The 58,879-nt window shown below is 38.2% G+C and overlaps 4 protein-coding genes across 4 annotated transcripts; 3 read left to right on the top strand and 1 right to left on the bottom strand.

The window, feature by feature from the left end:
- The first annotated feature begins 12,246 nt into the window (after positions 1–12,246).
- Positions 12,247–28,694, top strand: LOC134826784 (uncharacterized). Its single transcript, XM_063839281.1, has 12 exons — positions 12,247–12,335; positions 12,540–12,676; positions 12,824–12,930; positions 13,077–13,191; positions 15,658–15,740; positions 16,006–16,124; positions 16,293–16,509; positions 16,649–16,759; positions 17,683–17,905; positions 20,298–20,436; positions 23,799–23,961; positions 28,671–28,694. The coding sequence occupies exons 1-12, from the start codon at positions 12,247–12,249 to the stop codon at positions 28,692–28,694; spliced, it is 1,527 nt and encodes a 508-aa protein (XP_063695351.1).
- A 4,003-nt stretch (positions 28,695–32,697) lies between these two features.
- LOC134811313 (uncharacterized) lies at positions 32,698–34,468 on the top strand. The gene is made up of 3 exons (XM_063818090.1): positions 32,698–32,848; positions 32,983–33,141; positions 33,269–34,468. The coding sequence occupies exons 1-3, from the start codon at positions 32,701–32,703 to the stop codon at positions 34,096–34,098; spliced, it is 1,137 nt and encodes a 378-aa protein (XP_063674160.1). The 5' UTR covers positions 32,698–32,700; the 3' UTR covers positions 34,099–34,468.
- A 14-nt stretch (positions 34,469–34,482) lies between these two features.
- On the bottom strand, positions 34,483–53,456 carry LOC134826783 (uncharacterized). Its single transcript, XM_063839280.1, has 10 exons — positions 53,362–53,456; positions 53,020–53,156; positions 52,766–52,872; positions 52,505–52,619; positions 49,988–50,070; positions 47,594–47,712; positions 47,209–47,425; positions 46,959–47,069; positions 45,824–46,046; positions 34,483–34,625 (listed from the first exon to the last, which is right to left on the bottom strand). The coding sequence occupies exons 1-10, from the start codon at positions 53,448–53,450 to the stop codon at positions 34,483–34,485; spliced, it is 1,344 nt and encodes a 447-aa protein (XP_063695350.1). The 5' UTR covers positions 53,451–53,456.
- On the top strand, positions 50,685–52,163 carry LOC134811975 (putative transporter svop-1). The gene has a single exon (XM_063819144.1). It carries the CDS (start codon positions 50,685–50,687, stop codon positions 52,137–52,139), a length of 1,455 nt encoding a protein of 484 aa, XP_063675214.1. The 3' UTR covers positions 52,140–52,163.
- Positions 53,457–58,879: the final 5,423 nt, after the last annotated feature.

The raw sequence follows: 58,879 nt of genomic DNA, 5'->3' as shown, positions 1-58,879 counted from the left end.
TACAAAACATTAAAATGTTATAGCTTATCAGATTTAGACACTCTCTACTCTTTGAGTCAAAATAATTCAGGATTGATTTACAACGTATGTTCCTCTTTCTGTTCAACATTTTCCCCCAAATACCATCAGAACAAATCTGAATCCAGTAATAGAGAATTTATAATTGTTCCATTTAATTGCAAATTCATTGATAATCTTAACCTAAAATCTATTTTCTCTGACACTTCAGTCATTGATTTGCTTCCCATTTTGATTCAGTCTTTTACACCATTACAGATTTATTATGAGTATAATGATCCTATAAGTCTTTCTATTTGTAACTATGCTTCATTCTTAAAGAAACTTTCTATTTCTGATATTAAATCTATTTTAGGTAGTCCATGCGATTGTCACTCCTCCCCTTTCAATTATCCTCCTCATGGACATGTAGTTACTGGTAATTTAGATATTGTTGATAATGTTGAACTTAGGGAAGTACTTTCCTACGGTTGTAAATACAGAATTCCCACATTTAAATCTCCAGATGAGATATATATGTCAGTTACCGAAGCTGTCGATAAATTTATAAAATCAAAAAGTAGAAAGTACTGTCAAAAAGAAGTAAAGTTCAGCGATTGGAAGGAAAAAGTGTTATCAATAGTTTCCAATCGTATTGAATATTACAAGAAAAACTTTCCTGAAACATTTGAAATAAAAGAAAACACACTGGAAAAAGATGATGTTAAAAGAAGTCTTAAATTGCTGAAAAGTAAATACATTATTTGTAGTATCGACAAAGCTTCTGGTAATTTTTCATTTATTTGTAAAAGGTTTTATGTAAAAACTCTTGTCAATGAAATGGGTTTTGATCCTAATACTCTAGAATGTATAGGTAATGATACATATAAACCCTGTAGCGAAGACGAGACTCATTATGTCAATAATATATCTGAGAGTCTAAAGGAGAGATTTAATGTACAAGTTGAAGATAAAAACTTGCGACTAGCACGCATCTTCTGGAACCCTAAGCTTCATAAGAACCCTTACAAGGCGAGGTTCATTGCAGGTGCCCGTTTTTGCGTTACGAAACAACTTAACGTCCAAGTTAACTGTTGTCTGAAACTTTTGAGGAAATACTTCAAGAAATACTGCGAGGCAATCTACAACAACAGCGGTATAAACATGTTTTGGAGCATAGATTCCTCAAGTGAATTCCTTGAAGCTATCAAAAATAGCGATGTTTATAATATACAAGTATATGATTTTACTACTCTTTATACCAGATTAGACTTGATTGAAGTAGAGAATATGATTAATGAAGTTGTTGATTTAATATTTTCAGACCGTAATAGATATATTTGTATTTCTAAAAGAGACAGTAATACATGTTTCTTTTCCAATAAAACCTATGATTGTCATGCCTGCTTTAGTCAAGATGACCTAAAAGAGGCTGTTAAATTTATTATTTATAACACTTATGTCGTCTTCGGTGGGATTGTATTCATACAAACCAAGGGTATTCCTATGGGTGGAAATTCAAGTTCCCCTATAGCTGATCTCACTGTTGGCAAAAAGGAATTTAATTATATGAAACGTTTACTTCAGGAAAAGAAAATGGGATTAGCAAAGATATTATCCAATAATAAACGATATGTTGACGATTTATCTATTATTAACTACCTTTACTTTCATAAATTGATTAAAGATATTTATCCTAATTCATTGGAGATGGAGCGAGCTGGTTCCAATAATAAAATCATTAACTACCTTGATTTAAATATTAATATTTCCACAGAAGGACTAGAAATATCAGTGTATAACAAAACTGATGATTTTAATTTTCATGTTGTATCCCTTACATTTCCTCACAGTAACATCCCAACCGAGGTTGGCTACAACGTTTTTTCAAGTCAAGTTCTTAGATATGGTAATGTTTGCACTAGATTGGATATCTTTACCTCACATCTTCACAAAATATTCAAAATTCTAATTGATAGAGGATATAGCCGTGATAGACTGATTAAATGCATTAAACGTTGTCTGAGGAAATATGATAACGTTTTCAGGAAGTTCGGTATTCTAGATGACCGTAACATTATTAAAGAACTCCCCTGATACCTTTTGATTTATTGAAACACGGGTACTAACTCTGCTAAACTGAACAAATTCTGAAACTTAGGTGAATAAGTGTACAACGTGCTAAACCGAAGTTCAGACTGACCAGTGAAAATGGGCGAGCGTACCAAGTGTCATTTTAATTAGAAGTTTTAGTCAGTGATTTATTATTGTAGCTTGTAATTACAATATCTAATGCTCCTATAAATACTTTAATTAATTGTTTGTCCCGTTATTCTTTTTCCTTCCTCTTTTCCTTGTCATCCCCTTTAGTTTTAAGATTCTTGCTATAAATGGCTACAGCTAACACTATTAATGCTAAGTACCAAACAACAAGTGGGAGGTGGATCGTTGGTACCATTAAATCGATTTAACACCGCAATTCCAGTCGCAAGCCTGGGACCACTACTAGCATAGTCACAACATCTACAAAGCTGCCATATAGCCTGACTGACAATTTTCTCGACTGACTGACAATGTTTCTTCTTTTTCCCCATTTAGAATACAAAGATTAGTACATTTTAGCTTATGATTAATATTATATTTTTACCTATAGTTTACTTAGATTATACCCCTTATACCACCGCCATGTTTCATATTTGAGTCTTGTTTCCCATAGTACGGATCTAGTGTCCCAATTACCTGATCCCAAGTAATCAATAAAATCGTTATGCTTCACATCTCTGTCATCTGTGAAGCTAGAACTCTCATTTTTTCAGAGCAAACTAATTTGAATGGCCAAACACAATGCAATACATAAAACTATCAAATAAATGCGATAAATGAACCCACATTCGAAAAATTAACATGAATATTCTTTGAATCGATAGACAATGGGCTGAGTTGCTCCATGGATTATAAATGTCTGTTAACCAGGTATTACATATTGTTAATAAAAAACTACAATACAATGTAGGTGCTCATGCACATTTTCGTGTAAATTAAAGCTTTCAAGGTCTCTGAGTATCTACTTTAGTACAGAAAATTAAGAAATCAAATAATTAATATGCATAAAATTAGTAAGCATCGAATTAGGAAACCCAAACCATACCTGTAATCGTCATTAAGAGAGAGGCCAGGGGGTTTCTTAATTTTCTTTATTAAGGTATTATGCAGCCTACAGGATCCTAAAACCCATTAAAGTGTTGGAAATTGTTTTAACAGGATCAAATCTCATCCTTCTCCTTATAAAACTGATTGCATTAGGGGTTTGTTCAGTGGCGCAATGTTCCATGTTGGCAAGTTTTTAGTGAACAATTGTTTCTGGTTTAATCAAACAATATACACTAATAATTTCAACAATGGTAATTGTCTAGCTTTAAGGTTAGACACCCTCGAAAATGAATAAACCAATACAATAAATTGAATTTAATAAAAATGGTAGAAAATTTGTAAAAATAAAGCCCTTTGTAATATATAACACGGTCAACTAAAAATGACATTTCATAAATTGAATGATGATTAATCACTCTACACTCAACTGTCATGTGACTTCTTTAACAGTTAACACGTTCTCACGGTGGCCCTGATATGAATGACTATTCGAAACCCTAACCCTCTAATCTGATCCCAACCCTAACCCTAACCCAATCCCTAATTGAAGCATATGCTGAAACCCTAACCCTAAGGAGAAATTGGACCAACTTCCTTTTATGGTAATATCACGTTATCGAGACAGTTTTCACTGATATCTCGCCAGGGGAGCATTTTCACCCTATGTCATCGGGTTAATTCGGAATCAGCGTCCGAAAATACATCTATTCAGGTCGGTTTCAACTTTCGGGGGACCTTTTAGAAAAATCTCGAAGATTGAGTCTATATACTAAAGTTATTTAGCACGCTTGTCATAATAAATAATTAATTCACTTCACAACAATGAGCAGTTCAGGCCCTCGTCCATCAAACACTCCTCAACCTTTTATGATCTAAGGATGTTGTTTTTAGTAAACTGACACAACAAAACAACATATAATATAAGCATGCCATGATTAGATATGAAACACATCTAAACTCGAAAGTCGTTTTAATTAGTGGAATGTTGTTTTAACCCTCGCTTTTTAAATGTTATTATATAATCAATAATACGGTTTGTGTATATTTGAGAAAATATGAGCGGCATAGGTATTTATTTAGATGTGTGTAATTTGAAGGAAACATGTACAATGCAAATATAAAATACAATGCAAATAAAAAATAAAAATGATAAAACTTGAGCTAAAACGACACATTGCATACATGCACAGTAAATAAATCGAACAAGTAAAACAAAATTTTAAGTAAAACAAAATTTAAATTTTATTGCCATTACAATGAATAATTATATCATAATAAATATACGTAGACATCCGATAATAAACTTGTTACTATACATCCAGTACAACCCAAGATGTCAGCAGACTAACAAAATATTTTTTAAAGCTAGCATGTTCATAGTTTTTCTAACGAGCATACTTAGGCTGTACGGAAATAGCTTTAATTCTACGTCATATTAAAAACTTTACATCATTTTTGCATTGAAAATAATGTAAAAATAACTTTAAATGGATCACTATGCAATGAAACACACCAGTTGTTACAAGTAATTATCAAACCCCATACTGAAATATAACACAATTATTATATATTATATCGACTATCATAAATATATTAACCGAATATATAGCAATTCACAATCTCCCGTTCTTTCTTAAAAAGGCTTTGAAAGATTTATAATATTAACTATAAAATAAAGGTGTCACAAGAAAGACTATAATCTGTCAAAATATAACTTCCCTCTTCATGAATACATGCACAACATGTAATAGAAAATCGTTTTAAACGAACACATTAAATAAATCACAAATACCAATATATTCACTCTTTCAACTTCTTTAAGTTTCACATTATTATTAAGTTGTAGCGCGATGCACTACTGGGTCGCGCGCGCATCAAATAATGCTTCTCGCAACCACTTCGGTAGATCGGCGAAATGCACCACTGTGCCTCACCGAGCTGCGAAGGATTGACATCGTGAATCAATGCCGCACCGAGCTGCCATGAATTGACATCGTCAATTAAAAATCCAACGAACTGTCATTTCACTATTGTTCACTCACTGTTTCAGGCAAGCTATTGGTATCCTCAATCCCTTGTCATCATCATTTTTCGAGGTTTGGATAGCATCATGTAGAGACTTACAATCAGTCATAACAATGGGCTTTTACTAATTCGCTCGCCCAAAAATTTCACGTGACTTTGGTTTTTATGGTTTTGCACCCGTACAAAACGGTTTTACATAAACCCTAATCCCAACCCTAACCCTAACCATAACCCCGAAGCTATCCATAACCCTTAATACAACCCTAACCCTAACCCGAGCCCTAAACAATCGAATTCATGTTTTACTAGCCTGTCACGTGACCAAAACGGTTTTTTGCCCATAACTCACCAGGGAAGCATTTTTACCCTACGTCATGGGGGTGATTCGGAATCAGCGTCCAAAAATACACCGATTTTGATTAATTTTATACTCAAAGGGCCTTTTCACAAGAATTTTCTTCAAATTTGGGCGAGCGATTTAGTAGGAGCGATAACAATGACATCAAGTTTTCCAAATAACATGATCTCGATCTTACCCAGTTGAGCTTGCAAATGGACATACAGTAAATAAAATTACATTTTACATTATATTCTACGGTCCTCTAGCTCTGATTGGCTAATTAGACAATCAGAGCTAGATAAAAGGACCGTAGAATATAATGTAGAATAAAATAATTTAAATATTATTTTAACCATAAACCAGAGCGAGCGTATATCGTAATTATTAAATAAAATGACGATGAGGATCACAACGTGAGACAACATTGTATCACGTCGTAACCCCCACGGTCGTTTCACTATCGTTCGCGTTCTAACGATACAGGGGAGCCGCGCACTCGTGCGCGGCGGGTCGTACAGCGTATGACAAAGACAAAAAACGTGGTAAATCACTTATTACGCTTTATTTTTAATATTCTTCTTTATGTTCATGTTTTTCTTTATGTTTATAAACTATCAAAACGCACGCCAAAATAGGTTGGTCGACGGTCTATTGAAATATATTTGGAATAATATTTGGAACAAATACTTCAAGAGTTTCTCTAACCAGAGCCCTCTCGCTTGCAGTAGCGCGCGACCGCCGTATTCTACTTGTGAAACAAGCGCGTCACGCAGTACGCGAAGACACATGGCTATGTGAACTTTTGTCATACGTTGTATGACCCGCCGCGCACGAAGTGCGCGGCTCCCCCTGTAGCGTCGAAGACGCTTCACTATAGTGAAGCGACCGTGGGGGTCACCACGTGATACAAGTGAACTTCACGAATACCACCCGTTATATATTGTATATAAGGATTCTTTTTTAAAAGACGGCCCCGACAGTTAAAACTAATTTCAATCAATTTTGACCATTGTTAATAGTCTGGCCTGGATCGGGCCATAATATTTCGAGAAGAAAGCGGCGCGCGCTACTTCGAAGAAATTTTAATTTATTTATTATTTGCCACATATTATCAACAAGTTTTAAAATCGCATGAAGTTAAGTTTAAAACTGATTTGTAGCGCGATGCAATACTGGGTCGCGCGCGCATCAAATAATGCTTCTCTTCGGTAGATCGGCGAGATGCACCACTGTGCCTCACCGAGCTGCGAAGGATTGACATCGTGAATCAAAAAACTGATACCCTGATAAAGTCTAAAACTGATACCTTGGTAAAATCTAAAATATTACATTATTGAAAATGCACAGTATATCTTTAATATAACAATCAATTTTAAAAAGATGCTTCAGTAAGATTTAAGCTCAGAGCTATTTCATCAAGTGAGTTCTACACCAACAGTTGCTCTCTAGAGTCCCATTAAACAAAACACAAACAAGAGATTTGTGGCCTGTATGGCAACAAATACCAGTCTCACACCCTCATTAAACGAGAACTCTGAACACAGGATACCTGTTATCGCCCCAGTTCTGTTTGATAACAATAAAACACTTATCATAAACGATCTGATAACAGTCGGTGAATATTCAACGATCAAAATAGGAGGCATCAATCCTGCTGCAGAGACAGTGATGCGCTGTAACAGGAGGAACCAGAACAACCAGGACCTATTAACACAGAAATATAGTGTCGTTCAGTGGCGTAACGTTGCCTGTTGGCGCCCCCCTGCCGAAAAGGCGCCCCCCCTGTTGGCGCCCCTTCCCCTTTTGGTGCCCCTCCCTAAAATTGAACAAATTAGGTGATTTTAGAGGATACGCCGGTAAAATCTCTAAAAAAGTGTGTATCTAGAGCAAAACGCACAGTTTTGCTAGTACTTTAGTTAAGTTTTCAAAATTGTCCCACATTCAAACGACGATTTGGCGCCCCCCCCTAAGACGGCGCCCCCCTGCACAGCGGGGTCAGCAGGGCCCTTTGTTACGCCACTGGTGTCGTTGGGAGCAGAACTGCCAACAAGCCCACTCCAATTGCTGGTTTTATTCTCCCAAACTTTTCAATGGCAAGAAGCATGAGGATAACACCCAGGGGCTCTGATAAGCTGACTATACTAATATCAAACAGTGTAGCATTGTCAAATAAACATGTTCTTTCAGCTGGAACAAGTGCTCCAGTGCAATACCCCTCATTTAAAACTCTGGGCATTGTGTAGGTACTTATATAATATGAGAACATGTTTGTCATGCCTAAGAGTAAAAGTAACACAGAGTTGGCAATATTTTCAGTTTGCTGCAGCAATCTGTAGACCATGCTGCAGCTAATGTTTCTATCGTGCAGAGGCGGCTCGTGGGAGCTGGCTGGCAGTTTTGTTGGGGGTCCAATCGATGGACCTGGGGGGAGGGGGGGCTTGGGAGCCGGCTCAAGCTGATCCCTCCAAACTACCGATTACATTACACACAGCTACAGGGCCTTGTAAATGTAATGTGTAACACTTTACAGGCGACAGCAAACAAAAACAAAAACTTATAATATGGGTGAAACAAGACACCACACGTGTACGATCTCAGCCGCGCAGTATCATAACAGTCGAATTGCAAAGGGTCCTGGACCCCCAAATCGAGGCAAATCATAATAGATTACCTGTAGTGGGATGCGCACGATGTGCTTTGTAACGTTTACAATTAACTATGAGTTAAAACTGCGCGGCTGAGTAGTCCAGAGGTAGGATTGGACTCCCTACAACACAAAATTTCACGAAGATCATGCGTGCGCTTACATTAAAACGTATGATAGTAAATGAAGACCTTTATATTGCGATTTGTTATTTCCTAACACTATTACTAATTATTATTTCTATTTTAAGCACCAGCCACCAGATAATAATTTTAAGGCGTCCACGGACGCCTGGACGCCCTCAATAGCCGCCTCTGCTATTGTGCACTTCCACTGGTGGAGCTCTCTTCAGTCTGAATTTCACATCCCCTTTACCATTCATCTTGTAAATTTTCCTAATAGTGGTCTCAGCCTCAGTCATGTTACCCCTGTAATACTGGAACCTTGCTGACTCCCTGATCGCAGCAAAAAACACTATGCACGCGACGGAGAGAAGGCAAGAGAAGTGCAAATTACCAGACCTCTCCACCCAAAGTCATTCAGAATCAAGTAAGCCATACCTCCAGTAGCTGAAGCTCCTAAACCCCAAGGTAAGGAGAGGCCAGAGAAAGCAAGAGCACGGAATTTAGTGGGTGTAACCTCTCCACTCAACTTGACAGATGGCGCGGTGCCCAGACCAACAAACACTCCCGTTATCAAGCGAAGGACTATAAACTGCCAGTAGCTCTGCACGAAGGCACACAAAGTGGCCGCTGCTGTGACTCCGACAGCTGAGATCAGAGATATGCGTTTTCTCCCGAATCTGTCTCCAAATGTGGAGGTTACCAGTGGTGTTATCAGCATGGTGATCACAGTACTGATCTGGAGACCTGATAGAGCGGCAGAGGAGAGGTTCCATTCACACCTCAGTATTGGTCCTATTATTGTGAGTAGGACTATCTCTGCACCCTCCAGCGCACAGAAGAAGAATTTTCCAATTGTGTAGAGTAAAGTGCCCCACCCACATGTTGAGCCGTCCATTGCTTCATTTATATCTAGCTCAATTTCTTCAGCCTCTTTATCAAAATCACCCTGAAACTTTCAGGATATATTCTAAGGACCATTTAGAAGAGATTGTTGGGCCAGAATTTTGAGATAGGCCTTAGAAAATTTTGTATTCGATTTTGAAAATCTTGGACCTCGTATTTTGACGATTTTTTCAGGTCCAAGATTTTCAAAATTGAATAAAAAATTTTCTAAGGCCTATCTCAAAATTCTGGCCTGACAATCTCTTCTAAATGGTCCTAAGAACATATCCTGAAAGTTTCAGGGTGATTACTCAAAAAATGTAGGAGAAGATAGATTTTTAGACTCGATTTTCAGGGCGCGCGATTGAAAATCGCTCGCGCAATACAATTACACATAAGCGCTGACCTTTGACCGGCAATAATTTCGGCTAGGAACAATATTTTTCCATGGGACCAAAAACAGCTGATAGATATCACTCCCCTCCATCAGAAACAACTACAAAGTCAATTTCGAGAGAATTTTGATGAATCAATTTCTTCAGCCTCTTTATCAAAATCTTCTCTTAACTTTGTCTTCTCATCTTGGTTCTCTGAACTCATCCTGTCAATGATCAAAATACAAATCTACTGAACTATCAACAAATACTATGGGGTGGTAAATAGTAATCCACCAGGTTATCAATTATCTAATAAAACAAAAACTTTGTTTACATTCAATGAATAAACACCACATATCACACAATGTAATGCAATTACACAATTAAGAATAAGCAGGATGCTGCGTGGCCAGTAGTACTACCTTCAGCCCTCAGTTAATTTGACATTGATCAATTTGTTTCCAGCCATTGCTAGCCAGTGGTCATAAGTTGCTAGTTATAAAAACCTCTCACCATCCAATAGGTGATGGACGACTCCCAACCCACCGCAGCCCCGGCACAAATGAAGGAGACTGCCGAAGGATAAGAACATTGTTCATTAACTCTCGCCCACTCTCATCAACAAAACAACAATTTCAAGAAAACCCACCCTGAATTTTTGGTTGGATAGACAATCAATAAATGTTTTTGCCATGAAACGGACCAAACTGATCCTAACTCATATTCCACTCATCATAGCATATCGCTTCAGCATGTACAAAGGGCATAACCTCAATCAGTTTAATGTAGTGAAATGACTGGTGTGAATGAAGTAGTGTACTAATACAAGTTGGAGAGGATCAGGTAAGCTTAGTCAGCATCCATGATGTTACAAACCCTCTGGGACATTACTGCGCCCAGTCTCCAAAGTTACAGTAAATTCCTACTACGGACAAACAAACACAGACAAAACACATAGACATTTATACGAACTTTTAGTTCCAAATTTATAATATTTAAAGACACAAAATTTGTGTTTGAGCTAGAAAATTATTTAAGACTATTTTTCTTCTAAAATCATCTATTTGACCTACTAAAAGTTTCGTCTTATCACATTGATTAAAAAAAACTGACACTTTTTGAGATATAGACATTTTAAGCCTTAAATCTGCCATTTCTGGCCCTTTTTTACATGAATTTTACTAAGACCTTTGAGGCCAGAATTCATACCTTAAAACTCAAAATTATGAGAAATCCTGCAGCAAAAAGTTGGATATGATTATCAGCTACACTCACAAGAATTTTTGAAACTTTTCGTTTCATTTCAATAGTAGGCAAAAATTTCAATTTTGCTTCGTCGACCTTGTTCGGTTTGTAAGTTCGTCATCTATTGTTCAATTATATAATCTTTTAGAGGGCTTCTTGTACGGATTGTTAATAATGTTCAGTAAAAAAATCAGCCAATTCAGTGACAGACTTCTCAAAATTGAAAGTGCATACTCTCAAAAAAATTTTTCAATGTATCAAATCTTATTGTTTTTATCTATACTTTCATAATATGGAGTCAAATCGCGGTTCCGGCAAAATAGGTTTTGGTGTATGTCCCCTTAATACCGTACACTTTTCGTTCTCCGCGAGAGGCCCGATATAGAGAGATTTAACAGTATCGTGAAAACGTCTACTTGGCCTAATGACTCATTGAAAGCTCGAAGAAGGCAAGAAAAGACCAGCGAAAAAAAGAAACAGCTAGGAAGCAAGTGTAAACATACCTTCCAACATCTACTGTGACTTATTTTTTATTGCACTGCATGCCGCTTCATTTGCTATGTGAGATACCTCAAATCATCCCTAAAGTGGCAAAGGTAAGATACAGGCAAAAGTAAGATTTAGATACGGGCAAGGGGGAGTAAAGAAACGGTAATAATCAATTCAGTTAAATCAGTTCCAGGAGAGTTAGGATTTCTTTGAAATTGCTTAGCATCTAAGCAATTTCCAAGAAATCCTAACTAATTTTTATTAAGAAAGTTGATTTGGAATTGGGATGTTGTGAAGCAAAAAGACAGGTTCTTGCCGCAGGATCTTTTTGGGGGTCATGATGATCAGCTCGGAATTAATGTGATATTTGACAAACAGGAAAGGTGGTAAAAAGTGGTTCCACACACGGAAAAGTTTTGAAAAGTTGGTTAGCCATAAAGGGCAGATAATGGGACTCAAAAACGTCAAAAATCCGTAGGAAGCTTCTTGTGTCTGTATATCGATTTTTTCATACGGATCTGTCTGTACTAAATATGAATATCAAATAAACTAAACTACGTATCTAATAAATTATCAAATAGTAAAGTAACAATTAACGTAAATCGCAAATCGCTGGCTGTGGTGACGGATAACAGGTACAAATGTAATGCTAAGCAGCACGGCATCAACTTTCGGCAATGACAAGTAATTACCGTGAAAAAACGCAATTCAATCAACATTCAAACGAAATCACATTGTAATATCGTCAATGTGAAATGTAAAAGTGCACACCCCATTTGCCTTGTCAACCTATATCTACATAAGTTAGCTTTGAATATTATATTGGATTGTTTTTATTCCAGTTTTGTTATAAATATATATTATGGCATAAAATTAAATCGCAATTTTGTTTGATTGAGTTTCTCTTCATAACCCACGATAGTTATGCACCTCATGATTAAATTATTATCGGTTCTTGTCATTTTAGTTATTATGGGCAGAGGAGAGTATTACAAGAACAGATATGGTAGAGGAAGCCGAGGGGGACGTGGTCAACGATCTAACAACTCACATCATTGCAGGTTTTGTTTTTATCATGATTCTGACAGAAAATCTATCTGATTTTGTGTCATTTGATTGGAACCAGTGTAATGTGTATACAAAAAATCTTATGTTAGTATATCACGGTTTGAGTGTGCTTCGAAACTAAAATATAATAATTTCCGATAAGCAGTTTCTGACAGTTTCTGACATTTTCACTAACTTCACCCCAATCTTATCCCAAGGGATGAATGTGGAGATGACAAAGATAATCATGCTCATCCTAACAAAAGAGAAAACAAATTCTCCAACAGACAAGAGTTAAAATACATACTGTTGGATTTGGATAGAAAACCCTACAACTTTTACAAGGATCTCTACGGTAATTAAAGATAACTATTAAAGATTATTTTATGACTTGAGCTTCTTTCTCCAGGTTACTTGAGCTCTTGTTAGAATCAATATAGATATGTATCACCGAAACATTATCATCCAAGGAGGCATAATAACAATAACATATTATTTTCAGGGTTTACCTTTGATTTTGAAAGGATCTTCAGTCTTAAGTTCGATCATGTGCAAGGAGATCCATACGCCTCTCCCTCTAGAATATGTGTCACTCTTCCCCTCCAAAATGTAAGATGTAAGACATGGCCCATTCTCAATTTTTCAGTTTATCCACCCATTTATGATTTAGCTCTTAAATCAAGTGGCAGGTTTGTGTAATTATAATGCAGGTATATAATATATATATCTAGTGTAATATTTGCACAATATTTCAGAGTAGGTTCCCAGATTGGTCATGGTCAAACAGTACTCGCACAGTTGCCCTTGCTGACTACATTTGTCGCAGGACTGTGGGTGCTATATCTGATCAGAAGGCTGACTACAAAGCACGTAAGTGACACTATAAATTATAGTCACTATAATACTGGTTTGTTTTTGTCACCTGTAAACAGAATTCACAAGTTATGAATAACTGCAACTGGTATTTCTCATCTTTAAATTTTGTTTACTTTACAGTTTACTTACTTTGCAAGGCTATCATGAGCAGTAATTTAGGGTCATGACTCATGATTATATCATTCTAACAGCTATCTGAAATGATTGATTTTGCTGAATAAATCAAAATTTTACATTTTTAATTAAAATAATCCTGTCTAGGCATCGACTACTGATAAGTGAAAATATACATTATACATACTTCTAATAATCGAATCTAAAAAGTTGCTGCAGTAAGATTTAAGCTCAGTTCTATTTTATCAAGTGAGTTCTACACCAACAGTTTCTCTCTTGAGTCCCATTAAACAAAACACAAACAAGAGATTTGTGGCCTGTATGGCAACAAATACCAGTCTCACACCCTCATTAAACAAGAACTCTGAACACAAGATACCTATTATCCCCCCAGTTCTGTTCGCTGTAACTAAAACACTTATCATAAACGATCTGATAACAGTTGGTGAATATTCAGCGATCAAAATAGGAGACAACAATGCTGCTGCAGCTATAGCCATGCGCTGTAACAGGAGGAACCAGAACAACCAGGACCTATTAACACAGAAATATAGTGTCGTTGGGAGCAGAACTGCCAACAAGCCCACTCCAATTGCTGGTTTTATTCTCCCAAACTTTTCAATGGCAAGAAGCATGAGGATAACACCCAGGGGCTCTGATAAGCTGACTATACTAATATCAAACAGTGTAGCATTGTCAAATAAACATGTTCTTTCAGCTGGAACAAGTGCTCCAGTGCAATACCCCTCATTTAAAACTCTGGGCATCGTGTAGGTACTTATATAATATGAGAACACGCTTGTCAAGCCTGAGAGTAAAAGTAACGCGGAGTTGGAAATGTTTTCAGTTTGCTGGAGCAATCTGTAGACCATGCTGCAGCTAATGTTTCTATCTTGCTCTTCCACTGGTGGAGCTCTCTTCAGTCTGAATTTCACATCCCCTTTACCATTCATCTTGTAAATTTTCCTAATAGTGATCTCAGCCTCAGTCACGTTACCCCTGTAATACTGGAACCTTGCTGACTCCCTGATCACAGCAAAAAACACAATGCACGGAGAGAAGGCAAGAGAAGTGCAAATTACCAGACCTCTCCACCCAAAGTCATTCAGAATCAAGTAAGCCATACCTCCAGTAACTGAAGCTCCTGTACCCCAAGGTAAGGAGAGGCCAGAGAAAGCAAGAGCACGGAATTTATTGGGTGTAACCTCTCCACTCAGAGTTACAGTTGGCCCGGTGCCCAGACCAACAAACACTCCTGTTATCAAGCGAAGGACTATAAACTGCCAGTAGTTCTGCACGAAGGCGCACAATATCGCCGCTGCTGTGACTCCGACAGCTGAGATCAGAGATATGCGTTTTCTCCCGAATCTGTCTCCAAATGTGGAGGTTACCAGTGGTGTTATCAGCATGGTGATCATAGTGCTGATCTGGAGACCTGATAGAGCGGCAGAGGAGAGGTTCCATTCACACCTCAGTATTGGTCCTATTATTGTGAGGAGGACTATCTCTGCACCCTCCAGCGCACAGAAGAAGAATGTTCCAATTGTGTAGAGTAAAGTGCCCCACCCACATGTTGAGCCGTCCATTGCTTCATTTATATCTAGCTCAATTTCTTCAGCCTCTTTATCAAAATCTTCTCTTAACTTTCTCTTCTCATCTTGCAAGATCTTGGTTCTCTGATCTTGGTTCTCTGAACTCATCCTGGTTAAGATAGGGAGTGGTGTAATTCAACTAGACTCAACTTTTAACAAATACTATGGGCTGGTAAAGATTAATCTACCGGATTAACAATTATCTATCTTATTGGTAAAATTTGAACGGTAAAGATGTTAGAGGTCAAAAGCACTATTGAGCCACCAGGGCGAACAAATTTGTGAGTAATTATTAAAATAAGAAGCTGCAGCTATTTTTTACAACAAAGGCACAACAAACACTGGGAAAGACTAGCTCTAATGCGGTATGCATCATTTGAAGAATGAGTCTTGAGAACAATAGTATGTTGTATTATCAAACAAACAGTGTACATTCATACTTAGTTCTTCTCAAAATTCACATTAGTTCTTCTCAAAAATGTACACTGCTGATGGTACCACTTGGTCTGTTAGTCATTGTCAAGGTTGATCTATCATTTCACACTAGACTAAACTAAGATTAAACTAAGACTAAGTTAAGACTAAACTAAGACTGGACTAAACTAAGACTAAACTAAGACTAAGTTAAGAATTAAGACTAAACTAAGAGTTAAGGCTAAACTAAGACTAAACTAAGATTAAACTAAAAACTAAACTAAGACTAAACTAAGAGTTAAGACTAAACTAAGAATCAACTAAGACTCAACAATTTCAGGGGGTTCGTGGCATGATGGCAAGGGTGGAGAGCTGAGGATAGAACACCCCTCTCAAAACATGTTATTACGAACATCAGTCGAGGTTACTACTCACCAAACAATGCACAATTTATTATTTTGCGTTATTTAATTTATCTAACAGTTCTTTTGATCTAACGAAATTAATAATACAATTGTGAACTAAGCGCCACAGTTCTTATAAATCGATTATAATGTAGCTTTAAAAATGCTTAATTTATGAATAATACATTATATACCTCATGGAACTGCGGTACCGTAATGGTCACTATAGGTTTATAGCGGATGTCTGTCGTCTGACAAGATGAAAACAAGAATAACGACTACAGGTAAAGGAAGAGAACATTCTGCTCAGGTTCTGTGTTGGACTCCCGGCTAAAGGGAGGAATATCTGCGGACACTGGGCTGCTGATATCTGTACAAACACTGTGCACAATATTGTCATTAGGTTTACCGTTTATCATGTTTCTTATCTTATCAATCTTCTAACGTACCATGTTGCGATATTGTACCTAACCGCGGGAAATTTAAGTTTCTTTTAATCAAGTTGCTTATAACTTAGATTGTATAATAACCCTAATCAACTGCTATCGTGGTCTCACAAAATGGTAATCAGGGCTTGCTGTGGAGAGTCAACAGACAAAACAGAATTACAGAATTGGGTGGAGAGTTACGAGGACCAGGAAGCCCTCCGCAAGCAACTGAGCGCTGCTCAACTCATTGCCTTCGTACCGGACGGTGCAATTCTGCCGCGCTCTGCTGGTCACCTTGACACTCCTCATAGTGGCAGAGGTGTTGTCTCCTTTCAGTCTCCTCCTTCTCTTAAAGTTACTGTTAGTTACTTTAGTTAATACATTCTCCTCCTTATCTTAAAGTTAGTGACTTACTATGAAGTGTTTAATAAAGGATGATAACTTAATATTGATGAATTACTAATTAGTTTACCATTTAAAGGTAATGACTGCGTTTCAGCTCAAATGCCCTAACAAAGGGAGCATCACTGGAATGGGAATAAAACCTGGGGTTACTCTAATTGCTGGTGGTGGTTTCCATGGTAAAACAACTTTACTCTCAGCTTTAAAGGTGCTTATTGTAATAACTCCACTTTTTACCTATTTGACGGCCACTTATATTTTTCATAATCGCACCGTTTTTTTTTCCGTTTTTTTTTCAGGGAGTGTGATTACAAAACTAATCACACTGTTTTGAGAGAAACCGAAAACATATTGTTTGCGATTAAAAAGCTAATCGCACTGATTTTCTGAAAGATACTGTGATATATTAATACAACACAGTTTATCTTTAAATAACTGTTTTATTTGTTTGTGAGTATACTCTACGGCATCGTCTTAAAAATTACAGAAGTACTATTAGTATGTATTAGCTCTCTTCAATTGCTCTAAAACGCTCAGTTGTCCAATATCAGGTCGATTTGATTTTCGGGACGATATTTCCATCCACCTGTTAAAACTTAATACAAATGCACAACTTGACAACAAACAATCAACTCCTGTAACAAAATATAAAACAACGACTGGGCACACTAAGCCTCATAAAGTCTCAGAGCAGTCATCGTGAACCTAACATTTCGACGGATAACGGTCACCCCGCCACCGTAGCCCCAGCGTGTGGCTCTTTATTGACACTATATTATTGAGCTATATTGTAACTTTCTTGCAACTAATGTTAGTGTATGGGCAGCAATTTGCTAAATATGACATCATACAGTATAGTACTTTCAGAAAATCAGTGCGATCAGTTTTGTAATCGCACTCCCTGTCCTGACTCCTGTGTCCAATCTCAAGTTTCATTTAGTCTGAACTCTGGAGGAGTAAAAACCAACAAAAACTCTACCAGAATCGTGGAGTTATACGCGAATCTAACTGCATGTATAATACGATTACACCAGTTATTGCACTCGGCTGCGCCTCGTGAAATAACTGCAATAATCCATGGGCAGCAATTTGCTAAATATGCTGGTAACTCACTAATTTTACCAATTACAGCTGGGAATATACTCCAAGATACCTGGTGACGGCAGAGAGTACCTTGTGACAACACCCTCGGCTACCAAGATAAGAGCTGAGGATGGGCGGCAAATAACAGGGGTCGACATCTCCAACTTTATAAACAACTTGCCTCAGAAAAAGGACACTTCTAAGTTTTACAGTTGTGATGCAAGCGGCAGTACCTCTCAAGCAGCTGCTATCATGGAATATCTTGAACTAGGTTTGTTTTTCTGACTTTAAACTTGTCAATTCTTACCTTTCCCGGGGAAAAGTACGATCGCCAAAGAACTGGATGGAACGCGCATCACCGAATTCATTTTCTGTAAAGGCTGTAGCGCAGCGCGTTCAATTAAAAGCGCGCGCGCATGCATGCATGCACGTACGCGCGTGGCACAGTTCGCGCGTGCGGTCGTACGTTACGTGGAATTGAATGGGTTATACATATGAATGGGTTATAGATATGCTTATAACAAGTGCAATTCCGTTATTTTCATATCCGAACGTTTGTGAAACAATTTAAAATCGTACAAAATGGTTTCCTCTATATGTTCAACAAAAGATCTCGCTACGAGATGACAGAAGTGGAGAGCATCAATATCGAACCAGAATTCTTTGTTTCTGCCTTATCTCCTGGCTCAACCTGTCACGAGAAAAGAAATAATTCCTTTGGTCTCCCAGGGTATGTTGTAGATGAGACTGATGTCAACTGGACAGATTCCCAGAGAATCTGAAGCTAAGCCTGCTTTCAATATCCTACCCAATGGGAAACGAAAGAAAAGCTTCCGAACGAAAGCGAGGAACACCTTCATAGGAAAATTGAGCTATCGAAGAGCGGCGTACGCACTCGATAGTCGGACCTCGCTCGGAGACAGCTCCACTGCTTCCTCAAAGACACTGAAGACTTTTGTACTTGAGACCATGGAACGGCTGAGGCCATCCGAGGCTTCCTGGGCAGACTTCGACGATCTGTTCAGCGGAACTAACCAACACTTCATACCATTCATGAACATGAACCACATGACCAGAATATGAAGAGGTCTCCAGAGGAGGAAAATAAGTTCACCTAAAGAAGATCAAAACTGATTGACCAGCCTTGTAGGTTAATACAAACCTCAAAAAAAGATGCTCCCTGCAAAAATCTCAACACTGACGACGAAGAGAAAATTGTATTACGCATTAATTACTTATTATCATTGTTATCATAAAACGTTAAAAACTGAAAAAACCCGAAAAGTACAACAACAAAAAAGAGAAAAGACAATTTTTTTCCATTAACACAACAAAATTATTTTCTACTTATTTTTACCATTTTCCGAGACCCGGACCCGAATTTGTAGTTTTACTAATACCAAGAACTGACAACCTAATTATAAGCGAACTAATCGAGGATAAACAAATTTATAGCTTGGAAAGCTTTATCTACTGAGTCTGTATTACAAGGACAAAAGAAAATCGCGATTATTTAGGCCGCGACAAGTCAAACTAGGCAAAATCGCGGTGAATTTGCGGCGAAAGATAATGTATTTGCAGAGCTAAGTTAGATGTCATAAATTCGTTAACTAGCTTGTTAGTATAGATAGATTAGGGAGCGACAGGCCCGTCAGGCAAAACAGCAGCATCTATATTAATAATCTTAAGTGTTAAGATCTAAACAGACTCTTCTTCATGATGTTGTTACACGAATTATGAATTAGGGATGCACTGGTTCATAGGATTACAGTAATGACAATTACTAGGTGGTTTGTGTTCAGATAGTAGGTCTGTGCGGCTTCTAGTGATAATAGAAAATTCTTATAATTACTACGTAAGAATTATTATAAAAGTTATCTTTATATAGAAACAAGGAGAGTAACTTACATATTGAGGCACTTTCCTTTTACCTATCGAGAATGACTCGGACCAACAATTTTCTTAATCGAAATTATTTTCAAAGTTTTTCTGGAAACTACTTTTGTTCATGTTTCATGCTACCCTGAGCATTATGAGCCGAAAATACTTTTTCGGTCCGTACCTACATTCTGAAGGCTGTGGATGTGATTAGTTCCATATAGTTATAAATAACGTGATATTTGGCCCTAGGATTTAAAGGAGAATGCGCAAATTTGGTCCTCAGAGAACTGGAATAATCGCAATTTGTCGCGAGGATCTGTTTGTCTCGGCAAACGTCAAAAATCGCGATTTGTCGGGGAGAATGAGAAAAATCGCGATTCTGCACGTGATGCGATTTCCTTTTGACCTTGCTTGAGGAAGATAAATTTGGTCTGTGATAATTTAAACATAACCAGCTCCGCTGTCGTTTTATTAACATATTTGTCCGGTTCACTGCGGACGATAAAATACACAATTAAGTTATTGTAAGTTTGATTACCAAAGAAAGCTTTGATGAACGGAAAATCATCAGAATAGATGGAAACATCTTGGAGGATTTTTGAATAGAAGCTTTTCTGTTGCGCGATAACTAATCCCTGGGATATAAAATACCTTGCTGCGAAACACTGTGCCTAACTAATGTTCTACAATAAGCCTAACTAAATTGCCAACTAAGATGTTCTACACTGTGTCCAACTGGTTTGTCGCGTGTATTTGTCTGCTGCTAATGTGCGTTTTCCCAGGAGGAAACTGTCTGATGATTGACGAGGACACTGCAGCCACCAACTTCATGATAAGAGATGACAAGATGCAGATGTTACTGAGTGCAGATAAGGAGCCTATCAAACCTTATCTCTACAGAGCTAGGGAATTGCACGACAAGTAAGCAAATACTATATAAATACTATATATTCATATGAAATACCAATCAAATGTATAATTTACAACCAAATATCCCATAAATATGTATGCTAATTTAAACCATAAAATATACGGAAATTACGGACCACCACGTTTTACAGATAATCGTTCAGCATACATATATATGTTTCACGACACAATTGTTACTTAAGTGTTTAGTGTTTACTAAGAATAAATGCACTAATAACGAAATTTATGTACTACATAACTTTTATTACTGATCTGTGAGTTTTTTTTTTCAGATGTATGTTTATGGATAGCCTATGCACGACCACCATTTGGGCTTAATACGCTCACTTTAATACTGCCTGAAGTGGAGGTCTATACCTCACTTAATCTCCCTAAATTCACGTTAAACTTCAGTAGTAGCGAGAGATACATTAGTAACTACAGTACTATAAGATTTATTAGTCGGATTGCTCGGCTCAACTGTCCTCCTGAATTTGTTCCTCAGACTCTCTCTCAAAGTCTTACTCCTCCAGATCAAGACAATAGCGTTGAGAGAAGAGCTGATAAAAGGGAAGAGAGTGCTCGTTACGTAACACAGCTGTAAAACCACCTGATCAGTCCAATAGTCCCAATTAAAGGCCCAGGTAAGCACTATCCAGAGACTGTAAACTGTATTGCACACAGAGAATACAGTTGTGAGCAGTGCAATGGTGACTGTGATGTCCTGTTCCGCAGTCCCTGCCCCCGTCTTACTCAGCCCTCTCTTGCTAGCTCTCAGCTCTCTGTAGTTCACTACTAAGCACACTAGCGATATCAGCACTGCAATTATAAACGGAGCACAGGACGTTGCAAAAGTCACGTACTCAGGAACACTCACTACCGTCTTCTTGCCCTTTCCAGCGGTAATGGGGTTCAATGCCATGACTATATCCTTGACTGCGTAGTCTCCTACATACGGGAGGAACACATAGCGTACTTTAGTTGCGTAGAAATCCTCCTGATCCTGCCTGATCCGCACAGTGTCGTATAAGATTAGAGGGAGGAGGACAAGGAGGCATATGAGGACAGATACCCACAACGCTCTTCTGTTGATCAGGTAGAAGGGTCTGGTAATGTTGATGGTACGGACTACTATCAGTATCACGTTTACAAACACTGATACTCGCAATATCAGGGTCGTTATGGCAAATACTGCTGCCAGAAATACGACTATCTCCGGAGATTCTTCTTGATCTGTAGAGGGATAAAAGAGAGGTATGTTATTCATTGCGTAATCAAGATAACAGTATAGATAACAGTTTAAACGTGGCTAATTGTTGGTTATTAATGTTCTCCAGCAGCTCTAAACATTTCAACTAACCTGTAACTAGCAGTATCAACGCTATAAAATGAAGGATTGCAGTCAGAGACACCAGAAAGTCAGTACAGGATAGAGTAAGATAGAGTGAGGGAACTAGATCCTTTCTCTTTCTCCAGTAGAACAAAAAGATCTGACTGTTTGCTGCCAGTCCAAATAGTCCTGTGGAATCAATCATTTTGTCATTCATCTAGTACCAATGCGAACTTTTAGCATGCCTTGCTGCCTCTACTGGATAAACAGACAAATATCACATTTTGTGGTTATCTTAGAAGGATTTTTCCAATATTTCTTACCTACGACTAACGCAATCACAGCGATAGCAATTCCTGCTCCATCCTGCTCCTTGAACTTGTTGTAATTGTCAGTCCAATCTTCAGTGGGCTCTAACCAGCCGTCCTCCCACGCTTCAGTTGGGTCTGTTGGCCCCGAATCATCTGACATTTCTTACCTGCACGTGCTGGGGTAAAACAAGTGTTGAAATTGGGCTTTAGGTTTAAATGATAGCTGCCCTAGCTTAAGATAAACGTTTTTTGTAGGACTTTTTAGAGTTGGAGAGGAGGCGGTGTTTAAATACAGAATGTCAGATGTAATTTCGCCTAATAAATGGATTAGTGCTATACCAAGAGAACTGTTCAGCAAACTAATTAATGTTAATGGTTGTATATGTAATGATATATTATAATAGTACGTGATAGCTTATCATTAAAATTTATATAATACAATTAAATTCTTGAAAGAAAACAACAGCGGATAAATGCACGAACAGTGGGCATCACGAAAGGCTAAATCACACAAAAGCTGCTCTAGTGGGTCAGACACGCTGTTCATTAGTTGGAGGTACACTGTACACCATCACATTCCAGCTTATTCATTCCATGCGGTAGACGCACCTTATTTAATATCGAATTTAAAACAGATCAGTGTGACTTCCCGTGTACTATAAGCACTTCTATGATCAATGGACTAAGGAAGGAGTAGTGTTATCTGAGATGCAGTTTTTAACTCAGAAAATAGTAAACTCTCAAATAGATCTGACCTTTGGTTTAAGATAGCTAAAAAGAAACAATACAAGACTTCATTATTTTTGATCATAGTAAAATGATTGGTTTCGTTAAAAGCATCGTAAAAATTATTTGGACGCAACAATAAGTCACAACTCATATTATGATAACTACCTACTGATGTAGTGTTAAATGAGACTGGGAACTGGGGATTAGGGAAGGCGACTGTCTGAAAGTTGTCACATTCGCACACTGCCCTTGTTATAAAAGAGGGCTCAAGACCTAAGTGGGTGTGGCACTGTGAGCCTCATGGTAGTGGTACTGGTACATTGTATGAAATTAAAGTGTATTTCCTTACCTGGGGACCTCGAGTCTTGTTCTTTAATGGAATATCCGGCGGTGATCTCCAGTAATATATCTCATGAGGCGTGGAGTAAAAGCTAGAATACACAGGTAGAAGGTACCGCTACAAATTGCTTGAATTAGAAGTGTCAACTACGTGTGTGTTTATGTGAACAAAATATAGAGTATGTTAACAATTTTCTAATTATCCGATCAAATAATTATGGTACTTATTTATCATGTAATTAGTAACGTGTCACGTACAAGTTAGATAAACTTTCAATGAATAAACAAGCTGACAGAGTTCCATGTTTCTCTATTTTTAATACTACAACGTAACACGAGAGGGGACCAGTATTGCGAAAAGTTGGCCTAATTGTTAGAAACCAACAGATGCTGAACTTGGGATCCAATTGGGGCTGGATTCCTTTGTTTTCCTTTTTAAACTCAGCCCTAATTGTGAATGTTAGTAACCAACAGATCCTTAATCATCAAAATATAAAAAGAGACTTCGGAAGATTTTTGAAGAGGAGTTTTTCTGCTGTCCCCGCAGTCACACGTGTAATCTTACCCGCGCAGTCACACGTGTAATCTTACCTGCGCAGTCACACGTGTAATATTACCTGCGCAGCTGCACGTGTGTCGTGTAAGATAACAAGTGTTTACCCCAGGATGGGAGTAAGCAGTATATTGGTGGTGGGAGGGGCTGGAGACTATCTGGATGTAGCGGATACTGTCCTCCTACTGGATAACTACACTGTGGTTGATGTGACTAGTAGAGCTAAGGAGATAGCTGCTAGCCACCCCGCTCACATTCCCTCTCTTCCGCCTATGGTATGTTAGACTACATGGTATGTTACTTTATTGTAACATGGTATGTTGGACTATATGGTATGTTACTTTATTGTTACATGGTATGTTGGACTATATGGTATGTTACTTTATTGTTACATGGTATGTTAGACTATATGGTATGTTACTTTATTGTTACATGGTATGTTAGACTATATATGGTATGTTACTTTATTGTTACATGGTATGTTAGACTATATATGGTATGTTACTTTATTGTTACATGGTATGTTGGACTACGACACATATGCAGCTGCGCAGGAAGCTTACACGTGTGACTGCGCAGGTAAGATTACACGTGTGACTGCGCGGGTAAGATTACACGTGTGACTGCGGGGACGGCAGAAAAACTCCTCTTCAAAAATTTTCCGAAGTCTCTTTTTATATTTTGATGATTAAGCATCTGTTGGTTACTAACATTCACAATTAGGGCTGAGTTTAAAAAGGAAAACAAAGGAATCCAGCCCCAATTGGATCCCAAGTTCAGCATCTGTTGGTTTCTAACAATTAGGCCAACTTTTCGCAATACTGGTCCCCTCTCGTGTTACGTTGTAGTATTAAAAATAGAGAAACATGGAACTGTGTCAGCTTGTTTATTCATTGAAAGTTTATCTAACTTGTACGTGACACGTTACTAATTACATGATAAATAAGTACCATACTTATTTGATCGGATAATTAGAAAATTGTTAACACACTCTATATTTTGTTCACATAAACACACACGTAGTTCACACTTCTAATTTAAGCAATTTGTAGCGGTACTTTCTACCTGTGTATTCTAGCCTTTACTCCACGCCTCATGAGATATATTACTGGAGATCACCGCCGGATATTCCATTAAAGAACAAGACTCGAGGTCCCCAGGTAAGGAAATACACTTTAATTTCATACAATGTACCAGTACCACTACCATGAGGCTCACAGTGCCGCACCCACTTAGGTCTTGAGCCCTCTTTTATAACAAGGGCAGTGTGCGAATGTGACAACTTTCAGACAGTCGCCTTCCCTAATCCCCAGTTCCCAGTCTCATTTAACACTACATCAGTAGGTAGTTATCATAATATGAGTTGTGACTTATTGTTGCGTCCAAATAATTTTTACGATGCTTTTAACGAAACCAATCATTTTACTATGATCAAAAATAATGAAGTCTTGTATTGTTACTTTTTAGCTATCTTAAACCAAAGGTCAGATCTATTTGAGAGTTTACTATTTTCTGAGGTAAAAACTGCATCTCAGATAACACTATACTCCTTCCTTAGTCCATTGATCATAGAAGTGCTTATTGAACACGGGAAGTCACACTGATCTGTTTTAAATTCGATATTAAATAAGGTGCGTCTACCGCATGGAATGAATAAGCTGGAATGTGATGGTGTACAGTGTACCTCCAACTAATGAACAGTGTGTCTGACCCACTACACTCTACAGCAGCTTTTGTGTGATTTAGCCTTTCGTGATGCCCACTGTTAGGGCATTTATCCGCTGTTTAGTTGTTTTCTGTTTAGTTTTTTTCTTTCAAGAATTATATAATTGTATTATATACATTTTAATGATAAGCTATCACGTACTATTATAATATATCATTACATATACAACCATTAACATTAATTAGTTTGCTGAATAGTTCTCTTGGGGGGGGGGGGGGGGGGGGGGGGGGGGGGGGGGGGGGGGGGGGGGTCAACCTCATTTTACCTCATTTTACCTCATCCCAATTTTGCCTATTTTGGCTGGCCTCATGAGGTAAAATGAGGTAAATTTCGGCAGAAATTTTTAACAGGTAAAATTCTCTAAATCGTCAATTTAGTCACGAAGGAGTATGGAAGGAGTTCTAAATGTGTGCTCCTCTAATATAAACAGTAGGAAATGGTTAACTTTAATCGAGGTCTCAGGTCTCTACAATGTCGGAAAGTTCCTGCAGGAATTTGCGCGTTGCGCTTGAAGCGCAAGATTCACAGCGCCAAAAGCGAAGGTCGTAGAGACATGAGACCTTTACTAAAGTTAACCATTTCATACCATTGCTATAAGAGTATGCCACTTTCAGAGTCCTGAACACACTCCCATATCTCTTAATCGTCAATTGTATGAATTTTACCTGTTAAAATATATCATCTTTTACTGATATCAATTTAGTTTAACACTGTTAGTTTAAAAATAATAATAATACTTCACACCAAACTAACACACAATATGAGAATATAAAGAGGAAGGTTTTCTTGGAGACCTGGACCATCAAAATAGTGTACATTGCTGCTGTCATTGTCAAGACTCAAGAATAAGAGGGTCTGCCTGCCTGCCTAGGTCGGTCCAGATGAAATCTGGAACGAGTTTCGTCTCAACGCATGTCTCCATTTATCTCTATCACTCATGAGCAGACGTATCATGTGGGGCTCTAAACCAGTATCTTCTTGAAGGACGTCCGGAAAGGTCTTGTGTGGTCGTCCTCGATACCTTTGGCCGTAAGATGGTTGCCAGAAAAGGAGTTGCTGAGCAGGTTGGTCCTGTAGACGGTAGACATGCCCTGCAAAACGAAGTCTTCGTGTTTTCATGGTATCAGTCACCGATGGGATATTTCCGTAGAGGACGGGATTAGGTGTGTGGGATTTCCATGAGATACCAAAGACCCTTCGTAGCATTCGTGTGTAAACACCGTCTAGTGCTTTAGTGTCAGCTTTCTTCAAAGTCCATGTTTCTGCGCCATATAAAAGAACAGGCTCGACTGCAGTTCTGAAAATTTTAGTTTTGATCTTTCTAGACATGTCAGATTTCCAAAAAACATCTAGACTTTCAAGTGCTTTCCATGCAAGGCCTTTCCTGACATTGATGTCTTTGCTGGTTGAAGCGATGTAGGATCCTAGATATTTAAAGAGGGTCTAGTTGTGGGATTATGCTGGATAACAGATATGATAAGTGGTAACATCCTACAAAAGAATGTTAGCTTACTAAGGAATTTTCCTCTTACCGAATTATACAAGAAGTTAACTAAGTTCCTCCTAGTCCTAAGCATTTAAATCTTGTTTCAGAGGGAATGAGTGATTTAAAAAGATGAGGCCAAAGAGTTAATTGTGAAGAAGGCATTTGTACTATGTAATTTCTAAGCTAATTTTTTTCGATATTTATAGCTATTTACTGATCTTGTTTTGACGTATCAGCAAGAGATCACTAGACCTCGTTAGTTGATAGTCATGTTTAAATGCTGATCCAGTTAGTGACGAGCTATGAAGTAATCATTCGACCTCATTTAATACTGATCCTATCAATGACGAGCTATGAAGTAATCAGTGAATCTCGTCAATGCTCATCCTGTCCGGACTGTCAGTGACGAGTTATGAAGAAATAAATGAAGACCTCATTAATTCCTTGTTCCAAGAAGATTATATTCCTCTGGTAACAACCCCTTCTGGCCTGCTTCTGAACATAATATGAAGATTCGAAAACCTAGTCTACCTAAATTGGAACTTGCTGACAGCATTGGAAAATGGAGAACAATCGAGAAATGATAATCAGTGCCAGGATATAATCAAAGTTGAATTCGGAATCCAAGGAAAACCTTCCTTTTTTATATTATCATATCTTGCGTTAGTTTGGTGTGAAGTAATAAGTTCTTTTTTAAAACTAACAGTGTTTTAAACTAAATTGATATCAGTTAAAGATGATATATTTAAACAGGTAAAATTCATATAATTGACGATTAAGAGCTGTAGGAGTGTGTTCAGGACTCTGAAAGTGGCATACTCTGATAGCAATGGTATGAAATGGTTAACTTTAGTCAAGGTCTCATGTCTCTACGACCTTCGCTTTTGGCGCAGTGAATCTTGCGCTTCAGCACAATGCGCAAATTCCTGCAGGAACTTCCCGACATTGTAGAGACCTGAGACCTCGACGAAAGTTAACCATTTCTTACTGTTTATATTAGAGGAGCACACATTTAGAACTCCTTTCAAACTCCTTCGTGACTAAATTGACGATTTAGATAATTTTACCTGTTAAAAATATGGGCGTGGCCCAAGTCAGTATTATACGAAACCGTAGACACAAAAAATTGTTTGGTTGTTCCTGATCCTATAGAGCAACTAATTAGAGGTGATATCTTATTATTTGAACGAAAAGTGGTTTTGTGAACCGCCCTTTATTCTACAGCGAATCATGAACATTGAACATGTACATAAGAACTTAGAATTGTATGAAGTATGAGTTTATATAAGTAATTTATTATGAAATGACCTTTCACTATGCAATTTCGACTAAATTCATGTAGATATCCAATCTAGTTCCATGCACAACTGTTGTTTACATTTGGTATAGTTAGACACAATTTGTTTCAGAGTGACTCGATAATCGCAATATCAAACTAAGATATTATTTAAATGGTCCATGTCATGCAATGCGTAAATATCCCCATAAATTGGCAACTGCCAAAGCATAGGTGGGCATATTTCAAAACTATAGAATGTTACGGTGTGACAATTTTACCCATTTTTTCCGAAAAATGTCCAAGAAAACAGGTTCATTATTGGTTAAATTATGTTTCTAAGGCTTTTCAAACCTACGATTTACATATCTGCCAAAGAAAATAGTGAGAAATCAATCCGTTTTTGAGTAATAAAAAGTCGAAATTTCGTTACAGAGTGACTAGATAAATTTTCAGATTTTGGTACACCCATATTCTGACCTAATTTTTATCTCAGATATTCTTGAAAGTTGCATTTTGACGGCTTCCAGGCACTTTTCAGACATTTTCCTTCAATAATTAATCAAGAAAAAGTGTGTATTGCCTAAGGAATAAAAAATTTGAGGCTTCAAAAATTTTGGGGATTGTTACGGAGTGACTGTTACGGAGTGACGCATCAAACAGTCTCTCATTCCACTCGAATTTTTCATCATTTTTCATCCTGTTCCTGGCTCTAAATAGTAGAATTCTTTTCAAAATTAGATAGATAACACTTAAACAAGGTAGACACACAAATTTATTGATGTGAAATAAATCAAATCTGGTACAATTCATTAGTCTTGATCACAATTATGAATAAAAATACGATCATGTGATAAAAATCAACCCTGGAGCTTACAACTCTGTAAATTTCCCTTAAAATACAGCACATTTAAATCACTGTTTGAAAAATATAAACAACTGCATAAAAATCAGTCTCATTGGTTTAACTTTCTACAAATATTACTCGGTTAAGAATCTGTTACAGAGTGACATATCATAATGAAATGTTTAAAAATCTGGGCTTATTTGTTTAAAGTTATAAACTGTACAATGTACACAGATTAACGAAAATTCAAACCTTTACACCCCACTTATAAGCAAGTTCAGGTACTTCAAACTCTATTCTTCTCCCTGTTCCCGGCAAAAGCTTCGGCATACCAATAGCTCCTTTCACGTCACTAAGTTCGTAATCATGGACGCCCTCTTTGTCAGGCCATTTTCAGATTGATCCAGGTTTTCCAGCTGGTACAAGGCACTTAACGGTAAGGTTACTGCTGTCTGGCTTGCCAATAACTTTTCCTGGGTAAAGTTCACCCTCCCAGTTAACAATCACGAATTGATCAATGTTGTAAGTTTCACAGCTGTTAGAAGATGATGGTGTTTCCTCCTCTCCAATAACTGTTGTTGAAGTCGTCTGAGCAGATGATTCATCGGCATACTCTATCTTCTTTATCAAAGATCCATCAACTGACGTGTCCCTAAAGGTAAGGATGCAGCTGTTATCTTTGAAAGAACGGACAATGTGGTGCACTTTCAAGGTTCCTGGAACTGGTCTTGCTTTCCTTCTGCACCCCTCTTCCATACCTGAGGCTAGATCTCCAACATACACGACATTGATTGACTTGAGAAGACTGTCAGCATAGGTTGCAAACTCCTTTGGTGTATTTATGACAACCTGATTGGACAGTATCTTTCTGAAGACAGCATGTTTAATAGTTCCACCCACCACGTCGCAGGCACCCTTACCATGGTTAGCCATGAAGAAATTCCACTCCAGGTCGTAGTGGGGAGGAAACTTGGATAACATGAAGAAGGTGTACTGTGACCGAAACTGAGAGGAACATCCATCTGACCAGAACTTAACCAAGTTAATCTGTCCAGGAATTATTTCTTCGACTTTCTCCAGCTAACGAGCTTGTTCAGGCAGAACGTGACATCCCCAGTGGTCGTTTTCTTCAGTTATCAAACCAAAGTTAGCACATTTGGCTTTCTCCCCTCTTAGTCCTCGTCTTTTGTAATATACACAAGCAGTGTAGCTGACAAGCTAGGTATTATGCAATCTGGCATCAATATTACAAACCAGATCAATAACAACTGTAAATCTTGAAATGTCAATAAAAAAATTCGTTACGGAGTGACAATGTCCCTTGAATTTGTCACTCCGTAACAAAGCGTTACGGAGTGACCAAAGTTTGGCTCATCATATCTCCTCTTAAATTATAATGTTATCAATCGAAAATGTTGGAAAATCTTAGTGTAAGGTCACTGAGATACTTAAGAAAATATGGAATGCAATAGGCGTGTAGTTAAGAGAATAGATAACTTTTTGACACTTTTTTGTTACGGAGTGACAAAATTTTTTAAACCACATTTTCCCCATGTTAGCTCTTTTTCCTTGATTGGGCTTTATATCAGTCTGTAAAAATGAAATCTCATATACTAACACACAAAATTTGGGTTTAGTTCAAGCAAAGGCCTAATCTAGAGACGTTATGAAGTAGAGCACACTTTTGAGGATTGTTTTAGTGTCGATGATAGAATGAGCTATTTTTGCATGATAGAGTAGATTGATGTCTCCAATATTGCAGATTTTCAAAGTATAAAGTTCAAACATTCTAAAATTTCCAAAATTGGATTGATAAAAGCATTTCTGAAATTTCCTCCAAGTGGAACCAGTTTTGAAATATGCCTAGGTGCAGATTTCGTTTTGAGGTGAACTTTTAAGTTCCCGAGAAATTTTCTTAAGTTTGCTTTTTTTTTCTCCTCGGGCACATTCGTAACCTACGGGCCAGGTAAACCTAAACTACATATTGACCGTTATGTACGTCGGTATCTGTTGAGGAGCCAAATCATCTGAAAAGCCCTTAACCTATATTTTGCTCAGGCACGTAGCCAGGATTTTTCTTTGGGGGGGGGGGGGGCTGTCGGCGAGCGAAGCTGCAAGCTTTGGCAGGGGTCTGGGGGCGCGGCCCCCAGCGGGGTCCAGGTAAGGGGCGGACCACATTGGCGGGGGCTAGGGGGGCGCAGCCCCCTGGAAAAATTTTTCGAAATAGGGTGTTTTAGGCTAAATTGAAAGTTTAATGAATTTACAAAAATGTATGGTTTGGAATAATCATTGCCTACAATCCTGACTTGAGTAATTTACCCCTTTGAGACTTTATTTTGGGTTGAAAATTAAGTTTATCGAGAGGAAGTGAAAAATCTCTGGTTCAAATTTGGATTTGAAGCCATGTTTAATTTTTTCTGTTGAGGTCAATTTTTTGCGCAGAAAGCGTTCGATTTTAGGGGGAACAAGAAATGCGGCCGCTTTTCTTTTGTGGATGGCCGCTCAATTTCCCGATCCGTGTTTGAGTATTTGATCATATTCCATACCACCTGGTATTTACTGTTTATAAGCATGCAGATATGGCGGAGTGACAGGCCGAGCGCCGCCCAGTTGATATAATTCCATATTTAATTTGAAAATCGTGTATATTTCTATGTAACCATATTATATGTTTATTGTTTATGCAACCTGACACGGATCTGTGCAAAATAGTAATACTAACTCAAAATAATAATACTATGCTATCAATTAGTCCCTAGCGGGATGCGTACATGGTGAAATTAACAATGTACGTTACTTGAACATTTCAGCACCGCGCGCAAACAATTGTTTAATTCAGATTTTCGCGCAAAATAACTTTGCGCAGGTAGTCACGTGGGCGATAACAGTGCTCGCAGGCACGTACGGTCGCACACTCGCACGCTCGCAGGTACGGACGAAAGCTACCATATACAAAAAAAAACCTCGTTCGCTAACCCTTGTCCTTGACTCTTTTGTGCCTTCGGCACTTTGAGTCATGGATCGGGAAAAAATTTATGTTTGCTTTTAATTTTTATGGTGCCGACGGCACCTGAAATCGACAAAATCTGCAGGGGTGTGCCAAAGTGACACTAAAGTCATTGCTAATTCCTTTACAAAACTTAGCAAGTCCTATTAACAATTTCCTAATGGATCATGGAAATCGAAATGTTCAATTTTCTTTTCATAAATAATAATTATAATGCGAAGTTGTTTTACCCCAAGTTTGGAGAGTAAGTAGGTTAAACTGGGAATGCCCCTTCCCAGGGACCACATCACCCCTAATAAACCATAAGATATCATGGGAGACCATGCACAGCCTCGAATTATAGTATAATGACCTTGAATAAACCTTTTTTGTCTCTAAAAAAGGCTTAGAAAACTAGATTTATTTACCTCATTTTACCTCATCCCAATTTTGCCTTTTTTGGCTGGCCTCATGAGGTAAAATGAGGTTGACCCCCCCCCCCTCTCTTGGTATAGCACTAATCCATTTATTAGGCGAAATTACATCTGACATTCTGTATAACACCACCTCCTCTCCAACTCTAAAAACTTAAAAAGTCCTACAAAAAACGTTTATCTTAAGCTAGGGCAGCTATCATTTAAACCTAAAGCCCAATTTCAACACTTGTTTTACCCCAGCACGTGCAGGTAAGAAATGTCAGATGATTCGGGGCCAACAGACCCAACTGAAGCGTGGGAGGACGGCTGGTTAGAGCCCACTGAAGATTGGACTGACAATTACAACAAGTTTAAGGAGCAGGATGGAGCAGGAATTGCTATCGCTGTGATTGCGTTAGTCGTAGGTAAGAAATATTGGAAAAATCCTTCTAAGATAACCACAAAATGTGATATTTGTCTGTTTATCCAGTAGAGGCAGCAAGGCATGCTAAAAGTTCGCATTGGTACTAGATGAATGACAAAATGATTGATTCCACAGGACTATTTGGACTGGCAGCAAACAGTCAGATCTTTTTGTTCTACTGGAGAAAGAGAAAGGATCTAGTTCCCTCACTCTATCTAACTCTATCCTGTACTGACTTTCTGGTGTCTCTGACTGCAATCCTTCATTTTGTAGCGTTGATACTGCTAGTTACAGGTTAGTTGAAATGTTTAGAGCTGCTGGAGAACATTAATAACCAACAATTAGCCACGTTTAAACTGTTATCTATACTGTTATCTTGATTACGCAATGAATAACATACCTCTCTTTTATCCCTCTACAGATCAAGAAGAATCTCCGGAGATGGTCGTATTTCTGGCAGCAGTATTTGCCATAACGACCCTGATATTGCGAGTATCAGTGTTTGTAAACGTGATACTGATAGTAGTCCGTACCATCAACATTACCAGACCCTTCTACCTGATCAACAGAAGAGCGTTGTGGGTATCTGTCCTCATATGCCTCCTTGTCCTCCTCCCTCTAATCTTATACGACACTGTGCGGATCAGGCAGGATCAGGAGGATTTCTACGCAACTAAAGTACGCTATGTGTTCCTCCCGTATGTAGGAGACTACGCAGTCAAGGATATAGTCATGGCATTGAACCCCATTACCGCTGGCAAGGGCAAGAAGACGGTAGTGAGTGTTCCTGAGTACGTGACTTTTGCAACGTCCTGTGCTCCGTTTATAATTGCAGTGCTGATATCGCTAGTGTGCTTAGTAGTGAACTACAGAGAGCTGAGAGCTAGCAAGAGAGGGCTGAGTAAGACGGGGGCAGGGACTGCGGAACAGGACATCACAGTCACCATTGCACTGCTCACAACTGTATTCTCTGTGTGCAATACAGTTTACAGTCTCTGGATAGTGCTTACCTGGGCCTTTAATTGGGACTATTGGACTGATCAGGTGGTTTTACAGCTGTGTTACGTAACGAGCACTCTCTTCCCTTTTATTAGCTCTTCTCTCAACGCTATTGTCTTGATCTGGAGGAGTAAGACTTTGAGAGAGAGTCTGAGGAACAAATTCAGAAGGACAGTTGAGCCGAGCAATCCGACTAATAAATCGTATAGTACTGTAGTTACTAATGTATCTCTCGCTACTACTGAAGTTTAACGTGAATTTAGGGAGATTAAGTGAGGTATAGACCTCCACTTCAGGCAGTATTAAAGTGAGCGTATTAAGCCCAAATGGTGGTCGTGCATAGGCTATCCATAAACATACATCTGAAATAAAAACTCACAGATCAGTAATAAAAGTTACAGTACATAAATTTCGTTATTAGTGCATTTATTCTTAGTAAACACTAAACACTTAAGTAACAATTGTGTCGTGAAACATATATATGTATGCTGAACGATTATCTGTAAAACGTGGTGGTCCGTAATTTCCGTATATTTTATGGTTTAAATTAGCATACATATTTATGGGATATTTGGTTGTAAATTATACATTTGATTGGTATTTCATATGAATATATAGTATTTATATAGTATTTGCTTACTTGTCGTGCAATTCCCTAGCTCTGTAGAGATAAGGTTTGATAGGCTCTTTATCTGCACTCAGTAACATCTGCATCTTGTCATCTCTTATCATGAAGTTGGTGGCTGCAGTGTCCTCGTCAATCATCAGACAGTTTCCTCCTGGGAAAACGCACATTAGCAGCAGACAAATACACGCGACAAACCAGTTGGACACAGTGTAGAACATCTTAGTTGGCAATTTAATTAGGCTTATTGTAGAACATTAGTTAGGCACAGTGTTTCGCAGCAAGGTATTTTATATCCCAGGGATTAGTTATCGCGCAACAGAAAAGCTTCTATTCAAAAATCCTCCAAGATGTTTCCATCTATTCTGATGATTTTCCGTTTATCAAAGCTTTCTTTGGTAATCAAACTTACAATAACTTAATTGTGTATTTTATCGTCCGCAGTGAACCGGACAAATATGTCAATAAAACGACAGCGGAGCTGGTTATGTTTAAATTATCACGGACCAAATTTATCTTCCTCAAGCAAGGTCAAAAGGAAATCGCAGCACGTGCAGAATCGCGATTTTTCTCATTCTCCCCAACAAATCGCGATTTTTGACGTTTTAGTTTGCCGAGACAAACAGATCCTCGCGACAAATTGCGATTATTCCAGTTCTATGAGGACCAAATTTGCGCATTCTCCTTTAAATCCTAGGGCCAAATATCACGTTCTTTATAATTATATGGAACTAATCACATCCACAGCCTTAAGAATGTAGGTACGGACCGAAAAAGTATTTTCGGCTCATAATACTCAGGGTAGCATGAAACATGAACAAAAGTAGTGACCAGAAAAACTTTGAAAATAATTTCGATCAAGAAAATTTTTGGTCCGAGTCATTCTCGATAGGTAAAAGGAAAGTGCCTCAATATGTAAGTTACTCTCCTTGTTTCTATATAAACATAACTTTTATAATAATTCTTACGTAATAATTATAATAATTTTCTATTATCACTAGAAGCTGCACAGACCTACTATCTAAACACAAACCACCTAGTAATTGTCATTACTGTAATCCTATGAACCAGTGCATCCCTAATTCATAATTCGTGTAACAACATCATGAAGAAGAGTCTGTTTAGATCTTAACACTTAAGATTATTAATATAGATGCTGTTGTTTTGCCTGACGGGCCTGTCGCTCCCTAATCTATCTATACTAACAAGCTAGTTAACGAATTTATGACATCTAACTTAGCTCTGCAAATACATTATCTTTCGCCGCAAATTCACCGCGATTTTGCCTAGTTTGACTTGGTAATCGTACTGTAATGCGACACGTACTCTAGTGCGACACGTACTCTAGTGCGAAGTCCGACAAAAACACCCTCTGTCGCACTACAGTACGTGTCGCACTACGATCCAGGTAGCGTACTCTAGTGCGACAAAATATCCTGACTTATTTTCAAGTTCAGGTCACATCCTATCCTTCTTATGGACCATTAAGTGATTCGTCGGGTCGGTTCACGTCACTTATTTCGAAGTGATCTTGAGAATACGATTCGTCGGTTCACATCACGTGTTTCGAAGTGATCCACTGATCACAACCCTTCGGGTCAGTTCAAGCCACGTATGCAGTGTGTGATCCACCGGGTAACTCGTAAGCAGCATATGATCCTCATTCCTATCACGCATCGTATGAAGGTATATCTCCGATTGGGATAACAAGTTCATCTGCTTGGGCCATATATAAGGTCACGATGATTCTACCAAAGCATCGAACAACATCAACATGTCTTCATTCCTAGAAACGCGACGACATGACCTACTGGCGATGCACTGAGAAGATCTGCTCCGGACTTCTCAGTTTGATGAACGGCACTACTGTGACCAGTACGAAGACCCATTCCCACCCTCCTACTCCTGCAGCAAACTCTGTCTACACAGCAAAGCAGAACATGAAACGGAAAGCCTCCGATACTGACCTCCCTACGAAACACCTAATTGCTGACGCTGTTGGACCCCTCTCCTTCGAAGCCATGTCAAAACTCAACTGTCAGCAGGAATCCCTCGCTAAGATGGCACGCACAGCTCCTAACTCCTGACTACATCAGAACGAACGGTGGCGGAACCTTCCTTCTTTGGTTTGTTTTGAAACCCCGCGGTGGAGGTTGGCATGTGCCGCAATTTATTGATCAATGGTTATTACATAAATGAAATTATAGAAGTCACACTAAAATATAATAATGTAAAATAAATATATTAAAATAAATGCCCTACTAAAAGTACTATATAACTAACGGTCTGCAAAACTGGTTGAAGTCGCAATTTGTAAACATGCTAATTACTATTTAATAATAATAGATAAAAAGTTTTGCGCGGCAGATGTAAATTCGGCATTGCATAATGGCAGTGAAATTAAAATGATATGTTGGTGATAAAAGATCATAGTCATTTGTCGCGAGTGATCTTTCTTTACTCGTTGTCGCTTACTAACTCGGTGCTGTAGTCTATTTGCGAGCGCCCTTCTCTTTGAGACTTTCTTAGCCCAGGTATACTATAAAGTAAGAAATTTGGCCAATTTTCATCGTCTCCTGAGCTTTGCAGCTTGAGGAGTTCGCGCTTAGCTGAATTTTTAAAGATTTCAATTGCAAAGGTAGAACTTGGAATAGTTATATCCTTACTTTGTCTTGTAATAGAGAGCATGGGTCCTTTGAAGAAAAGAGTATTTCTAAATGTTGGGCCGTTGTAAGTTGTGAACCAAGAAAGGTTATGTTCGTATGTGGAATTATAGGTGGGAATATCGTGAGGGAAAAGTTCTTTGATGGATTTAGGGAGAAGGCTTGGCATGTTCCTTACTTTGTGTAGTAGAATAAGAGCGTTTTTTACAATGACGCTATGGACTGTTAGGATATTATGCAATCTAAACGCACTTTTTGTGTGCTCCGGGGGATTGCCGTCTTTATATCTATAATTTACATATCCTGACATAACAGCTCTAATTCCCTGCTTTTGCTTGGTGAACAGAGATTCAATGTGACATTTTGAGGCAAATCCCCACACTAAAGAACAGAAATTTAGATGGGATTGGATAAGGCTTTGGAAAATGTTTAGGCGGGCTTTGATAGGTAGAAGGTGCTTTAGCTTATACATAACTCCGAGGTAGCGACCCATCTTTATTCTAACGGCCGTAATGTGTTTTTGCCAAGTGAGCTTTTCGTCTAGGATTACTCCTAAAAATCTTGCTTCAGTCTTACGTTCGATTACAGTGTTGTCAATGGACAAATTAAAGCCGCTGAAGTCGATTCTTTTTCTAGTGAAAATCATGTAACACGTCTTTTTTACATTTAAAGATAGCCCATTAACACCTACCCAATCTACAAGACGTGAAATTAGCTGATTAGCTTTTAATTGTATTTCTTCTAGGGTGGTTCCACTAATTAATATGTTTGCGTCGTCGGCATAAAGGATGAACTTTGCAAAATCACTAATTCCAGGTAGGTCGTTTATATAAATTACAAATAAGAGAGGTCCTAAAATGCTACCCTGAGGTACGCCGTAAACTATGGGCATGCTGGAAGAGCAAGTTCCGTTTAAAGTTACGTATTGAGATCGATTACAAAGGTAAGATCTAAACCATTCGTGCGCGACTCCCCTGATCCCATAATGGTCAAGCTTCTTAAGCAAGGTCTCATGATCAAGCACGTCAAAGGCTTTACTGTAATCGAGCAGGAGCAGTAGGGAAATTTGTTTCTTATTCAGAGAGTGTAGTATAGAATTTTGGGCATTGAGCAGTGCATGTTCGCACGATCTTCCTGGCCGAAATCCGTATTGATTTTCGAAAAGAGAATCGTTCTTATCTAAAAATTCTAAAACACGAGCATGCATAAGTTTCTCATAAATTTTCGAGAATGATCCCAAAAGAGAGATCGGCCTATAATTAGCTACTTCCAATTTTGAACCACCTTTGTGGATAGGAACGACTTTCGCAGTTTTTAGAGCATTTGGGAAGGTACCACTGGAGAACGAACAGTTAATGACATTAGCTAGTGCCCTGGTAAAGTTTTCGCAGCTGTTTGCAATTTTCAACGGCTCAATTTTACAATCGAGTGTGGACTTGTTCTTAAGCCCTGATATTATCTTTTGGACTTCACCGTGTGATGTAGGCTTAAGAAACATCGAGTTACTACACGAAGCCTTAAGAAAATGCTTGAAACCACCTGGGTCAAAGGTTCGACGGGCAGCGATTTGCCTCTTGATACTGGCTGCAATACCGGAGAAGTAGCCGTTAAATTTCTCAGCGACTGCCAGATCGGAGCTTATAATCGTGCCATCGTCGTCCTTCAGACGGGTGTGTCCGAACTTTTTTCTGTTACGGTTCAGGAGGCCATTGATAATTTTCCATTGACTTTTAGAGCAGTTTTGGTATTTGTCAAACATTTTTTTATAGTACTTTTCTTTGGCTAGATTCACATGTTTGTGACAAAACTTTTTCATTTTATCATACGCGTCGCAGTTTTTTTGTGATGGATTTATAGTTTTTTCAAAAAAAAGTAACTTCTTGCGGTTGCATGCCGCCTCAAGCCAGGGTAAGATCCAAGGCTTTGGGTCAGCTCTTTCGAATTTTCGTCTCGAACTGTTGCGCTTCAGGGGGTATGCAGTATTGTAGTGTTTCATGTACGTTTGATAGATGGAATTGTATTGTTCATCAGCGCACGTTGAGGAGGTAGCATCATCCCAGGTCTCACTTACAATAAGCTCTTTGAATTTAGCATGATTAGCTTCGTTAAATACACGGGCCTCTAATTTCAAGCTAGTGTTGTTGTTCTTTACACGTTGACTACGGAATCGCTCGTTCAAACTAGGTGTGGCTCCTAAACTAATGGTCGTGCTAACCGCGAGATGATCTGACATATCCAACGTCACGACATTACAACTAATAACGTTGGTCACGTGATTAGTATACACGTGATCAATAAGCGTTGCACTGTGGTCAGTTACCCTGGTAGGCTTGGAGACAGTCTGGGCAAACCCATATTTTTCTAGTAAGCTTATAAGATCCTGGCTGTAAGCGTCGGTATCGTATTTTATAAGATCAATATTTGCATCACCCAGGAAGACTATCTGCTTTCTGGAGTGTCTATCAAGACCCCTGAGCACGTTTTCAAACTTTTCAAGGAATTTTTTAGGGCTTGTGGATGGCGAGCGGTAGAAATTTACGATGATTTTTGTCTTATTTCCGTTTTTAAAATTGTTGATTTTAAGCAATTGAAATTCTCCGCAAGTAACTTCTTCTGGACTCAGATTGAGTTCGAGTTCCTGTATTTTATCGTAATCACAAACGCGTTTGTTAACATAGAGCGCAAGACCACCTCCTTTTCCAGATTTACGTGCAGGTTCTTTGATAAAGGGCTCGTAAAACTGTTCGATTTCAATGTCGTTCAGACCATTAGGAAGATTAGAAATTTTACAGTTGGTTTCATTGAGGCAGATGAGGTCAAATTTGGAGAATGTTTCTATTTCTTCTCTAAAATTTGAGATATTCTTCACGAGTGATCTAACGTTTAACGAAAGTATCTTAAATTCGCGATTGCTAGGGGTCTTGATATTATCAGGGTGTTGGTACTTACAGCTAACCAATATCTCCGATATACAATTGTTGAGATCGATTTCGCTGGAATCTATTTCATCAGTAAGTTCGCCTATTTGATTCAGTACGTGAGAACGAATATAGGGGTTAAAAGTGGGGGTTATTGTATTGTAGTTATCATTAAGTTCGTACGAAGTTACTCTATAGCCAGGTATTAGGTTTAGACAGCATGTAATACAACCAAGATAATCTTTGAGGCATTTTTTATGAACTGGTTTGTCACATACAGGACAAATGAAAACATTTCTAGGAGCATAAGACCACCCGAAGCAACTTGAGCATTGTGATTTGAAACTAGGTTCAACCATTGTTCAAGATGTGTAAATACCAGATATCTGTGAATAATTAAGTAAGATATTAAATAGATAAGAGTGTATAGTATGGTGTATAGAATAGCTTGTACAGTCTAAGAATATGTATAAAATGCTAATGTGTGTGCGTGTGAATGAATGAGGAGTAAACTGTGTGCTGAGAAAGCGTAAAGAAGAAAAAGAAAACTTGTTAGACCTACCTATCAAGAACTATACAGCTCTGTGTGTAGATAGAATCGTAACGTAGTCTACAATATTACAATATTACGATAGCGGTACTGATTTCAGAACTATTCTAAAGTGTTTAAAAAACTCGGGCAAGAATTCTAGTAACTTACGATAAGCTGATAAGAGCACGGGCATGACTATATATTTTTATGCGAGGGTTTTCATTATAACCATAAGATGTAAGGTATAATCCCTTAAAGATTTTGTAAAAATTTTGTGAAAATTTTTTGGCGCGGCAAGTATAAGTAGTAGGCTGGGGTACGGCTTTGTGAGTTTGTATTTAACCGTTAGTTACCAGGCAAGAGCGAGACAAACTCCCGCCTTAATGGCCAGTGCTTTCGAACTTTCTCGCTTCGCATAGAGAGTTTTTGAACACCGGTCACCAGACAGTTAGCTATCTCACTCTTGGGCAGCTGAGTAATGTGAATCCCATTTCCAGATCTATCTAAAATCTCAAACCCTTTGTTAAATATCACACTACAAATATGGTGGGAGTCGAAAAACCAAAAGTTACGATTTTCGATCAGACTAAAGTCAAACATGCAGCGGTTAAACAAATCAACCTCCTTATTTAACCATGCAAATCTCGTTCTAAGAAGGGAGTTGAAAACAAACACTGTTTTTGGGTATCTAGCAAACAAGTAGTTAAAATTGTCCCTAATTTCACGGGAAAGTGTATAGCTTCTATGGTCATATCTCGACAAATCATTAATACCGGAAGATATAATCACATAATCGCAGTTTTCAAAAAAATTTTCAAACTTCATTAAGTCCGTGAGTTGGTACATGTCACGCTTTATGACACGAAAGTTAGAGGGGAAAGATGATGGGGTGTTACGTATCATAGAGTCAGTAAGGTATAGGACAGTCTGTTTGGAGGGTCTCAGTTTGGGATTCTACCTTTTCAGCAGAGAGAAGAAGATCTTTCCTGTTCGGCACTGTGGAAAATATGGATTGTTTAGCTGAGGCCCCTCATCTTGTCATCGATGGTACCTACAGCACCTCGACTAACTTGTTCACGCAGCTGGTGACTATCCACGGACTCTATCCTGACGGCTGGAGAAGGAAGATGCAGCAACATGACCTAGTGAATGTGTAAAGTGCTTTGTCGCACTTTAGTTCGTGTCGCACTACAGTCCAGGTAGCGCACTGTAGTGCGACAGTGTCGGCCTTGAACATTCTCTGTCGCACTAGGGTACGTGTCGCACTACGATCCAGGTAACGTACTCAACTGCGACATGGTCGATCTTGGAGGTTTCGCACTAGGGTACATGTCGCACTAGAGTACGTGTCGCACTATAGTACGTGAACCGTTTGACTTGTCGCGGCCTAAATAATCGCGATTTTCTTTTGTCCTTGTCCTCAAGTAATACAGACTCAGTAGATAAAGCTTTCCAAGCTATAAATTTGTTTATCCTCGATTAGTTCGCTTATAATTAGGTTGTCAGTTCTTGGTATTAGTAAAACTACAAATTCGGGTCCGGGTCTCGGAAAATGGTAAAAATAAGTAGAAAATAATTTTTTTGTGTTAATGGAACGTTTCTTTTTTGTTGTTGTACTATTCGGGTTTTTTCAGTTTTTAACGTTTTATGATAACAATGATAATAAGTAATTAATGCGTAATACAATTTTCTCTTCGTCGTCAGTGTTGAGACTAAAGTGCGTCTCGATTTTTGCAGGGAGCATCTTTTTTTGAGGTTTGTATTAAAGGACCAGTTAACTGAAAAAAAAGTTATCATCATATTTTGACAGATTGTGACAAATAGCAAACTAAGCAACGAGTCGAAATTCCTAAATCTCTAACTGCTCTCTAACGCGTGTAAATAGCGTTTGTATTATTTTGGCGATGACGTCATAAAGTCCCTCACGCGCGCAGAAGAGCTCGTGAGACTGTATTTTACAGGTAGAAAATGGACATAATACAATGTTTTTCCCCGAATAACTCGAAAAGTAAGTAATTTAGGGTACATGTTGCTTCATAAGTTGTATATAAACATGGCCATTCTGCACAATTTGCACACATTCAAAAACCTTTAGGGCCTTCATAGCCCAATTTACCAGATACCCATAGTTTTGTATGATTTCTGGAACCGAAAATCAGTTTTTTCGCCAATAACTGAAAAAGTAAGCACTTTAAGGCATATGTTTGTTCGTAAGTCATATATTAATATGCTAATTGCGGTTCTTTTGCACCCTGTCTAAAGACTCTATCACAATCCTATCGAAAATGGGCTCAGCACCACGCCCAAAATGATTTTTGGCGAATTTCTCGAAAAGTAAGGATTTTAGGCCATGTGTTGCTCAATAACTCCTATATAAACATGCATATGCGGCTTCGTTTAAGCCTATTTTGAAGTCTCTACGACCTTCAGAAGCAAGGGGTCGGTTACGTTATTGGGTCAATATGGGCGTGGCCCTCCTGGGTTTTCTCCACGGTCAAAAAAATGTCTCCAAACGAAAATCGTTTATTCATACCTTCGGGAAAGTCTGTGCAAAGTTTCGTGAGTATCTGAACATTTGCGGGTTCATTTCCATAAATGTCCATAAATGTCCATAAATGACTGGACTACACAACTTTAGAGTTAACTTTAGAGAAACTCATAAGTCATTTATCTCAAATTTTAAGCTGTTAGTGTCCATGATCAGCCTGTGGCGACAATGTTTTACGTGAAATGTAAAAATCAGGAGTAATATAAAAAGTGTATTTTTAGATTAAAGTGCTAGCTCATAGTTTTAGAATTGTATAGATTAACGTTGGTCGTTTAGCCATCTAACAATCGATCGTGCCGTAATATATGGCCAAAGAATAATAGGGTCTTGGAAATTCTATAGTTGTTCAGTGGGTCGATTGACTGAACACGTTTGCACTTGGTATTTAAACTTACCAGTAGTTTATTTATGTTATGTACCGATGATAATGCAATTATGATAACAACTAGGTAAGCCGTAAGTCTAATTCAAAACACACCGCACACCGTACACTCAGCTCCAATCAGTATTACTATTTGGTAGACCGGGTATTTTGGCGGGAATTCTGTTCCTATGGCACTGTTCTGATAGAAGCTACTTCTACTAATGGTCCCAGAGGAACGGCCGTAAAGTAGCCAGACTTCTTGTCTCCTATACTGGCTGACACATGCCATGCGGATTAAACTTAGAAATTTCGCTATGCTATAAATATAATTGCTCTCGGAACTGAACAAACTCCTACTTATATCTAGATCCTTTCTAAATTCGTTAGAGTTTCATGGACTGGGGAAAAATAATCGGTACAGTCTCCCTGCTTGTGTAACTGGCAATGAAAACAATCCAAAATTATCACATATGACATAAGTAATTGTAATAGCAGAAACTTTCTAACCGTACATTCACCCGCCACTGTTCAAGAACCTATATCACTGTTTAAAATCATGACGTGAGCACTGTACATCCAATCAGCTATTCCTTTAGTTAGGATGATAGCCAAAACTATAAGGATTTTGGAGAACTAGGGAAATAGTCATAATTCTAAAATTTGAGTGAGTTACAGGTGTTTTATTGACAACGATAAACATTTGCAACGTATATTACGCTATGCCAGCGCGCACTGAGGGACTTTATGACGTCACGAGGCCACAGCTTATTATTGCAATAACACGCGTTACACGTACGCTAGAGAGTTGGTTCTTTCGGCGATACGATTCTTTACCGGTTTGTCACAGCTGATTTAAATCTTAGCCAAATTGGAGACTACAAATTTTTCAGTTAACTGGTCCTTTAACCTGCAAGGCTGGTCCATCAGTTTTGATCTTCTTTAGGTGAACTTATTTTCCTCCTCTGGAGACCTCTTCATATTCTGGTCATGTGGTTCATGTTCATGAATGGTATGAAGTGTTGGTTAGTTCCGCTGAACAGATCGTCGAAGTCTGCCCAGGAAGCCTCGGATGGCCACAGCCGTTCCATGGTCTCAAGTACAAAAGTCTTCAGTGTCTTTGAGGAAGCAGTGGAGCTGTCTCCGAGCGAGGTCCGACTATCGAGTGCGTACGCCGCTCTTCGATAGCTCAATTTTCCTATGAAAGTGTTCCTCGCTTTCGTTCGGAAGCTTTTCTTTCGTTTCCCATTGGGTAGGATATTGAAAGCAGGCATAGCTTCAGATTCTCTGGGAATCTGTCCAGTTGACATCAGTCTCATCTACAACATACCCTGGGAGACCAAAGGAATTATTTCCTTTCTCGTGACAGGTTGAGCCAGGAGATAAGGCAGAAACAAAGAATTCTGGTTCGATATTGATGCTCTCCACTTCTGTCATCTCGTAGCGAGATCTTTTGTTGAACATTTAGAGGAAACCATTTTGTACGATTTTAAATTGTTTCACAAACGTTCGGATATGAAAATAAAGGTATTGCACTTGTTATCAGTGGCGTAACGAAAGGCCCTGCTGACCCCGCTGTGCAGGGGGGCGCCGTCTTAGGGGGGCGCCAAATCGTCGTTCGAATGTGGGACAATTTCGAAAACTTAACTAAAGTACTAGCAAAACTGCGCGTTTTGCTCTAGATACACACTTTTTTAGAGATTTTACCGGCGTATTCTTTAAAATCACCTAATTTGTTCAATTTTAGGGAGGGGCACCAAAAGGGGAGGGGGCGCCAACAGGGGGGCGTTTTTTTCGGCAGGGGGCGCCAACAGGCAACGTTACGCCACTGCTTGTTATACCTTACTCGGGAATATTATGACTGGGATAAAGTGGTGGGTTTTGGAAAATTCCGCCATATTTTTCCCGGTCATTAATTTTCCCAGTCATAAATTAACCCGCTATAATGTTCCCGAGTAAGGTAAACTAATAGTAATACATTTTGATACTTGGTGGGTTTTGGAAAATTCCGCCATATTTTTCCCGGTCATTAATTTTCTCAGTCATCAATTAACCCGCTATAATATTCCCGAGTAAGGTATTAGGTAAGCATATCTATAACCCATTCATATGTATAACCCATTCAATTCCACGTAACGTATATACGACCGCACGAACTGTGCCGCGCGCGTGCATATATGCATGCTGCGCGCGCTTTTGAATTGAACGCGCTGCGCTACAGCCTTTACAGAAAATGAATTCGGTAATGCGCGTTCCATCCAGTTCTTTGGCGATCGTACTTTTCCCCGGGAAAGGTAAGAATTGACAAGTTTAAAGTCAGAAAAACAAACCTAGTTCAAGATATTCCATGATAGCAGCTGCTTGAGAGGTACTGCCGCTTGCATCACAACTGTAAAACTTAGAAGTGTCCTTTTTCTGAGGCAAGTTGTTTATAAAGTTGGAGATGTCGACCCCTGTTATTTGCCGCCCATCCTCAGCTCTTATCTTGGTAGCCGAGGGTGTTGTCACAAGGTACTCTCTGCCGTCACCAGGTATCTTGGAGTATATTCCCAGCTGTAATTGGTAAAATTAGTGAGTTACCAGCATATTTAGCAAATTGCTGCCCATGGATTATTGCAGTTATTTCACGAGGCGCAGCCGAGTGCAATAACTGGTGTAATCGTATTATACATGCAGTTAGATTCGCGTATAACTCCACGATTCTGGTAGAGTTTTTGTTGGTTTTTACTCCTCCAGAGTTCAGACTAAATGAAACTTGTGATTGGACAGTCAGGACAGGGAGTGCGATTACAAAACTGATCGCACTGATTTTCTGAAAGTACTATACTGTATGATGTCATATTTAGCAAATTGCTGCCCATACACATTACACTAACATTAATTGCAAGAAAGTTACAATATAGCTCAATAATATAGTGTCAATAAAGAGCCACACGCTGGGGCTACGGGGGCGGGGTGACCGTTATCCGTCGAAATGTTAGGTTCACGTTGACTGCTCTGAGACTCTATGAAGCTTAGTGTGCCCAGTCGTTGTTTTATATTTTGTTACAGGAGTTGATTGTTTTTTGTCAAGTTGTGCATTTGTATTAAGTTTTAACAGGGGTGCATGGAAATATCGTCCCGAAAATCAAATCGACCTGATAATGGACAACTGAGCGTTTTAGAGCAATTGAAGAGAGCTAATACATACTAATAGTACTTCTGTAATTTTTAAGACGATGCCGTAGAGTATACTCACAAACAAATAAAGCAGTTATTTAAAGATGAACTGTGTTGTATTAATATATCACAGTATCTTTCAGAACAGTGCGATTAGCTTTTTAATCGCAAACAATATGTTTTCGGTTTCTCTCAAAACAGTGTGATTAGTTTTGTAATCACACTCCCTGAAAAAAAACCGGTGCGATTATGAAAAATATAAGTGGCCGTCATATAGGTAAAAAGTGGAGTTATTACAATAAGCACCTTTAAAGCTGAGAGTAAAGTTGTTTTACCATGGAAACCACCACCAGCAATTAGAGTAACCCCAGGTTTTATTCCCATTCCAGTGATGCTCCCTTTGTTAGGGCATTTGAGCTGAAACGCAGTCATTACCTTTAAATGGTAAACTAATTAGTAATTGATCAATATTAAGTTATCATCCTTTATTAAACACTTCATAGTAAGTCACTAACTTTAAGATAAGGAGGAGACTGTATTAACTAAAGTAACTAACAGTAACTTTAAGAGAAGGAGGAGACTGAAAGGAGACAACACCTCTGCCACTATGAGGAGTGTCAAGGTGACCAGCAGAGCGCGGCAGAATTGCACCGTCCGGTACGAAGGCAATGAGTTGAGCAGCGCTCAGTTGCTTACGGAGGGCTTCCTGGTCCTCGTAACTCTCCACCCAATTCTGTAATTCTGTTTTGTCTGTTGACTCTCCACAGCAAGCCCTGTTTACCATTTTGTGAGACCACAATAGCAGTTGATTAGGGTTATTATACAATCTAAGTTATAAGCAACTTGATTAAAAGAAACTTTAATTTCCCGCGGTTAGGTACAATATCGCAACATGGTACGTTAGAAGATTGATAAGATAAGAAACATGATAAACGGTAAACCTAATGACAATATTGTGCACGGTGTTAGTACAGATATCTGCAGCCCAGTGCCCGCAGATATTCCTCCCTTTAGCCGGTAGTCCAACACAGAACCTGAGCAGAATGTTCTCTTCCTTTACCTGTAGTCGTTATTCTTGTTTTCATCTTGTCAGACGACAGACATCCGCTATAAACCTATAGTGACCATTACGGTACCGCAGTTCCATGAGGTATATAATGTATTATTCATAAATTAAAGGACCAGTCTCCAATTTGGCTAAGATTTAAATCAGCTGTGACAAACTGGTAAAGAATCGTATCGCCGAAAGAACCAATTCTCTAGCGTACGTGTAACGCGAGTTATTGCAATAATAAGCTGTGGCGTCGTGACGTCATAAAGTCCCTCAGTGCGCGCTTGCATAGCGTAATACATTGCAAATGTTTATCATCGTCAATAAAACACGTGTAACTCACTCAAATTTTATAATTATGACTATTACCCTAGTTCTCCAAAATCCTTATAGTTTTGGCTATCATCCTAACTAAAGGAATAGCTGATTGTATGTACAGTGCTCACGTCAAGATTTTAAACAGTGACATAATTTCTTGAACAGTGGCGGGTGAATGTACGGTTAGAAAGTTTCTGCTATTACAACTTATGTCATATAATGTGATAATTTTGGATTGTTTTCATTGCTTAATTACACAAGCAGGGAGACTGTACCGATTATTTTTCCCCAGTCCATGAAACTCTAACGAATTTAGAAAGGATCTAGATAAGTAGGAGTTTGTTCAATTCCGAGAGCAATTATATTTATATCATAGCGGAATTTCTAACTTTAATCCACATGTGTCAGCCAGTACAGGAGACAAGAAGTCTTGCTACTTTACGGCCGTTCCTCTGGGATTATTAGTAGAAGTAGCTTCTATCAGAACAGTGCCGTGGGAACAGAATTCCCGCCAAAATACCCGGTCTACCAAATAGTAATACTGATTGGTGTGTACGGTGTGCGGTGCGTTTTGAATTAGACTTACGGCTTACCTAGTTGTTATCCTAATTGCATTATCATCGGTACATAACATAAATAAACTACTGGTAAGTTTAAATACCAAGTGCAAACGTGTTCAGTCAATCGACCCACTGAACAACTATAGAATTTCCAAGACCCTATTATTCTCTGGCCATATATTACGGCACGATCGATTGTTAGATGGCTAAACGACCAACGTTAATCTATACAATTCTAAAACTATGAGCTAGCACTTTAATCTAAAAATACACTTTTTATATTACTCCTGATTTTTACATTTCACGTTAAACATTGTCGCCACAGGTTGATCATGGACACTAACAGCTTAATTTGAGATAAATGACTTAAGAGTTTCTCTAAAGTTAACTCTAAAGTTGTGTAGTCCAGTCATTTATGGACATTTATGGAAATGAACCTGCAAATGTTCAAATACTCACGAAACTTTGCACAGACCTTCCTGAAAGTATGAATAAACGATTTTCGTTTGGAGACATTTTTTGACCGTGGAGAAAACCCGGGAGGGCCACGCCCATATTGACCCAACAACGTAACCGACCCCTTGCTTCTGAAGGTCGTAGAGACTTCTAAATAGGCTTAAACCAAGCGGCATATGCATGTTTATATAGGAGTTACTGAGCAACACATGGCCTAAAATCCTTACTTTTCGAGAAATTTGCCAAAAACCATTTTGGGCGTGGTGCTGAGCCCATTTTCGATAGGATCGTGATAGAGTCTTTAGACAGGGTGCAAAAGAACCGCAATTAGCATATTCATATATGACTTACGAACAAACATATGCCTTAAAGTGCTTACTTTTTCAGTTATTGGCGAAAAACTGATTTTCGGTTCCAGAAATCATGCTAAAATATGGGCATCTCGTAAATTGGGCTATGAAAGCCCTACAGATTTTTGAATGAGTGCAAATTGTGCAGAATGGCCATGTTTATATACAACTTATGAAGCAACATGTACCCTAAAATACTTACTTTTCGAGTTATTTGGGGGAGAAACATTGTATTATGTCCATTTTCTACCTGTAAAATACAGTCTCACGAGCTACTCTGTGCGCGCAAGGGACTTTATGACGTCATCGCCAAAATAATACAAACGCTAATTACACGCGTTAGAGAGCAGTTAGAGATTTAGGAATTTCGACTCGTTGCTTAGTTTGCTATTTGTCACAATCTGTCAAAATATGAGGATAACTTTTTTTTCAGTTAACTGGTCCTTTAAACATTTCTAAAGCTACATTATAGTCGATTTATAAGAACTGTGGCGCTTAGTTCACAATTGTATTATTAATTTCGTTAGATCAAGAGAACTGTTAGATCGTAAATTAAATAACGCAAAATAATAAATTGTGCATTGTTTGGTGAGTAGTAACCTCGACTGATGTTCGTAATAATATGTTTTGAGAGGGGTGTTCTATCCTCAGCTCTCCACCCTTGCCGTCATGCCACGAACCACCTGCAATTGTTCAGTTTTAGTTGATTCTTAGTTTAGTCTTAACTCTTAGTTTAGTCTTAGTTGGGCCTTAACTCTTAGTTTAGTATTAACTCTTAACTTAGTCTTAGTTTAGTCTTAGTTTAGTCCAGTCTTAGTTTAGTCCTGTAAACTTAGTCTTAGTTTAATCTTAGTTTAGTCTAGTGTGAAATGATAGATCAACCTTGACAATGACTAACAGACCAATTGGTACCATCAGCAGTGTACATTTTTGAGAAGAACTAATGTGAATTTTGAGAAGAACTAAGTATGAATGTACATTGTTTGTTTGATAATACAACATACTATTGTTCTCAAGACTCATTCTTCAAATGATGCATACCGCATTAGAGCTAGTCTTTCCCAGTGTTTGTTATGCCTTTGTTGTAAAAAATAGCTGCAGCTTCTTATTTTAATAATTACTCACAAATTTGTTCGCCCTGGTGGCTCAATAGTGCCTTTTACCTCTAACATCTTTACCGTTCAAATTTTACCAATAAGATAGATAATTGTTAATCCGGTAGATTAATCTTTACCAGCCCATAAAATTTGTTAAAGTTGAGTCTAGTTGAATTACACCACTCCCTATCTTAACCAGGATGAGTTCAGAGAACCAAGATCAGAGAACCAAGATCTTGCAAGATGAGAAGAGAAAGTTAAGAGAAGATTTTGATAAAGAGGCTGAAGAAATTGAGCTAGATATAAATGAAGCAATGGACGGCTCAACATGTGGGTGGGGCACTTTACTCTACACAATTGGAACATTCTTCTTCTGTGCGCTGGAGGGTGCAGAGATAGTCCTCCTCACAATAATAGGACCAATACTGAGGTGTGAATGGAACCTCTCCTCTGCCGCTCTATCAGGTCTCCAGATCAGCACTATGATCACCATGCTGATAACACCACTGGTAACCTCCACATTTGGAGACAGATTCGGGAGAAAACGCATATCTCTGATCTCAGCTGTCGGAGTCACAGCAGCGGCGATATTGTGCGCCTTCGTGCAGAACTACTGGCAGTTTATAGTCCTTCGCTTGATAACAGGAGTGTTTGTTGGTCTGGGCACCGGGCCAACTGTCACTCTGAGTGGAGAGGTTACACCCAATAAATTCCGTGCTCTTGCTTTCTCTGGCCTCTCCTTACCTTGGGGTATAGGAGCTTCAGTTACTGGATGTATGGCTTACTTGATTCTGAATGACTTTGGGTGGAGAGGTCTGGTAATTTCCACTTCTCTTGCCTTCTCTCCGTGCATAGTGTTTTTTGCTGTGATCAGGGAGTCAGCAAGGTTCCAGTATTACAGGGGTAACGTGACTGAGGCTGAGATTACTATTAGGAAAATTTACAAGATGAATGGTAAAGGGGATGTGAAATTCAGACTGAAGAGAGCTCCACCAGTGGAAGTGCACGATTTAAACATTAGCTGCAGCATGGTCTACAGATTGCTCCAGCAAACTGAAAACATTTCCAACTCCGTGTTACTTTTACTCTCAGGCTTGACAAGCGTGTTCTCATATTATATAAGTACCTACACGATGCCCAGAGTTTTAAATGAGGGGTATTGCACTGGAGCACTTGTTCCAGCTGAAAGAACATGTTTATTTGACAATGCTACACTGTTTGATATTAGTATAGTCAGCTTATCAGAGCCCCTGGGTGTTATCCTCATGCTTCTTGCCATTGAAAAGTTTGGGAGAATAAAACCAGCAATTGGAGTGGGCTTGTTGGCAGTTCTGCTCCCAACGACACTATATTTCTGTGTTAATAGGTCCTGGTTGTTCTGGTTCCTCCTGTTACAGCGCATGGCTATAGCTGCAGCAGCATTGTTGTCTCCTATTTTGATCGCTGAATATTCACCAACTGTTATCAGATCGTTTATGATAAGTGTTTTAGTTACAGCGAACAGAACTGGGGGGATAATAGGTATCCTGTGTTCAGAGTTCTTGTTTAATGAGGGTGTGAGACTGGTATTTGTTGCCATACAGGCCACAAATCTCTTGTTTGTGTTTTGTTTAATGGGACTCAAGAGAGAAACTGTTGGTGTAGAACTCACTTGATAAAATAGAACTGAGCTTAAATCTTACTGCAGCAACTTTTTAGATTCGATTATTAGAAGTATGTATAATGTATATTTTCACTTATCAGTAGTCGATGCCTAGACAGAATTATTTTAATTAAAAATGTAAAATTTTGATTTATTCAGCAAAATCAATCATTTCAGATAGCTGTTAGAATGATATAATCATGAGTCATGACCCTAAATTACTGCTCATGATAGCCTTGCAAAGTAAGTAAACTGTAAAGTAAACAAAATTTAAAGATGAGAAATACCAGTTGCAGTTATTCATAACTTGTGAATTCTGTTTACAGGAGACAAAAACAAACCAGTATTATAGTGACTATAATTTATAGTGTCACTTACGTGCCTTGTAGTCAGCCTTCTGATCAGATATAGCACCGACAGTCCTGCGACAAATGTAGTCAGCAAGGGCAACTGTGCGAGTACTGTTTGACCATGACCAATCTGGGAACCTACTCTGAAATATTGTGCAAATATTACACTAGATATATATATTATATACCTGCATTATAATTACACAAACCTGCCACTTGATTTAAGAGCTTAATCATAAATGGGTGGATAAACTGAAAAATTGAGAATGGGCCATGTCTTACATCTTACATTTTGGAGGGGAAGAGTGACACATATTCTAGAGGGAGAGGCGTATGGATCTCCTTGCACATGATCGAACTTAAGACTGAAGATCCTTTCAAAATCAAAGGTAAACCCTGAAAATAATATGTTATTGTTATTATGCCTCCTTGGATGATAATGTTTTGGTGATACATATCTATATTGATTCTAACAAGAGCTCAAGTAACCTGGAGAAAGAAGCTCAAGTCATAAAATAATCTTTAATAGTTATCTTTAATTACCGTAGAGATCCTTGTAAAAGTTGTAGGGTTTTCTATCCAAATCCAACAGTATGTTTTTTAACTCTTGTCTGTTAGAGAATTTGTTTTCTCTTTTGTTAGGATGAGCATGATTATCTTTGTCATCTCCACATTCATCCCTTGGGATAAGATTGGGGTGAAGTTAGTGAAAATGTCAGAAACTGTCAGAAACTGCTTATCGGAAATTATTATATTTTAGTTTCGAAGCACACTCAAACCGTGACATACTAACATAAGATTTTTTTGTATACACATTACACTGGTTCCAATCAAATGACACAAAATCAGATAAATTTTCTGTCAGAATCATGATAAAAACAAAACCTGCAATGATGTGAGTTGTTAGATCGTTGACCACGTCCCCCTCGGCTTCCTCTACCATATCTGTTCTTGTAATATTCTCCTCTGCCCATAATAACTAAAATGACAAGAACCGATAACAATTTAATCATGAGGTGCATAACTATTATATCGTGGGTTATGAAGAGAAACTCAATTAAAAAAAATTGCGATTTAATTTTATGCTGGATAATATATATTTATAACAAAACTGGAATAAAAACAATCCAATATAATATTCAAAGCCTAATGCTAACTTATGTAGATATAGGTTGACAAGGCAAATGGGGTGTGCACTTTTACATTTCACATTGACGATATTACAATGTGATTTCGTTTGAATGTTGATTGAATTGCGTTTTTTCACAGTAATAACTTGTCATTGCCGAAAGTTAATGCCGCGCTGCTTAGTATTACATTTGTACCTGTTATCTGTCACCACAGCCAGCGATTTACGATTTACGTTAATTGTTACTGTAACATACAATCGGATACAATAGTTTATGTGTTAAAACACCGCCTCGATGCTTGATCTGACTGCTGATCACCGGGTTTCTCTGGCACCGAATTGAAGGAGTTACACGGGATGTATACTGTATAGATTAAACATTACACGGGATGTATACTGAATAGTATGTTGGTTCATAAAAACCGAAGTTGATCCAATCGCTCTGGGTCCAATCTTATTAGTTGATGCCTTGGCTAAAAAACTGCATTGAAAAATTTTGTGGCTCAACTCTATCGGAATCTAGACCAACGGGCCACGCCCTTATATTTTTCGAGGCCCTTATACAGGTAAAATTCTTAAAATTGCCGTTTTTGACCTTTAAACGTCTAGATAGGGTCCCGAAAGTAATGGAGTGTAATATAAATGTGATAAAAAGGTTAACTTTATTCAAGGTCTCATGTCTCTACGACCTTAGCATCAACATGTCTCTGCGCCTCCATTTTAAGGCGCGGTCGCGTCTCAACCATTGCTCAGTAAAGGTCGTAGAGACATGAGACTTCAACTAAAGTTAACCTTTTCCTACCATTTATATTAGAGTAGCACAGATTCAGAGCTCTAGACACATTATTTCATCCTTAAAACGACAATCATATGAATTTTGCCTGTAAAAGTTGATATCTTGATGTCAATTAACATCGTAAGCTTTTGAAATTAAAATTAATTAAATGAATCATAATACTTAACACACAATATTTATATTACACGCAATATGAAAAAATACAGAAAACCTTTCTTGGATTCCACGTCTTCACACCCTGGAACTGTGAGAGGTAAGAACAACTTCGTTGGTTGCATTGTGTTGCAAAATTTCTTGCATTACAATGCTAGTGAAAACAAACATTACTGGGCCCGGAATTTGCCCTTTTCCAAGCTCTCTTAAAATGAAGTCGCATTCCGGAGACTGATGTTTATGAATGAGCAGTTTGTGAATTTGTATACTGCTGTTGTCACTGTCGAGAACGAGCTGTTCGAGTATTGGGAATATGGCAGCTATGGCATACAGAAGAACGCAAGCATACCGTGGAGAATGTCACCTCTTCATAAATACTACAAGAATTTAACAAATATTCTCCATCTTGGAGACTGGAGAGGGAATCAGTCCTTCAGCTTTAAGAAGATCAGTTTACAGAAAAGATAACTTGGTAAAGGAATAAGAACCAGATGCTATTTTGTTAGCTAATGCTTGGATATTTATAGTTATTCACTTAACTTGGCTTGACGTATCAGTAAAAGATTACTGTACCTCGTTAGTCACGAAGAAATCATCAGACCTTATTAATAGTGATCGGTGACCCTGTCAGTGACTGGTGACGAGCTATGAAGGAATAATTGGATATCGTTGATAATGATCCTGTCAGTGACGAGCTATGAAGGAATTATTGGACCTCATCAATGCTTATCCTATAGCTGACAAGTCATAAAGAAATTATAAGGACCTGATTTAAATCCTATCTTGACGAAAATATTCCTCTGGCAACAAATTCCTTTTGGCAACGAAGATTAGACACCTTGCTTGTGAAGACATGGCGATCCGAAAACCAGGGTACCTAAATCAGAACCTGCTGACTTCTTTAAAGGATCAGTTCCACTTTCCAGTGCAGGGACCGAGAAAAGTTCAATGTCGAATCCAAGAAAGACTTCCTGTATTAGTATTATCATATTGTGTGTAAATATTGTGTGAAGTATTATGACTCATTTAATTAATTCTAATTTCAAAAGCTTACGATGTTAATTGACATCAAGATATAATCAACTTTTACAGGCAAAATTCATATGATTTTACCAAGGTATCAGTTTTAGACTTTATCAGTAATCAGGGTATCAGTTTTAAACTTAACTTCATGCGATTTTAAAACTTGTTGATAATATGTGGCAAATAATAAATAAATTTAAATTTCTTCGAAGTAGCGCGCGCCGCTTTCTTCTCGAAATATTATGGCCCGATCCAGGCCAGACTATTAACAATGGTCAAAATCGATTGAAATTAGTTTTAACTGTCGGGGCCGTCTTTTAAAAAAGAATCCTATTATATAACGGGTGGTACTCGTGAAGTTCACATAGCCATGTGTCTTTACGTACTGCGTGACGCGCTTGTTTCACAAGTAGAATACGGCGGTTGCGCGCTACTGCAAGCGAGAGGGCTTTGGTTAGAGAAACTCTTACCTGAGGACCCCAGGCTATTATGTTCATTAACGAATAAAGATTTGGCGGAATGACAGGCTGAGCGCGGCCCAGTAAAGAAACTCGTGAAGTATTTGTTCCAAATATTATTCGAAATATATTTCAATAGACCGTCGACGAACGTAACTTGGCGCGAATTTTGATAGTTTATAAACATAAATGATAAAGAAAAACATAAAGAAGAATATTATAAAAATAAAGCGTAATAAGTGATTTACCACGTTTTTTGTCTTTGTCATACGCTGTATGACCCGCCGCGCACGAGTGCGCGGCTCCCCTGTATAGTGTATCGTAAGAACGCGAACGATAGTGAAACGACCGTGGGGGTTACGACGTGATACAATGCTGTCTCACGTTGTGATTCTCATCGTCATTTTATTTAATAATTACGATAAACGCTCGCTCTGGTTTATGGTTAAAATAATATTTAAATTATTTTATTCTACATTATATTCTACGGTCCTTTTATGTAGCTCTGATTGGCTAATTAGCCAATCAGAGCTAGAGGACCGTAGAATATAATGTAAAATGTAATTTTATTTACTGCATGTCCATTTGCAAGCTCAGCTGAGTGAGATCGAGATCATGTTATTTGGAAAACTTGATGGCAAGAAACAGCTTGTAGGTTTACAACCTACCAGTACCAGGACGCGCGCCGAGTTGGACTCGTCGACGGTCCAATATATGGAACAGATATTTTACGAGTATCACCCGTTAAGAAACAGCTTGCAGTTTGTTTGCCGTTTGGCCAAAGCTGGAGCTCCAACTTCACTGCTCCGGGAGGTATTGTCGTCAGGAGAATTTGACAATGAACTGTTTAGAATTGTATTCCAATAATAAACATTGTAATCAAAGTTTTTGATATTGTATATATAATCAAGAGGCTTACATATATATATGTAAGACTTTAATAATCTTAATAATGTGAAACTTAAAGAAGTTAAAATTAGTGAATATATTGGTATTTATGATTTATTTAATGTGTTCGTTTAGAACGATTTTCTATTACATGTTGTGCATGTATTCATGAAGAGAGAAGTTATATTTGGAAAGATTATAGTCTTTCTTGTGACACCTTTATTTTATAGTTAATATTATAAATCTTTCAAAGCCTTTTTAAGAAAGAAAAGGAGATTGTGAATTGCTATATATTTGGTTAATATATTTATGATAGTCGATATAATATATTCTAATTGTGTTATATTTAATTTCAGTATGTGCCACAAACCTGTTGTCTGTGGGGTTTGATAATTACTTGTAACAACTGGTGTGTTTCATTGCATAGTGATCCATTTAAAGTTAACATTATTTTCAATGCAAAAATGATGTAAAGTTTTTAATATGACGTAGAATTAAAGCTATTTCCGTGCAGCCTAAGTATGCTCGTTAGAAAAACTATGAACATGCTAGCTTTTAAAAAAAATTTTGTTAGTCTACTGACATCTTGGGTTGTACTGGATGTAACAAGTTTATTATCGGATGTCTACGTATATTTATTATGATATAATTGTTCATTGTTATGGCAATAAAATTTAAATTTTGTTTTACTTTAAATTTTGTTTTACTTGTTCGATTTATTTACTGTGCATGTATGCAATGTGTCGTTTTAGCTCAAGTTTTATCATTTTTATTTTTTATTTGCATTGTATTTTATATTCTAATATTCTCTATTCTATTCTCTCGAAACCCAGCAATTGACAACACCTGGGCGTGAAATTGAGTGGCTCCCCCTAAATAGCTGGGGCATTGAACCAGCTTAGTTGATCAGCATCCCAATTCCCATCCCTTGCATACAATTAATTACAAAAGCGCTAATTATACCTGTTTCAAAAGCATCCTGTCTGGAAGTTCCCTGACTGCCGTGTGAATCTTTGGATCTATTTTTGGATCTATTTTTATATTGATATGATTTTTATATACCTATATATTCATCGCATAATTTCCATGTCCGCCTGAACAAACCTGGCACCATCAAATCTTACCTCTAGAAACCCCAGAACAAATCAAGCCTAGTCTAAATTCAAAACTAGTTGACCAGTACGTACAGTTTCCTGGACAACTGGAACCTTTTTGGGCCATGCACAAGCCAATAGCATGTATGGTCCTGCAGTGGGGTCTCCTTGTCCTTGGATCTGTGTTTTGATCCGTCTTTTCTTAAAATTTTCCATTTGTGTCACTTAGACTCACCTATTAAATGTTAATCGACACCACTGGTCCTAGTTAGATTTAGCCAAGGCACGACTACTCAAACGTAACAGTTAAATAGGTGTGACATACTATTATATTCTTATAATTATATCATATGAATTGATTGCACTGCTAATAAATAAAATACTTTGTTTTACTAAAATACTTTGTTTTACTCTATTCTATTCTCTTTTAGGTAGAATGTAGGAGTGACGACCCACATACAGCTATGGCTGGAGAGTCTACGCCCAAAATCAAGATGGGATCAACACTGTGTGCTGTGCTATTTGTTTTCGCTGTTTGTTCTTAGAATGTTAGGGGCTTGGGTAGTCCAGACACTGCGGTTAATGATAAAACTCGGTCTGAACGACTTTTAAAGAGGGAGTTACTGGGTAATGACTGCAAAAGGTACGGTATGGACATTGTGGGACTACAAGAAACTAAGTGCATTAATCAGGTGGATATCATACTTCACAACAACTACAGACTGTTAATTTTTGATTAGAAAGAACAATGTCATGGGGGTATTGGATTTGTTATTAGCCCTAAACTGCAACCTTTCATCACAACTTTCAAACAGATCTCTGATAGAGTTGGGTATATTGATTTTTGTTTTCCTCTCAAGGG

The sequence above is a fragment of the Bolinopsis microptera genome, chromosome 2, assembly GCF_026151205.1.
Source record: "Bolinopsis microptera isolate Bmic1 chromosome 2, MBARI_Bmic_1.0, whole genome shotgun sequence".
In the NCBI taxonomy this organism is placed as follows: Eukaryota; Metazoa; Ctenophora; class Tentaculata; order Lobata; family Bolinopsidae; genus Bolinopsis; species Bolinopsis microptera.
This window is presented reverse-complemented; position numbering and strand designations above follow the sequence as displayed.

What these genes read in the sequence shown, in the direction of transcription:
- LOC134826784 (XM_063839281.1), top strand. Translation starts at nt 12,247, where the DNA reads ATGGGCAGAGGAGAGTATTACAAGAACAGATATGGTAGAGGAAGCCGA. An exon ending in GTGCACAATATTGTCATTAG is followed by an intron (nt 16,125 to 16,292) that starts GTTTACCGTTTA and finishes AATGGTAATCAG; the next exon opens with GGCTTGCTGTGGAGAGTCAA. An exon ending in CATGGAATATCTTGAACTAG is followed by an intron (nt 17,906 to 20,297) that starts GTTTGTTTTTCT and finishes GCGTTTTCCCAG; the next exon opens with GAGGAAACTGTCTGATGATT.
- LOC134811313 (XM_063818090.1), top strand. Translation starts at nt 32,701, where the DNA reads ATGTCAGATGATTCGGGGCCAACAGACCCAACTGAAGCGTGGGAGGAC. An exon ending in TGTGATTGCGTTAGTCGTAG is followed by an intron (nt 32,849 to 32,982) that starts GTAAGAAATATT and finishes TTGATTCCACAG; the next exon opens with GACTATTTGGACTGGCAGCA. An exon ending in GTTGATACTGCTAGTTACAG is followed by an intron (nt 33,142 to 33,268) that starts GTTAGTTGAAAT and finishes ATCCCTCTACAG; the next exon opens with ATCAAGAAGAATCTCCGGAG.
- LOC134811975 (XM_063819144.1), top strand. Translation starts at nt 50,685, where the DNA reads ATGAGTTCAGAGAACCAAGATCAGAGAACCAAGATCTTGCAAGATGAG.
- LOC134826783 (XM_063839280.1), bottom strand. Translation starts at nt 53,450, where the DNA reads ATGGGCAGAGGAGAATATTACAAGAACAGATATGGTAGAGGAAGCCGA. An exon ending in CTTTTACAAGGATCTCTACG is followed by an intron (nt 52,873 to 53,019) that starts GTAATTAAAGAT and finishes TATTATTTTCAG; the next exon opens with GGTTTACCTTTGATTTTGAA. An exon ending in TATTACGAACATCAGTCGAG is followed by an intron (nt 47,713 to 49,987) that starts GTTACTACTCAC and finishes TAACGACTACAG; the next exon opens with GTAAAGGAAGAGAACATTCT.